The following is a 55,546-nucleotide window of genomic DNA, read 5'->3' on the forward strand; positions in this document are numbered from 1 at the left end:
CGTGTCTGTGAATAATATCCAGCTTCACTTCGAGAGTAAGAGACTTCCTGGTCTTCTTAGGAACGTTAGGCCACATTGCAGGGCGTTTTGGTGGTAAGTTGAGCGAGTGAAGACGAGCTGCTGCTGACACTGTTATGGGAGTGAGTGGTGCGTGTGTTGTCCACAAGGCTTGCTCTTGATCTTGATCTTGATTCTACAGGTGTCCCAGGATTTCTCCTGAGACAGGCCTTAGTATTTGCGGCTCCTGGTGTATTCAAAAGTTTGTTGGCTTGCGTGATACGGCGGGGCTTTCAAACTTGGAAAAAATAACCTAGATTAAACTTCGTTAAAGCGAGTTTGGTGTTCGTTAAATGAGCTGATGGTAGTAAAATGAAACCTTCATTGTAGCGAAATATCGTTGTGTGAATCTTCGTTAAACGGTGTTGCCTGTACTATATAAAGTTAGACCAAAAAGTCTGCATAACGTACAACCACATCCGTTTTCGCGAATTTTCTAGGTTTGAATTTGCCGGGTGAGGGACCGAACGCAGCAGCTTCACTGTGATTGTCTGGCTCCCCACCTGTCTCTAGCGGTCCTGGAGCTGGATCCAAGATTCTTTAACAACCTCAGAGCAACCTCCTGCCGCGAAATGGCTTCCATGAACGCTTGGAGGGACGGTGACAAGGTTGCTCTGAGGTTGCTGGGAACACCACCTCTGGAGGTGGTGTTACTGTCTTATATACTGTAAGCCCCCGAATTTAGCGAAATCCAGCTTAGCAAAACCCTTAATTAGCGACTGTCTGGAAAAAGGCCAATCCCTCAAGTTTAGCGATTTTCTCTCATATTTAGCGAATGTATATCATATCTTAGTATTCATATATGCTCATGCCATGAGGATAACCTCGACTCCGTGGCAGTGAGTGATAGTGAATCACTAATGAAATACCGCAGTATTTCATTAGTAATTCACTATCACTCACTGCCACGGAGTCCAGGTTATCCTCATGGCATGAGCGTATATGAATACTAAGATATGATATCCATTATAGCAGGCAATAGAGGAGTGGAAACAAATGTAATATCGTGGTGAAAGACAACACGCCAAGCTAAAAAGGTCACAAGAAGAAGAAGAAGCAGCCAAGTCACCGTAGTCTTCGCCGTCTGTGGCCGATCTCATCATCTCTGCTTTATTTTTTTTGTATTCCATGTAAGATTTCACTTTATGCATTATAAAACAATCTTTCTTGGAGGCAAGGCTTGTAAAAAGCTAATAGAAATATATGTAAATTTTGCTTTTTATCCATGTGATATGTTGGGGACCAGCCCAGAACGCATCCCCCCTATTTCCATTATTTCCTATGGGAAAATTGCGTCCGCTTAATGAATTTCCACTCTACGAACAGCTTTGACACCCACTATCCTGTTCGTTAAGTGGAGTATTACTGTACATGAAATCTCTAAATTTTGTAGGGATTTCACGAAATCGCTGGTTTATATGGTCTCCTGATACACAAATTCCCTGTTTGGATGTTAGTGAATGTGTGTAATGCTTGTTGACGAGCTCTAAGCGATCTCACTGTTTATTTGTAAGGACCAACAGCCAGGTATGATGTATGAGTGTTAACGACCTAACTGTTATCTCCTTTATTGTTTTCCTCCACAAATATCCAGTCTCTACCAGCAGTGCTAACAACTACCCGTGGAGTTTATACTCTGACCCTGACCCAATCTGTCTCGACGAATGGTGTTGATAACAACTGCCAATGTTGAATCTCTACAGTGTGATACCTTTCTCCTCCTCTGAAAACATAGTGATTAAGTGTCATTATAATTATGACTGAACCAATCGAGGAAAAGTTTACAACCGAACTTTACAAAAAATACAAAGAATGCAATAAAGTGTTGATGCCAAATGAATTGTATTTCAAAATTATTCAAGAAGTCAAAACAGCAGCTGAAAGTACAAACTACCCCCGCTTAACGAAGGTTCATACAACGAAATTCCGCTACAACGAAGGTTTCCTTTTACTACCATCTGCTCGTTTAACGAACACCAACCTCAATTTAACAAAATTTTACCCAGGTAATTTTTTTCCAAGTTTGAAAGCCCAGCCGTATCACGCAAGCCAACAGGCTTTTCAATACACCAGTGCCTCTCGTGAACAACACGCGCACCTAGTTCAAAACAATAACAGCGTCAGCAGCAGCTAGTCTTCCATTACTTTACATGCCACCAAAACACCCTGCAATGTCGCCTAGCGTTGCTAAGAATACCAAGAAGTCTCTTACTCTCGAAGTGAAGCTGGATATTATTCACAGACACGAGAGAGATGAGAAAACTAATAGCATTGCTTCCCACCATGGCTTGACTCCATCTACTGTCTACCATTTTCAAGTCAGCAGACTCTATTAAGAAGGCTGGTGAGATCATATTTTCCTTGCAAGCTAAAAGAACCACCTGAACTCGTGACTCTGCAATAGATAATAAAATGGAAAGCCTTGTGGAAATGAGGTACACAAGTCTTGTATGTGGTATGTTACGACCATCATATATTAATATATTATAATGTATTTTATTTAGGTTAAGTTGTGATGGCGTCCTGATAGTAACATTTCATTGTGTATTATTGTAATGCTCCCTCGGGAAGTGAAGTTGCTTAGTCTTATGCTTGTACCCCAATTGAGTCATGCAGCCCATTTGTTTTTACTGGTAATGTTACTCTGCATGGTAAAACATATCCTGTTACTATTCTTAGGGACACTGGTGCTACTGGGTCATTACTTATTAATCCTACAGGTAAACCACTGGAGAGTTGTGAAAGTATTTTGATTAGAGGTGTTCCAGGATTTAATACATTCCCAAAAGTGACCTTTGATCTTGATTGTGATTTAGTGAAGGCAACAGCTGATGTGGGCGTAGTTGATAGCCTACCAGTTCCAGGTATTGACCTTCTTTTAGGTGCTAAAGTTTTTCCTCATCCCATTGTAACTAATGAGCCTTTAGATATTCCTGAAACTGTAGCATTGGAGAAGCAGCATCCAGATGTATTTAATGTATGTGCTGTAACTCGCTCAATGGCGAAGGTGTTGGATACTCCTCCTGAGATTGTGGAGGAGAATGAAATGAGTGAGAGTGGTAATGTGGAGCCTGAAGTGTCTGTTGAAGTTGCGGAAGGTGATTTGACTCAGTTGTTTGAACCTCCTTTACCTATTTCTCTCAGTGATGTTGATATGTATAAGTTTAGAGAGTTACAGTTGAATGATCCACAAATTGTACCACTTAAAAACACTGCAGTGGAGGAAAATTTACTTCAAAATGAAAGTGGAGTTGTATTTTATGAGAAGTGTGGTTTATTATGTAGGAGATATAGACCTCCTCATGTTAATGTTGATGACGGGGCTTAGCATTCTCATCAACTTGTAGTCCCACAGCAATGCCGCCGTCAGCTACTAGAAATGGCCCATTCTGGACATCTTGGAGTTCGCAAGACCTTGCAACAACTGAGAGCACACTTCTACTGGAAGAACATGAAGGCGGATGTCACTCGCTTTGTCAAGGAGTGTCACCCCTGTCAAGTCGCTGGAAAGCCTAACCAGCCGGTACCCGTGAGTCCTCTAAAACCTATACCTGTTATGAAAAACCCCTTTGAGAGGATTCTAGTAGACATTGTGGGGCCCTTACCAAAATCATCTGCAGGACATAGTTATCTCCTTACAATTCTTGATTCTGCTACTAGATATCCTGAAGTAATTCCTTTATGCACTATCCATGCCAAAGTAGTGGTTAGGGAGCTTCTGCACTTTTTTATAAGGTTCGGGCTACCATTGGAAATACAATCAGACCAGGGCACAAACTTTATGTCTAAACTGTTTAAAGAGAGCTTGAAGGAGTTAGGTATAGCACATATTGTCTCTAGTGCATATCACCCTCAGTCTCAGGGTGCACTTGAACGATATCACCAGTCATTGAAGGCAATGATGCAGAAATTCTGTGAGGAGACAGGACAGGATTGAGATAAAGGAGTTCCTTATCTGTCATTTGCAACTTAGACGTGCCCACAGAATCTCTTGGTTTCTCCCCACATGAATTGATTTTTGGACATCAGGTTCGAGGACCTCTGATGTTAGTGAAAGAAAGGTGGAGTGGGGCCGTGAAACCTCCTCCTCCTAGTGTGCTGAAATATGTCATTGACTTAAAGGAATGCCTTGCACAGGGCTTAAAAGTAGCACATGCTAACCTAACTCAGGCTCAAAGTAACATGAAAGAATGGCATGATAAGAAAGCCAGGGAGAGATCTTTCCAGGAGAATGATGAAGTATTAGTGCTGTTACCATTCTAGGGTTATCCTTTATCTGCAAAGTTTTCAGGACCCTATAAAACATGCAAGCGAGTAGGTGAGACGGATTATTTTGTGGAAACACCTGATAGGTGCAAATATCATCAACTTTGTCATGTGAACATGTTGAAGCCCTATCATCGTCCCCAACCATTACCAAGTCTTGCTTGTAGTTTGATTCAGGTTGAAGGTGATACTGGAAGTGAAACTAATCTTCCCCCTTTGTGTGACACAGTGGTTGGAGTAGAACAGTGATGCTTTGTCTCAGTTAAGTGAGAAGCTGTCACATTTTACTTCTTCCCAGGCTAGTGAACTGGTGTCACTTCTACAAAAGTATCCATCTTTTCATGATATAGACGTGGGAGTCTCTAGACCTGTTAAACTTCCCCCCTATAGAGTTCATCCCAGTCGACATCAGGATGAGATACAGTACATGCTTGATCGTGGCCTTATAACACCATGTATTAGTGAGTGGTTCTCACCAGTAACATTAGTTCCTAAGCCTGATGGCTCATTCCGATTTTGTGTGGATTATCGGAAAGTGAATTCCCTCACTAAGTCAGACACTCATCCTTTGCCACGAGTGGACGCATGCATTGACACTATTGGCAGGGCTGGATTCATCACAAAGCTAGATCTCATGGAGGGATACTGGCAAATACCACAAATACTACTGACAGAGAGGGCTAAAGAAATCTCCACTTTTGTAACCCCTCAGAGTACTTATAGATTTGAAGTTATGCCTTATGGGTTTAAGAACACCCCGGCTACATTCCAACGTCTTATGAACAAGTTAGTAGCTGGCATTGATAATTGTGCAGTGTACATTGATGATCTTATCATCTATACTGTCACATGGAAACAACACTTATTGCAGTTTGAAAAAGTGTTGGCTAGCTTGGCAGAGGCTTCTCTAGTATTGAATTTGAAAAAATGTGAGTTTGTTAAAGCCTATGTACAGTATCTAAGATACATTTTAGGTCATGGTAAAGTCTGCCCGCCTCTTAGTAAAGTGGAGGGTATTGCAAAGATTCCTCATCCAGCACAGAAGAAGGATTTGCAACGTTTCTTAGGTATGATAGGATACTACAGGAGATTTGTAACTAATTTTTCTGATGTCACTGCTCCCCTTACTGAATTGTTGAAAAAAGGGAAAAAATTTCAGTGGACTCCTGAATGTGAACATGCCCTTCAGACTGTCAAAAGTTTACTCACTAATCGTCCCATCTTACATTCTCCAGACTTTAGACGTTCATTTAAATTAGCCACAGACGTGAGCAATGTGGGTGCTGGCGCTGTCTTGTTACAAGCTGACCAAAATGATGTAGATCACCACCCTATTTGCTACTTTAGCAGGAAATTTAACACTGCTCAACAAAATTACTCTGTGGTGGAGAAGGAGCTTCTAGCACTTATTTTGGCTTTACAATTCTTTTCAGCTTATCTTCCTCCTTCTGGTCCAGTTATAACTGTTTATACAGACCACCACCCTCTGAAGTTTTTGGATAAATCTAAAAACAAAAATCAGCATCTTACCAGATGGAGTTTGCTATTACAAGAGTATAACTTAGATGTACGGCATGTAAAAGGATTACATAATGTCCTGGCTGACGGTCTATCAAGAGTTTAGCCAGGTCTCTCTCAGTTTCTGAGCCAGACCTGTCTTTTGATGTGGGTGTTACGACAGTCATATATTAATATACTATAATGTATTTTAGGTTAAGTTGTGATGGCGTTCTGACAGTAACATTTTCGTTGTGTATCATTGTAATGCTCTCAGGACGGCCTTTCTTACATATATATATATATATATATATATATATATATATATATATATATATATATATATATATATATATATATACAGTAAAGTCCCGGGTTACGTCGGTCTCGAGTTACGTCAAACTCGTAGTTACATCAGTCCACTATAAGGCAATTTAAGATTAAAAAAATTGAAAATTTATAAATCGTAAAGTGCGGGATTTATTGTTATTGTTGGTGGTTGCCCGCCACACCGCCCGCCTCACGCTTGAATACAATAACACCCTGCCTCAGTTCCACCACACCGTCGCCCCTGGCAAGAGTGTTATCCTACTTCTGCGTTTACTGACTCAAGTTCTTAGTATCTTGCTCAATGGCACAAAAGAGAAAACTTCTTAGTGACAGCAGTGATGCTAAGAAAAGGAAAACCATTATGCTTCAAGAAAAAGAGGACATAATTAAAAGACATGAGAAGGGAGGCAGCAGCTGTGTGAGGGAGGGAAGAAGAAAATGGGAAGCCCGTTACCATGACAACGGGGAGGTTGACGACCTTGAGGGCTCGCACACCCATCACAACAATAACAACTCCGGAGCATTCGCCTGGGCCACACGACACTCGTAGCTGACTTGCACCGTCTGCGCCTGTCTGGTGATCCCTATTGCCCTTTCCTATTGCATTTCTTGCCCCGCTGCCCACGCTTCTACTCCCACCGCACTGCACTACGCTCCCAGCTGTCCACCCTGGGCGTCACAACATTCGACCTGCCCACCCTTCTGGCAGCCTCAGGCGTCCACCCCTCTCTGCAACCTGCAGTCCTTCGTGTTCGTGGCCCTAATCAACAACAAAAACAAGCTTGTGTTTCATATTCCTACATAGTTGTAAATAATATAACAATATAACCTTTAACTTACCTGAATGACCATAAACAATGATTGGTTGAAAACTCTATAATATGCTTTGAAATGTAAGGAAACTCGAGTTACGTACAAAATCGACTTACGTCATGTTTCAGGAACGTAACTCTGACATAAACCGAGACCTTACTGTATATATATATATATATATATATATATATATATATATATATATATATATATATATATATATATATATATATATATATATATATATATATATATATATATATATATATATTATTTATCCATTTATTATTTCATTGTACAGTAGAGCCCCACTTTCGCGACAACCACTTTCGCGTTTCTCTGTTTCGTGGTATCTTGTGTCCGACGACATTTAAACTTCCCTCTCTACCCACAAGCTGAGCGGCAACTATTTTCCGCTGTCTTGGATGACGTCACGGTGTTTTCGTCACAGTCTATCGTTTCCTGCCATTGTGTTCATACCTGTTTTTATGGTCGTGCTACCTCGACTCTTCTGGTTACCTGCTACAGAGACGAATTCTCATGAACTATGGCTACATGTGCGCCTGGTGGTGCGGGGGGTGCCCCTAGTGATACCAGCAAAGAAAGCAAGAGCCCAGAACCTTCAAAATTAGGAGGGAAAGTTAAAAGGCGTGAGTAGAGTTGGTGTGAAAAAGTGGCAGTATGATAATGAAATGAAAACTAAAATAATGCAGCAGATTGACCAAGGTGCTAGAAACGTGGAGATTTGTCATATATACAATGTCCCCGAATCTACAGTGCGTAGTATGAGGAAGCAGATTAGTGAAATCAAGAAAAATCTGGCTCTAGCAAAGAAATATTTTACCCCTAGTGGTGTGGGGAACCATTCTGGAGGCGAGAGAAGCTTGAAAACTGTTACTGATTATAACAAGGTGATGATAATTTTAGAACATTATCTATTGAGGTGGATAAATCGACGAAATGATGAAGGTGCTAGCGTAACTGGGCCCCAGATTCAGAACCAAGCCCGTGTTCTGTACAATGCTGTAATCAAGAAAATTAATCTTAAAAACCCCCCACCCTTCACTGCATCCCGTGGTTGGCTTCATCGTTTTAAGAATAGGGTGAAGGTGAAATATGCTGTTTATCAGGGTGATGCCCAGTCTGCAGACGAATCTGCTGCCTCTAGCTTCCCTGCAGTAGCCCAACAACTGATAAAAGATGGCAACTATTCCTTGGCGCAAATATATAACGCTGATGAAACTGGTGTATACTGGAAAAGATCACCAAAGTCCACGTTTATTTCTGTCTCTGAAAAGCAAGCTCGTGGAGTAAAAATGGCCAAAGACCGATTTACTGCACTGCTAACTGCTAATGCCGATGGAACACACAGAATGAAACCCCTAATTCTGTATCACTCTAAGCACCCTCGCCCCTACAAAAATGCAAACATGGACAAACTTAAGGGCTACATATGGAGGTCAAATGCCAAGGGGTACATGACCTCTGCTTTATCACTGGACTGGTTTGATAACTGTTTCGTGCCGGAGGCAAAAGCGCACTGCCAGGCTAACAATTAGGATTTCCGTGTGTTGTTGTTCATGGATGATGCACCAGGGCATGCACGTTTCCTTGTAGGCCGCCATCCATCGGTACAAGTAGTTTTTATGCCCCCAAATACATCAAGGATTCAGCCCATGGACCAGGAAGTAATTGCCAACACTAAATTACTGTTTTATCAAGACGTGCACGGGAGAATGAGAAAGGCAACAGACAGCCAGGCGGAACTTCAGGAACTTCAGGAACTTCAGGACCTTGAAACAAATGATCATGCAATTTCATCACCGTCCTCAGACTACGAAAGTGACTGTGATGACCTTGCTAGCACCTCTACATCATCTGACACAGTCACAGTAAAACAATTCTGGCGCCAGTTTAACATCCGGTTGGCAGTTGAGGCTTTTGTTAAGGCTTGGGAAACTCTCACAATAGCCACCATAAAACATGCATGGAAACCGCTACTCCCACAGATGATCGCTGCCCAGGGAGACAGGCAGCAGACCGAGCAGTTGTTGGCAGAGACGGTCGAGGTGGTACGGCAGGTTAGAGGCCCAGGGTTTGCCGATGTTACAAGGGAGGAAATGCTGGAGTTAGTTGACTACAATCAAGAAAATAATATTGAAGACCTGCTGGAGGAGGACAACATGGAAGGGGACCATATCAAGCAACCTGAACAACAACAACAACAACTTCAGCAAGATCGTTCACCATCAACCACCGTACTGTCATCATTGTTACTTAACTTTGAGTCCTTGACTGAACAGATAGAGCCCTTAGCTTTTGAACACAAACAGAAAATCTTAGCTAGCTTAAAAAACATCACTGATACCTTTGGGGAACTTTTTAATAAAAAAGTTTATGAAGAGCAACAGGCATTAATCACCCGCTACCTCCAAAGGCCAAGGGAAGTGGCAGAGGGTCTTTTGGAAACAGAAGGGGAGGCTGATGAGGGAGCAGAACCAACGGAAGATGCTGAGCTCGACATGGATGAAGATTTCTCTGGATTTATTCGAGAACAAATGGCAGATGTGGAAAGGCAACACAGAGTGGAATTGTTACGTCAGAGACTGGAAGAGGAAGAAATGCAGAATGGCGGAGACAGTGTCGGCGGCGGTGGCAGCGGCAGCATCAGCTGCAGCAGCAGTGGGCCCCAGTAGGTGGCCACCATAACCATACATCAAGCACCTCATACTTGTATATTTGGTAAGTATTACTACATTCATACAGTGTAAGGTGTTTTTATTTGAGGCGCCCGGAGCCAGAGGGAACCAACCCACACGAACCTACTTTCGAGAAAAACGCGTTTAAAGTTGAACAATTAATACTACCGTAAGATCGGTCACAATATTATCATATTATACATCATTGGAAAGGTCTCGGCAAGACCTGTCATGCCATGTGTTTTTTAATAGTATATTCTATGTTTTAACTTTTACAGAGATTATTATAAATACCCCTACACCCGTAGCGGAAATTTTTTTCCCAGGAAGGTTATGTTTTAGGTTCATTTTTTCAAAGTGTATGATAAAACAAGCATTATGTAAAAAAAATTATGACGATATGCTTTTAACTCGATTTTTTACGAATTTTTGTTATGAGCGAATAAAGCAATAGTTCCCCCTAGCGCAACTTTTATTCCCGAAAATGTTTTATTTCCCTATTTTCTCTTCATTTCTGAAGAGATTATAATTATAGTGTGAGATGTATCTGTATAGAAGATTGTGATATTGTATTTTAAAATTTATTTTCTATGATTTGGTGTAGCTGATGCGGGAGTAATGGGCCTGGCAAGGGAGGGAAGGAAGGATTTGGCGGGAGACTCTGGGCTAAAGTAAACAAAGGCTGTGATTGGCCGAGGTGGGGGCACGGCTATGAGTCACGAGAATACTCGCCGCTGATTGGGGAGCGCACGGCGAGGCTCAGCCGCACCTCCCTGCTCCTGGTACCTTCTGGCTCGCAGATCGGAGAAGTTTGTCGCGACATTTTTTATGCATTATCACTCCACTTTGAGGCTTCGTATAGGTACCCATATGGTCGTATTTCACTTGGCCGACAATTTTATATGACTTTTACACCCTTCGACAACATGATCCCGCCTTTAACTCCCTGCTGTTGGTACCTTCTGGCTCGCAGATCGGAGAAGTTTTTCGCGCGTTTTTTTACGCATTATCACTCCACTTTGAGGCTTCGTATAGGCACCCATATGGTCGTATTTCACTTGGCCGACATTTTTATACGACTTTTACACCCTTCGACAACATGATCCCGCCTTTAACTCAATTTTCGTATTTTTGAGGGTTGGTTCCCTCTGGCTCGGGGCGCCTCATTTGATGTACAATTGTATTTCATAATAGAATGTATTTGTTTGTCAGATTTATATGGAGATATAGGTATTTTATGGATAGCTCCAGAACCGATTATTATTTTTTCCATAAGGTCAATGCCCCCACTTTCGCGGTTTTCACTTTCACGCCGATTTTTTGGCACCAATTAGGCGCGAAAGTTGAGGCTCTACTGTATATTATGTTCGTATGGGTGCTATTTTGGTTATATTACCTAGCAATCATAATATTTGTGGTGATTTACCTATTATTTTGTGTACCAGCCACAGGGGAGGGCAAGTGTGTGGTGTAATTATTTACTTTTTGCCGCTAATAAGTGTTGTACTTATTTACGTATTTTTGTGGTCTCATGTAATATTTTTTCACCCCCCCAGCAGCTCAATTATTATATTTCTTGGTGTTGATGAGTTATTTCTTTTGTGTATGTGGTATTGAGATGCAAGTAGGTTGACGTCCCATGGGTGACTTATAATTTCGGTATCAAGTAGTTAGCTTTATACTTATTTCCTGATTTACTATATTTTATGTGGTGTTATATTTTTGTGATTGCCATTATATTATTTATTAGGATGTGATTAACTCTTAACTATCCTACGGGCCTTAATCTTAATTTTGATTGTTGTTAACTTTACTAATTTTTGTGTAATAAATTATGTTAAGGATTTAAATTCTTTTTCTTAATCTTTCCTTATTATTATTTTTTAGTTCTCTTACACCCTTGAGATGCCCTTGCGTTAAGAACTATTGCCGAAGCCTAGTCACTCTTCACTTCTTTATCTTAAGTTTTTGCTCTTTATTAAGAGTGATTTAACCTAACCAGTGACAGGTGCCCCGTGTCATTGTGGGGAACCCAGTCAGGCTTCTCTAGGGTCGTAACAGGTACAATGATGTGCCCTTTGTTTACATTCCACAGGATGCTAGATAGCGTATTTCTCACTCCACTCCCTCCCTTCATAAATTTAAGATCATCAACATTATAAAGTTACTTACATACATACATTAGTGTAAATTCTAATGACTTAGTCTTAAATTAAACTGCTTAAATGTTTAACTTCATAATTTTTACTTTCATTAAACTTTTACTGTACTATGAAGCACTCTCACTTTGTTTACTCTCAATGGAAGCTCAAGTCAGGGGTTAAACTTGTTATAATTGGTTCGCTTAACCCTTAAAGTATGGGGGGGTTGATTTACTTTCCATCTGTTACAACGGGGAAAAATCACACCTGTCAAAAATACTAAAAATATTTTTTCCTTATAAAAACATATTTCTTTGTGTTATTCTGAGTACAACGATGTAATTTTTAACATGTTATGACCTCTGAGAGCAAAGTTATTGCATATAAAAAAATTCATGGCAGAACCCGCCGCTAATAAATACCCCCCAAGCTCAGATAACACAGCACGCTCTCTCTCTCTCTCTCTCTCTCTCTCTCTCTCTCTCTCTCTCTCTCTCCTTTTGGGCATTTGAATTTGATGTAAAAGTAGGAACTTTTGCACTTTCACGTCAAGAAAATACTAACTCAGATATATGAAATGATGTGTAAAACAGGAAAAGAAAAAGAAATCACATATTACAAGTATTGTGGATTTCTATAATAATTGGAATCTGGCAACTCTTATTAGCAATGGGATTCACGTGACTTGGCCGACAAGCACAGTCCTGTAGAGGCAACCAGGGTGACATACACCAGCGTATTGCTGGAGGGGAATAGGCAACATGAGGAGGTTTATGAATGTCGCTGTGAGGGTTGTTCTCTGTCTCCCAGATCACTATCAGAATCATTACTGGAGTCTTCACTTTCTTCTGTCTCAGTAAAAAAATCAGTTTACATTTTCATCACTCCTCAATGTCATTACTGAGTAACACTGACATAACATCACTCAGAGTACCGTTTCCTCCCTCCGGGTGATGGGGGTTACAAGATGTCGCCTCGAAATGGGAAAAGATGACCTATTGTGAGGGAACATATGTCTCAAGGCTCAAGCAGACGAGCAAGAAAAGATGCCAGATACCTCCACTTGCCCCAGGACCAATAGTGAGGGGGAGAGATTCAAACGTTTAGCGCGGAAAAATCATGATTACCGGTACGATCCCCACCTCTCCGCACGCGATGCTACAATTGTACATATACGATCACCGTACTTTAAGGATTAACAAAAATTCGCTTAACAAAGGGTTTTTTAGGAATGTAACCCCTTCATTAAGTAGGGTTGCCCCCGCTTAACGAAGGTTCATACTATGAAATTTCACTACAACGAAGGTTTCTTTTTACTACCATCCGCTTGTTAACGAACACCAAACTCGCTTTAACGAAATTTTATCCAGGTAATTTTTTCCATGTTTGAAAGCCCCGCCGTATCACGCAAGCCGACAGGCTTTTGAATACACCAGCGCCTCTCGTGGACAAAACACGCACCACTAACTTCCCTAGTTCAAAAGAATAACAGCGTCATCAGCAGCTCATCTTCCCTCGCTCTACATGCCACCAAAACGCCCTGTAATGTCGCCTAGCGTTGCTAAGAAGACTAGGAAGTCTCTTACTCTCGAAGTGAAGCTGGATATTATTCACAGACTCGGGAGAGATGAGAAAACTAATAGCATTGCTTCCCACCATGGCTTGACTCCATCTACTGTCTACCATTTTCAAGTCAGCAGACTCTGTTAAGAAGGCTGGTGAGATCATATCTTCCTTGCAAGTTAGAAGAACCATCTGAACCCGTGACTCTGCAATGGATAAAATGGAAAGCCTTGTGGAAATGTGGTACATAAGTTTTGTATGCAGTACAATGATGTGTCATTTGTTTACATTCCACAGGTTGCCAGCTAATGTATTTCCCAATCCACTCTCCCTTACTTCATAAATTTAAAATCATCAACATTATAAAGTTACATACATACATTAGTATATGTTATAATGACTTAGTCTTAAATTGAACTGCTTAAATGTTCAACTTCATAATTTTGACTTTCATTAAACTTTTTACTGTACTATGATGCACTCTCGTTTTGTTTATTCTCAATGGAAGTTGTCAGGGGTCAAAATTGTTATAATTGGTTTGCTTAACGAAAATTCACTTAATGAATGGTTTTTGAAGAACGTAACCCCTTCGTTAAGCGGGAATTGCCTGTATTACTTCTTTAGAGTCAGCGTGACTATTACTTGCTTAACAAGTATTAGGTTCTACAATGTGGTTATATTGAAAAGCTTATTGAGAAGAGACGCAGGCCAGTGGATGATATTTTGTATTATGTCTCTATAGAAGACACCTATGATATAATCAAGCAGACACATCTTGCCACTGGCCACGGTGGGAGGGATCGCATCCTGAAGGAAATTGGAAAGAAGTATGCCAATATCACAGAGTATGCTATGCAACTCTTCAAATCTTACTGCCAGGAGTGCCAAAAGAAGAGAAAATGGCCAGTAACGAAAGGTATTGTGGCATGCCCAATTTTATAAAATTAATTAAATTCACGAGCCCAAATAGATCTCATCAATATGCAATCTATGGCACATAAGTCATTCAAATGGATCTTTGTTTACCAAGATTATTTGACAAAATTTGTCAATCTCCGTGCTCTGACATCAAAACGAGCTGCAGAAGTTGCTCATCATTTACTGGATATCTTTCTTTTATTTGGTGCCCCGTTTATTCTCCAGAGTGATAATGGCAGCGAGTCTACAGCCGAGGTCATAAATGAACTCAAAGTACTGTGGCCTAAACTGGTCATGGTACATGGTAAACCATGGCATCCACAGAGCCAAGGGCCAGTGGAATGTGCAAATGGCGGTATTAAAGACATGCTTGTGGCCTGGATGAGTGACAACCAGACAAATGAGTGGTCAGTGGGGATAAAGCTTGTGCAGTTCTATTAAAAATTCCAGTTAACATTCTGGCATTAAAAGAGCTCCTTACAGTGCAATGTTTGGATGTGATGTTAAAGTTGGACTTACTCATCCTTGCCAAATTAAATCATTAACCACATGCAGAGTGAAGATGACCTTGCTTCAGCTCTAGCACAAACCCCTGCTGCCTATAGTGGTCTACCCCAAGCACCCTGTGCTCTGCCCCAGGAACCTCAAGAACTGTCCCAGGAACATTGTGAGCTGCCCCAGGAATATCATGGGATGCCCCAGGAACCTTATGAATTCCTCAGGAAACTCGACAGCTGCCCCAGGAACATTGTGAGGTGCTCCATGAACATCATGGGATGCCCGAGGAACATCATGAATTCCCCCAGGAAAATATACAACTGCCCAACGAACATCATGAGCTGACCCAGGAACATCACGCAATGAACTGGGAACATCATGAATTCCCCCAGGAAACTCCACAGCTACCCCAGGAACATCATGAGCTGCCCCAGGAACATCATGCGATGACCTGGGATGATCACAAATTCCCCCAGGAAACTGGACAGCTGCCCCGGAAAACTCACGTTGTAAGCACAAAGGTATGTGGGAAGGAGACAGATAAGAAGTAGAGGTAAGGGTAAGAGTAGATGGAGGAGTGGAGGAAGGAGGTAGTTGTTTAGGATGTGTTATCATATATATCCCTTTGAGGGATTCACAAAGCTGAATAAAATCTCTCTCTCTCTCTTTCTCTCTCTCTCTCTCTCTCTCTCTCTCTCTCTCTCTCTCTCTCTCTCTCTCTGTCTCTCACTCTGTCTCTCTCTCTCTCTTTCACAGGAAGCTTGTGAGCTATCCCAGAAGACCCATGAGCTGTCCACTCAGCAGCCTTCCATGAAGCAGGTTCCTGATGACTTAGTTGCTGAGTGCATAGATAGTATAAGAAATGGAAGACGAAAAGCACCAACTGCTCAGTTACAGCAAGCTGAGCGGATGGTGAAGAAAGTCGCATTATAACTGCCCATGCACAAACTGGCGATAACGTGGTCGTACCTATACCATTAGTAGACAGACATCGCAGTGATCCTCGCAATATTTTAGGCGTGATCATTGACCGTAAGGAAAACGACATGTACACAATTACTGTAAAAAAAGGTATTTTAAAAGCAAAGTATCCCCATAATCAGTTTGATGTATGTCCCCAGTGTCTGCTACAAGAGTCTAATGTTAACTGCACTCAAACTGTCTGATTATCTTAGGCTGTAATTCAAGAGTCCAGTAATGGTAGGCAAGGGTTTGTTAGGTGTAGTTATGCTGGGTCTCGGCGATGTGAAATAAACAGATGTAAGTGTTTCAAAAGTAAGATCAGTTGCTGCAGTCGTTGCCATAGTAGTCTAGTATGTAGAAATAAATAAATAGTTGACACAAAGGACTTTTAAAATCATCATTTATAATGATTTTACTGATGGAAATGTTTAAAAAGTAAGGCAATTTATTGCCAATAGTCTAGTATGCATATATAAATAGTTGGCCAGATATCACTTTAAATAAATTGATGATTTAAATAAAGTTAACCAACATTGCGAATTACATAATTTTTATCATTTTATATTATCATTTAAAGGAAAGTGCATTATTGACATATCATGTCATAAACTTTATGAAGAATATTACATGATTTTCTTTCTTAATTCCTTATTATCTTATAATTTCCAGCAGATATATATTACTATTTAGGTGTCAATGCATTACTGATATACCATACAAACTGCTCTATGGATCTTATATTTTATATTAAACATATTTCTAGAAGTTTCACATAATAACTGGAGTTAAACACTAGGGATTACATGTAAACCCTGAAATAATCAGTGATTTCATGAAATCCCTACAAAATCTAGAGATTTCACGTATTTGCTGATGGTCACAGCGATTACATGAAATTCCTGATTATTTTGAGGTTTACATGTAATCCCTAGTTTCACATATTCCTGTAATATATATATATATATATATATATATATATATATATATATATATATATATATATATATATATATATATAAGTTCATTTATATATATATATATATATATATATATATATATATATATATATATATATATATATATATATATATATAATACAGGGAATATGTGAAACTAGGGATTACATGTAAACCTCGAAATAATCAGGGATTTCATTTCATTGTTAAACAAAGTTTCGCAACGAAAGTTTTTTAGGAACTTTTATATATACTCGTATATATATATATATATATATATATATATATATATATATATATATATATATATATATATATATATATATATATATATATATATATATATATATATATATATATATATATATATATATATATATATATATATATATATATATATATGTATATATATATATATATATATATATATATATATATATATATATATATATATATATATATATATATATATATATATAAGTTCCTAAAAAATCCTTTCGTTAATCGAAACTTCGTTAAGTGAACCAATTATAACAAGTTTAACCCCTGACTTGAACTTCCATTGAGAGTAAACAAAGCGAGAGTGCATCATAGTACAGTGATAGGTTTAATGAAAGTAAAAATTATGAAGTTAAACATTTAGGCAGTTTAACTTAGTCATTATAATGTACACTAATGTATGTATGTACGTAAATTTATAATGTTCATGATCTTAAATTTATGAAGGGAGGGAGAGTGAAACGGGAAAGACACTAACCGGCAACCTGTGGAATGTAAACAAATGGCATATAAGTGTATCACATACAAAACTTATGTACCACATTTCCACAAGGCTTTCCATTTTATCCATTGCAGAGTCACGAGTTCAGGTGGTTCTTTTAGCTTGGAAGGAAGATACGGTCTCACCAGCCTTCTTAATAGAGTCTGCTGACTTGAAAATAATAGAAACAGTAGATAGAGTCAAGATGGTGGCAAGCAGTGCTATTAGTTTTCTCGCCTCTTGTGTCTGTGAATAATATCCAGCTTCACTTCGAGAGTAAGAAACTTCCTGGTCTTCTTAGCAACGCTATGCGACTTTGCAGGGCGTTTTGGTGGTAAGTTGAGTGAAGGAAGACAAGCTGCTTCTGACGCTGTTATGGTTTCGAACATGGGTAGTGAGTGGTGCGCGTGTTGTCCACGAGAGGCATTGGTGTATTCGAAAGCCTGTCAGCTTGCGTGATACAGCAAGACTTTCAAACTTGGAAAAAATTACCTGGATAAAACTTCATTAAAGCGAGTTTGGTGTTCGTTAAACGAGCAGATGGTAGTAGAAATGAAACCGCTGTAGCGAAATTTCGTTATGTGAACCTTCGTTAAGCAGGGGTTGCCTGTATATATACAGTAAGTCCTCGTTATACGGTACATATGCGTTCCTGAAAACCTTACCACATATTGAATTTACAGAATGCCAAAGCAATTATAACATGTAATAATAGGGAATGCGTTCCTGCATGTCAAAAGTCACCCCATCAGAAATGCAAATACATGAAAATAATCATTGATAATATATATATATATATATATATATATATATATATATATATATATATATATATATATATATATATATATATATAGCAACCCCTTTAACGAAGGTTCACACAACAAAATTTCGCTACAACGAAGGTTTCATTTTACTACCATCTGCTCGTTTAACGAACACCAAACTCGCTTTAACGAAGTTTTATCCAGGTAATTTTTTTCAAAATTTGAAAGCTCCACCATATCACGCAAGTTGACAGGCTTTTGAATACACCAGGAGCTGCTGGTACTAAGGCCTGCCTCAGGAAAAATCCTGGGACACCTATAGAATAAAGATCTAGATCAAGATCAAGCCTCTCGTGGACAACACGCGCAACACTCACTCCCCAGTCAAAACATAACAGCCTCAGCAGCAGCTTGTCTTCCCTAGCTCAACTTACCACCATAATGCACTGCAATTGGCCTAGTGTTCGTAAGATGACCAGGAAGTCTCTTACTCTCCAAATGAAGCTAGATATTATTCAGACACGAGAGAGGCCAGAAAACTATAGCAGTGCTGGCCACCATCTTGACTCCATATTATACTGTCTCTATTTTCAAGTCAGCAGACTCTATTAAGAAGGCTGGTGAGACCGTATCTTCCTTGCAAGCTAAAAGAACCACCTGGACTTGTGACTCTACAATGGATAAAATGGAAAGCCTTGTGGAAATATGGTACATAAGTTTTGTATGCAGTACAATGATGCGAACTTTGTTTACATTCCACAGGTGTACATTATAATGACTTAAATTAAACTACCTAAATGTTTAACTTCATAATTCTTACTTTCATTAAACCTTTTACTGTACTATGATGCACTCTCGCTTTGCTTACTCTCAATGGAAGTTCAAATCAGGGGTTAAACTTGTTATAGTCGGTTCGCTTAACGAAGTTTCGTTTAACGAAGTGTTTTTTTAGGAACGTAACCTCTTTGTTTAAAGGGGGGTTGCATGTATATAAAGTGAAGTACTGCGCAAAAGAAATAAACAGAAAATTTTTTTATTTACCTTTCAATCGCCATGTATTCTATCAGATGATGTCCTTCCCAAGGCTAAGGGACAGTAGGGATTTCAGCCCTTACTCATCTTCTGCCGAGTGGGCAGATAAGGATAAGACGTCGTCGTCTCCACTGTCAAAAGCAGATGTAGAAGGGCCAGCTGTAGCAGGATCGGCACGTTTCAATTATTTGAAGAAAGAGGATATTGAGGAAGGGCCAGCTGTAGCAGGGTTGGCAGGTGTGATAGGGACGATATGTCAGACTGGCTTGAAGAACGAGTAGATGGAGGACTATTTGGTTTTTCTTGTTTTTTCATCATAGATTTCTTGATAAATCTTGACACTTTTCTCTACATCATGAGCCACTTTGCTACTCCTGGCAGGATTTGGGTCATGTTCCTTCAGGGTTTCCACAGCTTTTTTCGATACCACCAAGACATTCTCTAAGAGTTTTGATGTCCAGGCCAGGCACAGGTTCTTCTTCCTCATTTTCCTCTTTTTCTGCCTCCTGTGATGCCTTGTCTAGCTCTATAAGTTCATCATTTGAGAGATTCAGCTTGGCTTTCCAAAAGATCTTAAACATCATCATCATCAACTTCATCAAAGCCAGCCCTATGGCACAGATTTACTATGTCATTTCTGATCGCACCGATGTCGTCTTCAGCGAAGCCTGGGAAGTCATGCGCGCATTCTGGCCACATTTTATTCCACGCCAAGTTCATGGTAGACGTCTTCACTTCATCCCAAGATGACTTCATGTTATCTAAGGTGTGCTTGATGTTATACGATTTCCGCCATTCACTGATAGTAGGCTTGCCAGGCCCATCTGTGCCCTTTATCAGTTGCTGCATGGTTCGCTGCTGGTAGTAGGCTTTTAGTGTTTGCCATGGTTATTATAAATATATTTGTGCTTACAACAGACCCTTTAATATTCCATTCATTCATCTAATTAGTCATGCATGTAAGTAATATGTAATGCAGTTTAAAAAAAAAGGGGGGGGAGGGAAGAGATAATAGGTTCCAAGGGTGGTCAAATCAAAGTCAGTACTCTGAGTGGCACACCAAGTTCATAGTAGACGTCTTCACTTCTTCCCAGGATGACTTGATGTTATCTAAGGCGTGCTTGATTTTATACGACTTCCAACATTCACTGACAGTGGGCTTGCCAGGCCTATCTGTGCCCTTTATCAGTTCCTGCATGATTTGCCGCTGGTAATAGGCTTTTAGTGTTTGCCATGATTATTATGAATATATTTGTGCTTACAATAACCCTTTAATATTCCATTTATTCATCTAATTAGTAATGTATGTAAGTAATATGTAATGCAGTAAAAAAAAAAAAAAAAGGGGGGGGAGGGGAAGAGATAATAGGCTCCAAGTTAGTCAGTACTGTGAGTAGCGGGTAGGTGTGGCGTGGATGAAGTCATCACCCCTACTCCCCCGCGCTTGGCCCTCTCAGATGACATGAGCAGATACCATATCTGCGAATTTTTCTTACCGTATATCGAATTGAGGATAGTAATTTCCAAATATCATAACTGTGAATTTACCAGATAAAGAACTACCATATAATGAGGACTTACTGAATATATATATATATATATATATATATATATATATATATATATATATATATATATATATATATACACACACACAGTAATACTCCGCTTAACCCGTTAAGACCGATGGCCGCAAAATTCGCACCCTCCCATTACCGCAATTATCATAAAAAAATCAACTCTTATAAATTACTCTGGAAAAAAATCTGCTGTTAGTAGACATGACAATGCATCATCCTACAAGTTTTTATTGCTCTACTCACTATGGTTGTCTCAGAATAATAACCAATAATTGGAGAAGATTGTGGTAGCGGCAACTCGGGGGAGGTGCTTTTATGTGTATTCTTACATAATGTAAGGCACTGCTCATGTTTTTATGTGTTTTCACATGTTTTTCGTGTTTTCACTCATATTGGCTGATTATAGTTACGTATGTTTTTATCAAGCGTGGGTGACGATGTTGTCACAATAGCAGGGTCGGGATCTATCTCCAACCTGTGCACTTTGCGTCTTGTCCCGCCTTGTCTATCACTTTTATCACTAAACTTTAGCTTCCTCTTAGCACCAGTAGCCATAGTTGTAAATAATAGTTCCTTAAATAAGTAAATACGTAAATACGTAAATAATTATCACCGCGACACGACGCTCACGCACCTCGTGAATTACTAATGAAATACCGCGTTATTTCATTAATAATTCACTGTCACTCAGTGCCACGGAGTCGAGGTTATCCTCATGGCATGAGCGTATATGAATACTAAGATATGATATCCATTATAGCAGGCAAGAGAGGAATGGAAACAAATATCATGGGGAAAGACAACACGCAGGCTAAAAGGGTCAAAAGAAGAAGCGGCCAAGTCGCCACGAGTCTCCCGCTTCATCTGTGGCTCATCTCATCTCTGCTATATTTTTTGGTATTCCATGTAAGATTTCACTTTATACATTACAAAATAATCCTTTCTTGGGGGCAAGGTTTGTAAAAAGCTAATAGAAATGTTGTTTTGTGAACATAAATGCGAGAATGTGAGAGAATTTGTGTGTAGCTCCTCCGGCTACAGCTCCGTGTGGCTGTCGCTGGGATGGTAACGATGATTCTGGCTGCTGTTGTATGTTGATGGTAGGTTTTTCTGAGTAGATATGTACTGCTTCCGTCATCTTGAGTCTTCTTTTGTCGTTTTCTTTAACTAGGATGGTGGTGTTGCTTTCCATGTGATGTCGCTTCAGGATGATGCCATGTTCATTCATATAGTGTCGTCTTATAGCGCCGTCTTGTAGGTGTGCTGCGTTTGTGGATCTTGACGTTGCCATATGCGTAACCGAGCTTGTGGTCACCTTCGATAAGGGGGATTTTCGTGTCGCAGGTGCTGTTGTTGTGCCTGCGACACGAAACTCCCCCTTATCGAAGGTGACCACAAGCTCGGTTACGCATATGGCAACGTCAAGATCCACAAACGCAGCAACCCACTACGACCAATCATCAGCCAAATGCCAGCCGTCACGTACAAACTAGCCAAAAGGCTTAATGAACTCCTCACACCCTTCGTACCAGCTTCATTCAGCCTCAAATCAACTGTTGAGTTTCTCGACATCTTAAAACGGCGCGCCCTCCAGCATCATGGCATCGATGGATGTTGAATCACTTTTTACCAACGTCCCAATAGACGATACCATAGAAATCATCTGCAAGGAAGTTTACCACACAAACGGCAAGAAACTCACCATCCCTGAAGAAACTCTACGGACATTGCTACGCACCTGCACCAAGGAAGCTGCCTTTTACGGACCAGATGGCAAGATGTATGTACAATGCAACGGCGTCGCCATGGGGTCTCCTCTCGGTGTCCTCTTTGCCAATTTTTACATGGGGGCCGTCGAGGAAAAGGTTTTCGCGGAAAACCCGGACATAAAACCAACAGTCTACACAAGATACATCGATGATATCTTCATCAACGCCAACACTGAAGAGGAAGTACTGCACCTGATCGAGAATTTCAAGAAACACTCCTGCCTCAACTACACACACGAATTAGAAGAAGAAAACAAGCTCCCCTTCCTCGACGTCATGGTGCACCGTTCAAGCTCCTGCTTCTCCACGTCAGTCTACGTTAAATCTACGAATCTCGGCTTCTGCCTAAACGGAAAAAGCGACTGCCCAGAAAAATATAGACACAGCGTCATCAATGCCTTTGTCAGGAGGGCTCTCACGCACTCATCCTCATGGAATGCAGTCCACGCTGAATTAAAAAGAATCTCCCAGCTTCTCTGCAACAACGGCTATCCGCAGCAAGAAATAGACAAAGTCATACGTCGCCGCATGGACAACTACATCCGCGAGAATCCGCCCGAGCAACAAACATCGTGCATCACTCTCTACTACAAGAACACGATGTCTTCAGCATACAAAGAAGACGAGAAAGCCGTAAAGAAGATCATCCACAACAACGTCTCGCCCATCAACACAGACACTAAACTCCAAGTCATCATTTACTACAAGACCAGAAAAACCGCAAGCCTCATCATGAAGAATAGCTGTCTTCCTCCGACAAACTCCCTGCAAGAAGTGAACGTCATGTACCAACACACATGCACTGTTGGTGACTGCAGTCACCTAAACTCGAGGTACATTGGCTTCACATCTACAACCCTATCAAAGAGAATTACAGCACACTACAAGACGGCGCTATAAGACGACACTACATGAATGAACACGGCATCATCCTGAAGCGACATCACATGAAAAGCAACACCACCATCCTAGTTAAAGAAAACGACAAAAGAAGACTCAAGATGACAGAAGCAGTACATATCTACTCAGAAAAACCTACCATCAACATACAACAGCAGCCAGAATCATCGTTACCATCCCAGCGACAGCCACACGGAGCTGTAGCCGGCTGCTCATTGGCCGCTTCAGACGAAACTCGATCCGCACTCTGACTGGCTACCTGACGCGACTACCTGCTTCCGCCGCCCATATAAGCCCGCATCCTCGCTAGTTGCACTCACTTCTCTCCTGAAGATGGTCTGATCAAGACCGAAAGACGTCTAGAGAAAATGGACTTTGGCACACTACTCTACCAACTAAAACCGGACGAACGCACCCTTGTACGAAAAACACAAAATATGCTGTACAAAAAGAATAATGCAGACCTCGCTGTTGACTTCAATAGTACAGGCATTCAAAATGGTCTACTCCCGAAAAAAAAAATATATATATATATATATATATATATATATATATATATATATATATATATATATATATATATATATATATATATATATATATATATATACAGGCAACCCCCGTTTAACGAAGGGGTTACGTTCCTAAAAACCACTTCGTTAAGCGAAACTTCGTTAAGCGAACCGATTATAACAAGTTTAACCCCTGATTTGAACTTCCATTGAGAGTAAACAAAGCGAGAGTGCATCGTAGTACAGTAAAAGGTTTAATGAAAGTAAAAATTATGAAGTTAAACATTTAGGTAGTTTAATTTAAGTCATTAAATGATGATCTGAACTTTATGAAGGGAGGGAGAGTGAAACGGGAAATACACTAACCGGCAACCTGTGGAATGTAAACAAAGTGCGCATCATGGTACCGCATACAAAACTTATGTACCACATTTCCACAAGGCTTTCCATTTTTTCTATTGTAGAGTCACGAGTTCTGGTGGTTCTTTTAGCTTGCAAGGAAGATGAGGTCTCACTAGCCTTCTTAATAGAGTCTCTTGACTTGAAAATAGTAGACAGTAGATGGAGTCAAGCCATGGTGGGAAGCAATGTTATTAGTTTTCTGGCCTTTCTCTTGTCTATGAATAATACCCAGCTTCACTTCGAGAGTAAGACACTTCCTGGTCTTCTTAGGAATGTTAGGCCACATTGCAGGGCGTTTTGGTGGTAAGTTGAACTAAGGAAGATGAGCTGCTGGTGACGCTGTTATGTTTTGACTAGGCAGTGAGTGGTGCGTGTGATCTTGATCTTGATCTTGATGCTACAGGTGACACAAAATTTCTTCTGAGTCAGGCCTTTGTATCGGCAGAGCCTGTGTTGTCCACGAGAGACTTGATCTTGATCTTTATTCTACAGGTGTCTCAGGATTTCTCCTAAGGCAGGCCTTAGTACCAGCAGCTCCTGATGTATTCAAAAGCCTGTCAGCTTGCATGATACGGTAGGGCTTTCAAATTTGGAAAAAAAAAATTACCTGGATAAAACTTCGTTAAAACAAAAGTTTTGTGTTCGTTAAACGAGCAGATGGTAGTAAAATGAAACCTTCGTTATAACGAAATTTCGTTGTGTGAACCTTTGTTAAACGGGGGTTGCCTGTATATATATATGTGTATATATATATATATATATATATATATATATATATATATATATATATATATATATATAACCCGCTAACGAAGGGGTTACGTTCCTAAAAAACCCTTCATTAAGCGAATTTTCCTTAAGCGAACCAATTATAACAAGTTTAACCCCTGACTTGAGCTTCCATTGAGAGTAAACAAAGCGAGAGTGCATCATAGTACAGTAAGAGGTTTAATGAAAGTAAAAATTATGAAGTTAAACATCTAAGTAGTTCAATTTAAGACTAAGTCATTATAATGTACACTAATATATGTAAGTAACTTTATAATGTTGATCTTAAATTTATAAAGGGAGGGAGAGTGGAACAGGAAATACGCTAGCTGGCAACCTGTGGAATGTAAACAAAGGGCACATCATTGTACCGCATTCAAAATTTATGTACCACATTTCCACAAGGCTTTCCATTTTATCCATTGCAGTTATGAGTTCAGGTGGTTCTTTTAGCTTGCAAGGAAGATATGATCTCACCAGCCTTCTTATTAGAGTCTGCTGACTTGAAAATGGTAGACAGTAGATGGAGTCAGGCCATGGTGGGAAGCAATGCTATTAGTTTTCTCGTCTTTCTCGTGTCTGTGAATAATATCCAGCTTCACTACGAGAGTAAGAGACTTCCTAATCTTCTTAGCAACGCTAGGCGACATTACAGGGCGTTTTGGTGGCATGTAGAGCGAGGGAAGATGAACTGCTGCTGACGCTGTTATTGTTTTGACCTAGGGGGAGTGAGTGGTGCGCGTTTTGTCTATGAGAGGCGCTGGTGTATGCAAAAACCTGTCGACTTGCGTGATACGGCGGGGCTTTCAAACTTGGAAAAAATTACCTGGATAAAATTTCATTAAAGCAAGTTTGGTATTCGTTAAACGAGCAGATGGTAGTAAAAAGAAACCTTCGTTGTAGCGAAATTTCTTTGTGATCCTTCGTTAAGCGGGGGTTGCCTGTATATAAATATATATATATATATATATATATATATATATATATATATATATATATATATATATACAGTAAACCCTTGATATGACAGATCTCTATATGCCAGATATTGGATATAACGGACAAAAAATCTGACCAGACAAACCCTCACTATAACGGATTTTCATCTGTTATAGAGAGGGCGTTGTCCCATAACATGCTGTCGCAGGAACTCTGCGTGGCGTGCCGCAGGAGCTGGGCGGGTATAAATACCAGATAAACGTCAGGATATAACAGATCTGTCCAGTGTTTTCATCGAATATAATAAATCCTCAGATATAATGACAGACCCCTGTCCCCATATCGTCTGTTATATTAAGGGTTTACTGTATGTATGTATGTATATATGTAGTACGTGTGTACAGTAAGTCCTCTTTATACGGTACTTCTTTATCCAGTAAATTCATAGTTACGGTACAGGCAACCCCCGCTTAACGAAGGTTCACACAACAAAATTTTGCTGCAACGAAAGTTTCCTTTTACTACCATCTGCTCGTTTAACGAACACCAAACTCGCTTTAACAAAATTTTATCCAGGTAATTTTTTCCAAGTTTGAAAGCCCCGCCATAACACGCAAGCCGACAGGCTTTTGAATACTCCAGTGCCTCTCATGGACAACACGCACACCACTCACTCCCCTTCCCTTTCCCACTGTTAGTTCAAAACAATAACAGTCCCCAGCACCAGCTCGTCTTCCCTTGCTCAACAAGCCACCAAAACGCCATGCAACCAGCCCTGCAATGTCGCCTAGCATTGATAAGAAGACAAGGAAGTCTCTTGCTCTCGAAGTGAAGCTGGATATTATTCACAGACATGAGAGGCGAGAAAACAAATAGCATTGCTCACCCCCATGGTTTGACTCCATCTTCTGCCTCTACTATTTTCAAGTCAACAGACTCTATTAAGAAGGCTGGTGAGACCGTATCTTCCTTGCAAGCTAAAAGAACCACCTGAACTCGTGACTCTGCAATGGATAAAATGGAAAGCCTTGTGGAAATGTGGTACATAAGTTTTTAGTGCAGTACAATGATGTGCCATTTGTTTACATTCCACAAGTTGCCGGCTAGCGTATTTCCCACTCCACTCTCCCTCCCTTCATAAATTTAAGATCATCAACATTATAAAGTTACTTACATACATACATTAGTGTACAGGGGATCCTCGTGATTTGACGGTTCGCAGTTCGAATTATCGCCAATTCGAACTCGGTTAACCCCTTCCTTACCGCAGTCACCCCCCAATGTAAACAAAGCGTTCCCCTCCTATACCGCAGGCCCCTGCCCGTGTGCGCACGTGCCTCACGGCCAGATCTACACATTATATTTCTTTCTAACTCAGTGTTATATACTTTTTTCTAAACATATTTTTGTCATTTTATTAATAAAAGAAAACGTAAACATAATCATAAATTGTGCACTAATCATAAATTCAGCACCACACACTCTGCACCTGGTGAGGGTGGCCCTGAGGCAGTCATAACTAGGCTGCTCCCCCTCACTTGCCGAGAGGGTTTCAACACTGCTGTCACTATCACTCTCTCCTATTTCTTTTTCAGGATCATAGTCTGAATCATATTCATCTGGAGAGTCTTCCAGTATATCCTCACTATCTGTCTCATAATTATGATAATCCTCATCGCTGCTACACGAAGCAGACGCCATTATCTCTAATTAGGGTAGAGGCAATAGAACAGTTTCACCACGGCCGATACTAGAGAACTGATGTTCTTGGGGGGACTGTGGGAATAATATATGTCAAAGAATAGTGATTGGCTTTATAGTTTATGCATGAAAAATTAACTCCGATATTGATTGGCTAGTGGGGGGGATGGTTTTGTTACGCTGGGGTGGCTAAAAATAACGCCTCCAGTGTTTGTTTGTTTATAGTGAACCACGTGGAGCATGAAAAAGGCAAAATCTGCACTCAGGCCACGGTTATACACGGAAATGTATTTGTGTGGTACGCACGTACCACGGCGGCATCTTGCGGTACCACGAGGTCGCTTTTGCGCGTGGTACGCACGTACCACAAAACAGTCTTGCGGTATGGAAGGGGTTAATTAATACCCAATCCTCAAGGTTCGACCGATTGACTCGCCAATTCGACCTTCATATCTGGCGCGCCATCCACCTGGTCAAATCCACCACCAGCCCAAATTCGCTGCCAGCCCACCAGCTGAAGTGTAAACCAACGCTACTTTGTGCCAAGGCTACCACTCATAGGGGAAATCCCCTACAATATGTGATTTTAGCCTAATGTAGGGGGTAGGGGATGCCTACAGGGAAAATAGCAATTTGCAAGGGAAACTAGAGAGTTTATTGACAATATGTAGGTGAATGTTCTTTTTTTTTATTTCAAACACTAAATATTTGTCTGGACACCCATTAGTTTATGAAATATGGATTATATATATATATATATATATATATATATATATATATATATATATATATATATATATATATATATATATATATATATATATATATATATATATATATATATATATATATATATATATCTGACACAACATGTGGGAGTATGGTGCAATGTGGCGAGGCACTCCCTTACGACGAGAGTCGATCGCTTATTTCCGCGTACATCGTCCAGTTTGACATGATAATATACCAAAGAAAAGTTAATTTTTCGATACCAGAAAGTTTTTTTTATTTCTTTTGTAGTGAAAGAATAAAACTGCAAAAAGTATAAATACAGTGGTGCCTTGGAATACGAACTTAATCCGTTCAAAATTTTTTTCCTACTCTAAAACGTTCTTACTCCAAAGCATCAAAATACATGTATTCTTATTGAAGTAATTATAATCTGTTCCAAACCACCTCCCAAGACAAAAAAAATTCTATTTTCCACTAATCTCTTACTTTTTTAATATTATTACTATATATACTACTACTATTATGCTATATCTATAAAAGATAGGAAAATAAAGCAGGAAAGTAAGCAAAATGTAATACAATGAAAATTCAACTTCTCGTGGTCAGAAACAAGCATCACCACATCCTCATGTGACTCCATCAAGCCAGCACCGCACACTCTTATATAAGCCAATAAGTTTTTTTTCTCTGATATACTGCATTCATTATGGAAAATAAATCAGGGAAGTAAGCAAATTGTAATATGAAAATTCAACTTCTTCATGGTCAGAAACATGCGTCGTTTCCTAGTCAAGACGGTCCCTGACCACGACGGCCCTCCCCGACAGCCCCGTGTTTACCATGACGACCCAACACCAAATTTTAAGTTATTATCCTCTTATTTCTTTCATTATGTTAACACGTTAACCGCGGATGGCAACTCAGAATTTCTGAGATAGTGTTTTGTAGTATGGAGCGTTAAAAACAATAACGTATTGGTACACCGGCGTACTGTACCTTGCGCATATAGTGCATATATGCATCCAGGGTGTAACACGACTTTTTGTAAATATTCAAAGAGGTGAGAGAACATGCATTTCTCAGCAGAAAATGTTATATATACATATTCATTTTACGGTTTTGTTTACCCATAAGATGATTTGAACATTTCTGAGAGGCGCGCGATAGTTCATTGTGTTGTTTATGAGGTGACGACAACTGTTGCTGGCTTGCTGCAGCAGCTGGAGGTGCCACTCAGCTAAATACTGAATGTTTTAATATTATGTTTTGCAATCTTACATTTAAGACAGATTGCATCAACAAGTATGCAATTTACTGATAAACATTACACGATATCATTATTGTGGTGATTAAAAGCACTCACGTACGGTACTACGTGGTACAGTACCTATCACTGGGTGAGGAAGGATGAGGAGAGATGGGGGAGTCTGTCTTAGTATAAGATGCTGTATTAACAAGTATAATTTAAAATCATCTTACAGGTAAAAAAAAAAAAAACTGAGGCCGTCGTGGTAAACATGGGGCCGTCAGCTGGGGGCCATCAGGAGGGGACGTCATGGAGGCCCGTCGTGGTCAGGAGCTGTCTTGACCATGACCCAGCGTCAACACATCCTCCTCAGCTGACACCATCAAGCCAGCACTATGCACTCTTATCTAAACCAATAACAATTCCAATATTGTCATGCATCATAATATGTTTCTGAACTGCTTACTTATACACAGAAATACATGTATATCCTATATCTCACCAATAAATACATAAAAAATGATAAAATACAGCAAACTGACATAAGCGCTCTCACGATCCTCACGCTTGGCGCTCTCACACCTACACAAACATATCCTTGTAAAAGCTGATACATGATTGGCTAAGCATCTACCATCTTGAAAACAATGGGCCAATGACAGGCCTCGATATATGACAGATAGCCTCAAGCATAAACAAACTGTGCGGCATAAAGGAGTGCGGCTTCAGAAAAGTGCCAAGATCATGCCTGAAATACTCTATCGTAAGAGCCATGATCGTGCCTGACGGGCTATAAGGGTTAAGGCTTTTAATTCATGAGTTGGATACTCTCTCTTCCCCTTGGATCCTCTAGAGTCTTCCATACGTTTATCTGTATGTCTCGTGACCATGTGTGCTGCTACACTAGGCAATGATCTTAATAACTAAAAACACTTAATATTATTATCTCAGGCACTACAAAACAACAACCAAACAGCTGCAAACAACACTCCTGAGGCACTGACACAGCGTGGTGCCCCAGCATGCAGTCAGCTGATCGCGCAGTGTTGTGCACAATCTGTTGACCGCGGTTGTTATTGTTCGCACTTCAAAGCAAAGTTCGTCCTCCAATGCAAAAAAAATAAAAATTTTTGTTCATAATCCAAGTTATTCGTACTCAAAAGTGTTTGTACTCCAAGGTACCACTGTATATTTATTTTCACACAACAATATATGCATGTACAAAAAGAAATTTTGGGATTGGCATAGGTAAAAATAGGGGAAAATGTGCACGAGTGGTAGGTGAAAGTAGGAGGAAATGTGCATGAGTGGTAGGGAGAAATTAAAATTTAGAGTAACAGCCTTGTGGCCTGTCCGTTGCTAATCTGCGTCACTCTCGGCCCAGCCGGCATTCCCCAGCCCTAAGAAGCACAACTTCCTGCCTTTCAAAGATAAGCTTGAGCTTATAAGAAAGTGTGAGGCAGGTATAGTTCACAGTGTCGTTGCACTGCAAATGGGTGTCCCTAGATCAACAGTATCAATAATTTGGAAGAATAGGGACAAGTACCGCGAGACAGTTGCATCATATAAGTGTTTTTATTTCCAAAAATGTACTGTACAGCACCCTATTGTGTTTAATAAAGAAAAAGTTAGATATAAATTATTTAGTTTAGGTTAGTGTTTTTTAAAGGTTATAGTGATGTTTTGGGGGGGTTTAGGCTGGAGGTTGGTCCCTGTCCCCCCTAATTCTTAAGTATCCTATGGGAAAAATTGCTTCACGATTCTAATTAATGCTGATTCGACCGATGAAAGACCGCCCTAACCATGTCAAATTGCGAGGATCCCATGTACATTATAATGACTTAGTTTTAAATTAAACTGCTTAAATGTTTAACTTCATAATTTTTCATTAAACCTTTCACTGTACTATGATGCACTCTTGCTTTGTTTACTTTCAATGGAAGTTCAAGTCAGGGGGTCAAACTTGTTATCATTGGTTCGCTTAACGAAAATTCGCTTAACAAACATTTTTTTAGGAACATAACCTGTTCGTTAAGCAGGGGTTGCCTATATTTTGAAATTACTACCCTCGATTCAATAAACGGTAAGAAATATTCACAGATATGGTATCTGCTCATGTCATCCGAGACGGCCCAGTACGGGGGACAAGGGGTGATGATGTTATCCACGCCACACTTCCCCGCCACTCACAGTACTGACTTTAACTTCACCACCCTTGGAGCCTGTTATCTCTTCCCCTCTCCCCTTTTTTTAACTGCATTACATATTACTTACATGCATTACTAATTACATAAATAAATGGAATATTAAAGGGTCTATTGCAAGCACAAATATATTCATTATAATTATGGCAAACATTCAAAGCCTACTACCAGCGGCGAACCATGCAGCAACTGATAAAGTGTACAGATGGGCCTGGCAAGCCCACTATCAGAGAATGGTGGAAGTCATACCATCAAGCACACCTTAGGTAACATCAAGTCATCTTGGGACAAACTGAAGACGTCTACCATGTACTTAGCGTGGAATAAAGTATGGCCAGAATGCGGGCATGACTTCCCAGGCTTTGCTGAAGACAACATCAGTGTGATCAGAAATGACATAGTAAATCTGTTCCATAGGGCTGGCTTCGATGAAGTTGATGGTGATATGTTCAAGATCTTTTGGAAAGCCATGCTGAACCTCTCTCAAATGATGAACTTATAGAGCTAGACAAGGCATCACAGGAGGCAGAAAAAAAGGAGACGAGGAAGAAGAACCTGTGCATGACCTGGACATCAAAACTCTTAGAGAATGTCTTGGTGGTATCGAAAAAGCTCTCTAGACCCTGAAGGAACGTGACCCAAATCCTGCCAGGAGTAGCAAAGTGACTCATGACATAGAGAAGTGTCAAGATTTATCAAGAAATCTATGATGAAAAAACAAGAAAAACCAAACAGTCCTCCATCTACTCATTCTTTAATCCAGTCAGACATGCTGTCCCTGTCACACCTGCCAACCCTGCTACAGCTGGCCCTTCCTCCATATCCTCTTTCTTCAAACCATTGAAACGTGCTGACCCTGCTACAGCTGGCTCTTCCACATCTGCTTCTGACAGTGCAGACAACAAGGTCTTTTCCTCGTCTGCCCACTCAGCGGAAGATGAGTAAGGGTTGAAATCCCTACTGTCCCTTAGCCTCGGGAGGGACATCATCTGATAGAATACATGGCAACTAAAAGGTAAATAAAAACATTTTCTGTTTATTTCTTTTGTGCAGTACTTTACATTTTTTTTTTTTTATATATGACTATTTTCATGTACAGGCAACCCCCGTTTAACGAAGGTTCACACAACGAAATTTCGCTACAACGAAAGTTTCATTTTACTACCATCTGCTCGTTTAACGAACACCAAACTCGCTTTAACGAAGTTTTATCCAGGTAATTTTTTCCAAATTTGAAAGCCCCACCATATCACGCAAGCTGACAGGCTTTTGAATACACCAGGAGCTGCTGGTACTAAGGCCTGCCTCAGGAAAAATCCTGGGACACCTATAGAATAAAGATCAAGATCAAGATCAAGCCTCTCGTGGACAACATGCGCAACATAACAGCCTCAGCAGCAGCTTGTCTTCCCTAGCTCAACTTACACCAAAACGCCCTGCAATTGGCCTAGTGTTCGTAAGAAGACCAGAAAGTCTCTTACTCTCCAAATGAAACTACATATCATTCACAGACATGAGAGAGGTCAGAAAACTATACCAGTGCTGGCCACTATCTTGACTCCATATTATACTGTCTCTATTTTCAAGTCAGCAGACTCTATTAAGAAGGCTGGTGAGACCATATCTTCCTTGCAAGCTAAAACAACCACCTGAACTCGTGACTCTACAATGGATAAAATGGAAAGCCTTGTGGAAATGTGGTACATAAGTTTTGTATGCAGTACAATGATGTGCACTTTGTTTATATTCCACAGGTTGCCGGTTAGTGTCTTTCCCGTTTCACTCTTCCTCCCTTCATAAAGTTAAGATCAACAACATTATAAAGTTACATACATACATACATTAGTGTACATTATAATGACTTAAATTAAACTACCTAAATGTTTAACTTCATAATTTTTACTTTCATTAAACCTTTTACTGTATTATGATGCACGCTCACTTTGCTTACTCTCAATGGAAGTTCAAATCAGGGGGTTAAATTTGTTATAATCGGTTCGCTTAACGAAGTTTCGCTTAACGAAGTGTTTTTAGAATAACCCTTCGTTAAACGGGAGTTGCCTGTATATATATATATATATATATATATATATATATATATATAGGCAACCCCTGTTCAACGAAGGTTCACACAATGAAATTTTGCTACAACGAAGGTTTCATTTTACTACCATCTGCTCGTTTAATGAACACCAAACTTGCTTTAATGAAGTTTTATCCTGGTAATTTTTCTCCAAGTTTGAAAGCTTCGCTGTATAACGCAAGCCGACAGGCTTTTGAATACACCAGGAGCTGCCAATACTAAGGCTTGTCTCAGGAGAAATCCTGGGACACCTGTGGAATCAAGATCAAGATCAAGATCAAACCTCTCGTGGACAACACGTGCACCACTCACTCACCTGTTCAAAACATTAACCGCATCTCGTCTTCCCTCGCTCAACTTATCACCAAAACGTCCTGCAATATGGCCTAGCGTTCCTAAGAAGACCAGGAAGTCTCTTATTCTCGAAGTGAAGCTGGATATTATTCACAGACACAAGAGAGGCGAGAAAATTATAGCAATGCTCGCCACTATCTTCCCTCTATTTACTGTCTCTACTATTTCCAAGTCAGCAGACTCTATTAAGAAGGCTGGTGAGACCGTATCTTCCTTGCAAGCTAAAACAACCACCTGAACTCGTGACTCTACGATGGATAAAATGGAAAGCCTTGCGGAAATGTGGTACATAAGTCTTGTATGTGATACACTTATATGCCCTTTGTTTACATTCCACAGGTTGCCGGTTAGTGTCTTTCCCGTTTCACTCTCCCTCCCTTCATAAATTTAAGATCATCAACATTATAAAGTTAAGTACATACATACATTAGTGTACATTATAATGACTTAAATTAAACTGCCTAAATGTTTAACTTCATAATTTTTACTTTCATTAAACCTTTCACTGTACTATGATGCACTCTTGCTTTCTTTACTCTTAATGGAAGTTTAAGTCAGGGGTTAAACTTGTTGTAATCAGTTCGCTTAATGAAGTTTCACTTTACGAAGTGTTTTTTAGGAACATAACCCCTTCGTTAAGCGGGGTTTGCCTGTGTATATATATATATATATATATATATATATATATATATATATATATATATATATATATATATATATATATATATATATATATATATGTATATATAGTAAGTCCTCGTTATATGGTACATATGCGTTCCTGGAAACCTTACCGCAAATCAAAATTATCATATACCGAACCCATTATAACATGTAATAATAGGGAATGCGTTCCAGCACGTCAAATGAAAATACAGGCAACCCCGGTTTAACGAAGGGGTTACGTTCCTAAAAAACACTTCGTTAAGTGAAACTTCGTTAAGCGAACCGATTATAACAAATTTAACCCCTGATTTGAACTTCCATTGAGAGTAAGCAAAGCGAGAGTGCATCATAGTACAATAAAAGGTTTAATGAAAGTAAGAATTATGAAGTTAAACATTTAGGTAGTTTAATTTAAGTCATTATAATGTACACTAATGTATGTATGTATGTAACTTTATAATGTTGATGATCTTAACTTTATGAAGGGAGGAAGAGTGAAACGGGAAAGACACTAACCAGCAAGGTGAAGTGGATGGGCTTGCTACATGTTTGAAGAAAGACAAGATTGTGGATTGTTTTGCATTCTTATGTTTCACGTCATATAATTCTCTGTAGATTTTTATTGCCTGTTCCATCTGATTAGCCACATTGTTACTCCTTTTGGGGTTAGGGTCTTGTTCTTGCAGCAATTCCATTGCAGAGTCAATTAAATTGAAAGCTTTTTGCAGAGTCTTGATGTCTAATCCACGAACTGGTTCTGGTTCATTTTCTTCCTCCTTTTCCTTCTCAGCAGCTGCTCTCTCAAACTCTAAAAGCTCTTCGTTGCTCAGAGGCTCTGCATGACTCTGCAACAAGCCATCTAAATCCTCCTCATCCACTTCAGTAAAGTCCACTTCATGGAATAGCCTGACAATATCCTTATTCACTTCAGTTATGGAATCCAAGAAACATTGAAAGTTGTTACAACACTCTGGCCACAATTTTCCCCAGGCAGCATTCACTGTAGAGCTTTCCACCTCCTCCCAAGAGGCTCTAATGTTGTCAATGGCATGTCTGATGATGTATGATTTTCACCATTCCATGAGAGTGGTTTTATCAGGTCCATCTGTGCCTTTAATCAGCTGCTTCATCATGCGACGTTGGTAGTAAGCCTTAAAGGTTTTAATTACGGTTTGATCCATTGGTTAAATCAGTGAAGTAGTGTTGGGAGGAAGGAACACCACTTCAATGTTCTCAGCCCAATCTTCCATACACTTTGGATGACTGGAAGTGTTGTCCAGGATGAGAAGAAACCGATTTGCTATGTTATTTGCAGAAGCATATTCAGTTAGTTTAAGTGCCAATTAAGAGCTGAAGTAGTTCTGGTGTATGGTTGTAGTAAGCCAGGCATTCTTGTTTGTTCTCCACATGACAGGTAAATAATCTTTGATTAGTCCCTTCAATGCTCTCGGATTTTCTGAGTGGTATATCAACATTGGCTTCAGTTTCAGGTCGCCTTCAGCATTTCCTCCCAAGAGAAGTGTGACTCTGTCTTTGGCAGCTTTAAAACCTTTGGCATGTTTTTCTTCTTTACTTATGTACGTCTTGAAGGACATTTTCTTCCAAAAAATGCCTGTTTCATCATAATTGATCACTTGCTTTGCACTGTAACCCTTCTCAGCAATTAATTTAGCTAACTCTGGCTTGAACTTCTGTGCAGCTTCATGATCAGCACTGGCGGCTTCACCTGACACCTTCACATTATGTAGGTTGGACCGACGCTGAAAACGATCAAACCAGCCTTTGCTGGCCTTGAACTGCACATCCTTCACATCCATCTCAACCTTCAAGGTTTCAATAATAGACAGGGCCTTTTCTGAAATGAGGCTCAACGAGAGTGGGGCATGCTGGCGTGTTTGGCTGTCCATCCAAATTTTAAGTAATAATGGGTTCCCGATGTTTTGTGAGCAATTTTACCTGCAGGCTTGAAGCATTAGCTGCTGCCTCCTTAACACTTGAAGCATTCCTCAAAACAGAAGCAATTGTTGACTGTGGTAAATTCAGGGAACAGCTTATGGCTGACGAGCCTTCCCCAAATTCTTTTCTCTTGACTGTATCAAGCTTCGTTTCCAACGTTAAACTTTTCCTGGCTCGTTTAACCTTACTCGCTTCATCAAGATCCAAATTACGTTTTGGTGACATTTTGGACAGGAATTGGTCTTAAATGCAGAGAATAATGTAAGTAAATCACCGAGCATAGTCTCACTGATATTCGTCGTGGTGGCGCGAAAGTGACTGGTTTGTTGTTTGTCGCAGTGCGCAGTGCAGCGGGAATTTCAAATATCATAAGTGCGAATTTTTTATCGTAAATCGAAAAAATGGTAGTAATTGTCAATTATCATATCTGCGAATTTATCGTATACTGAACTAGTGTAAAACGAGGACTTACTGTATATATATATATATATATATATATATATATATATATATATATATATATATATATATATATATATATATATATATACAGTAAGGTCTCAGTTTACATCAGAGTTAGTTCCTGAAACATGACGTAAGTTGATTTTGTACGTACCTCGAGTTTCCGTACATTTCAAAGCATATTATCGAGTTTTCAACCAATCATTGTTTATGGTCATTCAAGTATGTAAAAGGTTATATTGTTATATTATTTACAACTATGTAGGAATATGAAACACAAGCTTGTTTTTGTTGTTGATTAGGGCCGCGAATGCAAAGGACTGCAGGTTGCCGAGAGGGGTGGACGCCTGAGGCCGCCAGGAAGGTGGGCAGGTCAAATGTTGTGACACCCAGGGCGGACAGCTGGGAGCGTAGTGCAGTGCGGTGGGAGTAAAAGCGTGGGAGCAGGAAATGCAATAGGAAAGGGCAATAGGGATCAGCAGACAGGCACAGACGGTACAAGTAAGCTGCGAGTGTCGTGTGGCCCAGGCGAAGGCTCCGGAGTTGTTATTGTTGTGATGGTGGGTGCGCGAGCCCTCAAGGTCATCAACCTCCCCGTTGTCATGGTAACGGGCTTTTCTTAGCATCACTGTTATCACTAAGGAGTTTTCTCTTTGGTGCCATTGAGCAAGATACTAAGAACTTGAGTCAGTAAACGCAGAAGTAGGATAACACTCTTGCCAGGGTCGACGGTGTGGTGGAACTGAGGCAGGGTGTTATTGTATTCAAGCGTGAGGCAGGTAACCACTAGTGACGCCTGGCGGCCAACAATAACAATAAATCCCGCGCTTTACGATTTATAAATTTTCAATTTTTATAATCTTAAATTGCCTTATAGTGGACTGACGTAACTACGAGTTTGACGTAACTTGAGACCGACGTAACCCGGGACCTTACTGTATACAGTGTTCCCTCGCTATTTCACGGTTCGACTTTCGCGGCTTCACTGTTTCGCGGTTTTTATACATACTCATAGATATCTCGGGGTCTGTGGCGTCACTTATTAATGCTGTACATACAGTAATTCAGTAAGTTGGTGTGTAATAACGACGAGAATGTACATAAAGCACTGTGTTCGTATACATATACAGCCTCACCCAACATCTTCCTTTGTTGTATTCAAGGCCCATAGAATAGAAGGTCGACCTTACGTGCAGCTCTAAGGGGGTGAACCTGCTGACGTCATAGTGACATCAGCAGGTTCATCACTTCACGTTCTCCCTCTGCCAGCTGAGCAAATCATACTTACCTGGCACAGGAGACAAGTTTTGTGAAGGCTTCTCTGCCTCCTATTACCACCCCACACCCTCTACTTGTCAGAAGATCTCTCTCTCTCTCTCTCTCTCTCTCTCTCTCTCTCTCTCTCTCTCTCTCTCTCTCTCTCTCTCTCTCTTTTACCATTGTATCATTATCATATTTAATGATCTCAATACTCTTGCTGTTATTAATTATTGTTGTTGTTATTATTATTATTATTATCATTATTATTATTATTATTATTATTATTATTATCATTATTACTATTATTAAAATTTTGCTCTTATTATTATTAATATTAATATAGTGTTGCTGTCTTCGTTATTATTATTATTATTATTATCTGATTTTTACGTTACATATATAACTGAGGTAATTTATGTCTACACAAGTAACTGAATGGGGACTTCTCAATAACTAGACATCAGAAATTTACTTCTCACTAACTAAACATCAGAAATTTACTAATGTCTTAAGGTGCAAAATTACCAGAAAAAAAATAATGGTTTTCATTGATCACATACTACATACTACATATTATATACTACTGATAATTAAAACAGTCACGTACTGCACAACTCGGCATTGTGACCGATGTTGGTGTGGAACAGAGAGAGAATGGGAGAGAGAGAAGCATGTGAACACCTACCAGGCAGCTTGCTAAGTGAACCAACATCCCCGCTCTGACTACTTGTGAACCTGCTGACTCCACAGATATGCATATTAGACCCATTTTGAATGCCTCGTAGGTCGACCTTCTATTCCATGGGGCTTGGTTGTATCTTGCCAGTCTCATCCACGCTGTTGACTATCTCGCATACTGTATCTTAGTGTTGTGTTTGCGACAACTTTTTTTGTTTAACCCTTATGTTCCGGTGATTAAACTATTTTCCAATATCCCATGATGATTAAAAATGATAAACCTAGAAATTGTCAGAAGAAATTATTTTCTCTTTGTTATTCTGAATACAATGATGTACTTTCTAGCTCGATGTGACCTCTGAAAGTTTAGTTATTGCCTTATCAAGGATTCCTCCTCCGCCCGCTGTGTGATCCGTCAAGCAGAAACAGCTCGGTGAGCGATGACACCGCACAAACACACACACACACACACACACACTCTCTCTCTCTCATCTTGGAAGAGAAATTGTACACTTCCAATGAGAGAGAGAGAGAGAGAGAGAGAGAGATAATTCCTTCACCCCTTTTCATATCAAGTTTCAAGCAAATAACATGTAGGTATCATCTCTCTCTCTCTCTCTCTCTCTCTCATACACACACAAACGCCCACTTGATCGTCTTCCCAGAACACGAAAGGCACGCCTGCGTCTCCATGAGCCACTCTGGGTTCTCAATACGATGTTTGGAGTCTGTTCTCCATCACCACTATCTCTGTCTTCTCTCTGTTCCGAAAAAACAGGTGGATCCTCTGAATCATTTTCCGAGTCTTCACTACTGCTGTCTTCGCTTTCTTCAGTTTCTTCCTCATAATCACTGTCACTGTAGTCAGGCTCAGAAGCACTGCTGAATAAAAATTATCTGTCTTGTTCCATAGTGAGTTATGAACTGAGACGTCCCTTTGCTCTTATCAGGGTGCTTTCGACACAGCAGGTCGCTGGGGTTGCCAAGTGTCGCCCTCAGAGTGGGAGAATAGCTTCATTACCCCTAAATATACAGAGCTAGTGGCAACACTACGGGAGGAAAAAGAAGCCAGATACAGGCAACCCCCGTTTAACGAAGGGGTTACGTTCCTAAAAAACACTTCGTTAAGCGCAACTTCGTTAACCGAACCGATTATAACAAGTTTAACCCCTGATTTGAACTTCCATTGAGAGTAAGCAAAGCGAGAGTGCATCATAGTACAGTAAAAGGTTTAATGAAAGTAAGAATTATGAAGTTAAACATTTAGGTAGTTTAATCTAAGTCGTTATAATGTACACTAATGTATGTATGTATGTAATTTTATAATGTTGATGATCTTAACATTATGAAGGGAGGAAGAGTGAAACGGGAAAGACACTAACCGGCAACCTGTTGAATGTAAACTAAGTGAGCATCATTGTACTGCACACAAAACTTATGTACCACATTTCCACAAGGCTTTCCATTTTATCCATTGTAGAGTCATGAGTTCAGGTGGTTCTTTTAGCTTGCAAGGAAGATACAGTCTCACCAGCCTTCTTAATAGAGTCTGCTGACTTGAAAATAGAGACAGTATAATATGGAGTCGAGATGGTGGCCAGCACTGCTATAGTTTTCTGGCCTCTCTCGTGTCTGTGAATAATATCTAGCTTCATTTGGAGAGTAAGAGACTTCCTGGTCTTCTTACGAACACTAGGACAACTGCAGGGCATTTTGGTGGTAAGTTGAGCTAGGGAAGACAAGCTGCTGCTGAGGCTGTTGTGTTTTGACTGGGGAGTGAGTGTTGCACGTGTTGTCCACGAGAGGCTTGATCTTGATCTTGATCTTTATTCTATTGGTGTCCCAGGATTTTTCCTGAAGCAGGCCTTAGTACCAGCAGTTCCTGGTGTATTCAAAAGCCTGTCAGCTTGCGTGATATGGTGGGGCTTTCAAATTTGGAAAAAAATTACCTGGATAAACCTTCGTTAAAGCGAGTTTGGTGTTTGTTAAACGAGCAGATGGTAGTAAAATGAAACCTTCGTTGTAGCGAAATTTCGTTGTGTGAACCTTCGTTAAACGGGGGTTGCCTGTACTTCCACTCGCCATCTGACTCGAGAAACCACGCATGGAGCTCAAACATGAGGCGCGAAAATTCTTGATTATGGGAACGATCACCGTCACTACGGACACACTGATGCAATCGCCGGAACATAAGGGTTAAGTAGTGATTCGTTAAGCCCTTACAATGCCGCCTAAGTCCTGTGCCCCTGCAAAAGCTTCCTCTAGTGAACCCAAGAGGAAGAGGAAGATGATGACCATCAGTGAAAAAGTTAAATTTATGCATATGATCAAAGAGGACAGAAGAGGGTGAGTGTTACATATCATGTGAGAGGAGGGGGGAGGGAGGGAGGGAGGGAGGGAGGGAGAGAGAGAGAGAGAGAGAGAGAGAGAGAGAGAGAGAGAGAGAGAGAGAGAGAGAGAGAGAGAGAGAGAGAGAGAGAGAGAGAGAGAGAGAGAGAGAGAGTAAATGTATGCTTACTGTATAAGGTTTTATAATTAAATAGATTTAACCCATACAGCGTCAGCAGATCAGAGACTTTGTGATTTCGCCAGTGCTGGCCACATCATGGATTTTTTTTTTTTTTGCTTAACCACTCTTAAATGATGTGAAACAAATAAAAATGACAGTCATTCCTCCCAGAACTGACTGGAAGTGGTATTAATTGGTGCAAGATATTTTGCGCTAAGGTTAGCGACTTAGCAAAGCCTTATGTGACTAGTTTATTTGCTTCCTCGTTTCTCACCAGTCGATCCCCGAGTTGGACACATGCATAATATCAGTCCTGAGTTGAAAGAAAAACAACATGTCATGTTTTGCTGTTTGGGAGTGTTTGTGGCTAAAAATAAACACGAGATATCGCGAGGGAGTGTTGCCTTTCGCGGTGCAAATATTTTCTGAGTAATATGTACTTGTTTTTCCTTATAACAAAGCAATTGGAAAATTCTTATTTATGTCATACAAAGTTTTCACTACTACAATATAACAGTTACCAAAATCATCTGAAATGGTGAGAGTAAGTAATGAAAATTACGCTGCGTTCATATTAGCGGAGTTGAGGCGTCAGTTTACCGCTACACCGAGCTGAAGGCAGCAGAAACTGCTAAAGTTCAGATATGTAATAAATAAATACAGGAAGCATTTATGTTAGCAGGGACGAGGAGGCAGCATGGGCAATGTCTACAGTGCATGATGGCAGTATACTGGTAGGTTTTGAGGACGCAATACCTCCGAAAATACGAGGAAGCTCGCTGACGTATCTCATACGTCTCTGACGCCCGGTTCACTCAGAGTAGCCGACGTATCTCGTACATCTCTGACGCTGTACGGGTTAAGTAAAATACTGTATGTGTAAAGTATAAATACTGTTAACATATTTTAAACATTCTGGTACCCACATACACATACACCAAAATTCTTGTGGTGGGGGTGGCAAATCCTACTTCGCGGTTTTTCACCTTTCGCAGGGGGTTCTGGTATCCATTAACCGCAATAAACGAGGGATCACTGTACAGTAAAGTCCCGGGTTACGTCGGTCTCGAGTTACGTCAAACTCGTAGTTACGTCAGTCCACTATAAGGCAATTTAAGATTTAAAAAATTGAAAATTTATAAATCGTAAAGTGCGGGATTTATTGTTATTGTTGGTGGTTGCCCGCCACACCGCCCACCTCACGCTTGAATACAATAACATCCTGCCTCAGTTCCACCACACCATCGCCCCTGGCAAGAGTGTTATCCTACTTCTGCGTTTACTGACTCAAGTTCTTAGTATCTTGCTCAATGGCACCAAAGAGAAAACTTCTTAGTGACAGCAGTGATGCTAAGAAAAGGAAAACCATTATGCTACAAGAAAAAGAGGACATAATTAAAAGACATGAGAAGGGAGGCAGCAGCTGTGTGAGAGGGAGGGAAGAAGAAAATGGGAAGCCCGTTACCATAAGAACGGGGAGGTTGACGACCTTGAGGGCTCGCGCACCCACCATCACAACAATAACAACTCCGGAGCCTTCGCCTGGGCCACACGACACTCGCAGCTGACTTGCACCGTCTGCGCCTGTCTGCTGATCCCTATTGCCCTTTCTTATTGCATTTCCTGCCCCACTGCCCACGCTTCTACTCCCACCGCACTGCACTACGCACGCTTCCAGCTGTCCGCCCTGGGTGTCACAACATTCGACCTGCCCACCCTCCTGGCGGCCTCAGGCGTCCACCCCTCTAAGCAACCTGCAGTCCTTCGCGTTCGTGGCCCTAATCAACAACAAAAACAAGCTTGTGTTTCATATTCCTACATAGTTGTAAATAATATAACAATATAACCTTTAACTTACCTGAATGATCATAAACAATGATTGGTTGAAAACTCGATAATATGCTTTGAAATGTACGGAAACTCGAGTTACGTACAAAATCGACTTACGTCATGTTTCAGGAACATAACTCTGAGGTAAACCGAGACCTTACTGTATACATATATATGTATATATGGAGGAACATATCATAGGTGACCAGAGAGAGAGAGAGAGAGAGAGAGAGAGAGAGAGAGAGAGAGAGAGAGAGAGAGAGAGAGAGAGAGAGAGAGAGAGAGAGAGATTAACACCTTCAGTTCTGTCAAAATGCTTCCATTAGGTTTGCCAGCAATTCACCTATTTCAGTCAGGTTCATAGTTGCTGGGTCGTTCTGCTATAGTACATTTAAACTAATACAGTGAAAGATTATATGTGTTTGCTTTATCACCCTCGGGGAAGCAGTACTGTGAACGAATGACAGTACTGTAAACTCTTAACAAACATAACAGTGACATAACATAAAATTATATCTATCTTTTCAAATAATCTTAATTCCACCGTAATACTAGTGTATAGACTTATGGTATATTTTCCTGCACAACAAGTTTTGCCTAAATCATTCTTATGAGATTTCCTTTCCTTTTCCAGGTCAGCCTAATTTGCCTGATTCATGAAAAATGTTGAAGAAGGTTGGGCATTGTGTTACTTTGTAAATGATTCTATCATCAGTAAATCATGCCTAATTGTTGAGCTACTTTCCCTCCCATTCTAAGTCATTTCTACAAATGACACTGCTCTAAAAGCCATTCATCTGTGGAATCCCAAGAAGTAAGCTATATTTACACACACACTGAAAGCAGAACAACATATACTAGTGAACTGTGTATATATAGTGTCTCAGCAATACTCACTACATAAAGGTTTTTCCATATTTGTCCCCATTCTCTTAATACTGATGCAGCTTCTTGAACAACAGGGTCCTCCACAGGGGTCACCGTCTCATACAACCTGAGGAGCAACCTTGTGGTATGAACCAGGATGTTAATGACAGCTAATATAATTTGAAAGATCATTACTAAGAAATCTATAACAATAAGCCAACATAAAAAAAATACAGATTACTTTATATTTTGTCTATCATATTGAGTTAGAAATCATTGACAGATGGGGTATTTGCCCCATATGAAAAGTGATCACTGTATTTAGGCTTTACCCTTCATTGTCAATCTTGAATGGCTTCAGGTGGATAAACTGGGCAGGAAATATACCCTTTAAGTTCCTGTTCCGTGTCGAGAACCCCCTGTACCATCCTAGAAATGGAAATAAGTAGAACATTAACAATAATTTATCATTAAAAATAAGTTTCATAACATTAGAAAATGTTTATGATATCCCAATAAAGAAAGATTCTCAATACTCATTAACAGCATTGCATTCTTATGACAACTCCAATTTAATCTCATACTTTGGTTCAAATTTATATGCAGCACTTACAGACTACATGAGAGTTCTGCTGTCATGCAAAAGTAACACTTATAACTAATAACAAAATGACAAGTGTTTCCCTTCATTCTCAGTACAAGGACATATGTGATCCAAGTCTCAGTAGTCACTCACCTGCACACTCCTCCAACACTTGCACCGTCTCCCCAACATCGAGGCGAAGGGTTTGTGGGACCGAGTCATGGTGAAAATTGTGGATTGCTGTAAGATAAAGGTTTTGCATAATACAAGTTATGTGGCAATGGTGTCTTCATATTTTGATCAAGTTTAATTTGAAAGCTTTAAAATTTGTCACTCGTCAGACTCACTGTGAAATGCTTGTGACTAACTAATTACAACTGTTGTTGGTAACTGACTAAATATAACATAACATAAACATAAATAATAGGATAACAAAGGGCCACCAGGGCCCATCTAGGTTATCCTGTATCAGTCGCACAGCGACCTCGTCATCAGTACTTAAAGATACACTTACAAGTACACAATACACTTACAAGTACACATACATTATATACTAATTCTAAATATTTGGCCCATTAACAGGGCTAAGTCCTACATCGAATTCCTCTACAATCTGTAATCCCCATACATGGGGATCATGTCTTGTTTAACTATAGTAAATTTCTTATAAAACTATCATGCAGCGCTATACATAATTATAAATCTAATAAATTTAAGTGCTTATCTAATCTGTTTTAAACATTGTCAAACTAGTGCTATTTACAACCGTCTCTGGCAATGCATTCCAGAAGTCTACCACCCTATGACTAAAGAAATATTTTCTTATATCTAACCTGCAGCCTTGCTTTCTAATCTTCCTGCCATGATTTCTAGTCCTACTTCCTCCTCTAAGGTAAAGAAAGATCTCACATCTATGTAGTTTGTATCTGAGAACATTTTAAATAACTCTATCATATCCTCTTATACATCTCCTCTCAAATGAAAACATGTTTAATTCCTTTAATCTATCTCTATACTCCAGGCGCTTTAATGCTGGTATCATCCTAGTTGCTCTTCTCTGAACTGCTTCTAACATGTTGATATCCTGCCTATAGTGGGGTGACCAGGCCTGTATGCAATACTCTAAATGGGGCCTAACATAGGAATTATATAAGCTACGCACCACTTCCTTACTTTTATAACTAACATTTCTATTTATAAAACCCAGGATCCTATTTGCCCTATTTCTTGCTTCTAAACATTGCTTTGAAAATTTCATAGTCCTGTCTATCACTACTCCTAAATCCTTTCCTTCCTCTACTGCCTCTAGCCAACATCCCTCCATCTCATAGTTAAAGTTTGTGTTGTCTTTACCTAAATGCATAACCTGACACTTTTAGAATTAAACTCCATCTGCCACCTGTCTGCCCATGCTATCAGCCTGTCCAGGTCTCGTTGTATTCTGTAATTGTCCTTTTCACCCTGTACTGCACATGCTATCTTAGTATCATCTGCAAACTTTGATACTTTGCTACTAATTCCTATATCTAAATCGTTAATGTACACCAAGAAAAGAAGAGGTCCTAGCACTGATCCTTGGGGTACCCCACTAACCACTTCCTTCCACTCAGACATTGCCCCATTTAATACTACTCTCTGTTTCCTATCAGAAAGCCATTCACTAATCCAATCAACTAACCTACCCCCTATCCCATGTAGTCTCAATTTGTACACTAGCCTCCTATGCGGTACCTTATCAAACGCCTTGCTAAAATCTAGATATATAACATCTATGCTATTTCCATCATCTAACTCCTTGGTAATATATTCTAAGATATCGAGCAAATTTGTAAGACAGGACCTCCCTGATCTAAAGCCATGTTGGGTATCTCTAATTAATCTATTCTCATTTAAATGCTCCCAAATACTACCCTTAATGATTTTCTCTAGTATCTTACATACTATACTAGTTAAACTGATCGGTCTATAATTATTCGCATCATCCTTCCTACCTTTTTAAATATTGGAGTAACATTAGCTAACTTCCAGTCCTGAGGTATCTCAGCAAACCTAAGTGATCTTTCAAAGATTAACTTAAGTGCTTCAGAAATACTGTCTACACCCTCCCTAAGTACTCTGGCATGTAGCTCATCAGGACCACTAGCTTTCCTATCGTCTAGTTCAAGAATAAATTTCCTAATAATTCCCGGTTTTATATCAATATTTTCTAAAGCTCTTAAACTACTCGTCGCACTGTTTGTAACAGGATTTCCTATTCTTTCCTAGTAAATACTGAAGAAAATTGTTCATTCAATAATTCTACTATGTCTTCATTTTGATCCACTACTACACCATCTTTTCTGAGTGGTCCAATCCTATCCTTATTTCTTTTATCACTGACCTTGTAATAACTATATAATTTTTGGGATCTTTACTCCCAGCTCTAGCTAGTTTTATCTCTGCCTGCCTTTTACTTTTTTTATAACCTTACTCAAATCATCTCTGACCTGTCTGTACCTAATCAAATCTACATCTTCCCACTTTTCTGCAACTCTCTGTATGCCCTCTTCTTCTCTCTGATCTGGCTACCTATCTCATGAGTCCACCATAATGGCTTCCTGTTTCTCTGCCTTATATCTTTGTAAGGGATACACTGCATCACTATACCCTTTACTACAACCTTAAAAATATCCCACATCTCCTGTGCAGTTTTATTTCCAAAACTATCTTCCCAGTTTACCTCTCCTAATAACTGACGTAACCTACCATAATTGCCTTTCTGATAGTTTGGGACTCTAGTCTTATTCACTATATTATCCCTACTGGAATTAATGATAAATCTAATTATATGATGGTCACTGTTTGCTAAAGTCTCTCCTACCTCAACTTCCTTTAAACAATGCTCAATATTTGTTAGTACTATGTCTAAAACCTTCCTCCCCCTAGTAGGTTTATCTACCATCTGCACTAAATAGTTATCCTGAAAACTTTCCATAAACTTATTTTCACTAGCATCTCCTACCATCCTCTCCCAGTTTACTGACTTAAGATTAAAATCCCTAAGATAATTGTCTGACTAGTACACCCCTATTTATCTCATCTACCATAAGGTTGTCTACATCTGCTGACTGGTTAGGTGGTCTATAAAAGCTCCTACTCTAATAACCTTACTTTTGTTTACTCTAACATCCAGCCATAAGGACTCTACTCTGTTATCTACCTTAATACCATTAACCTGACTGGAAATGAAGGATTTTTTACATAAATAACTACTCCTCCACCTATCCTACCAATTCTCTGGTGTAAATACATAATGTATCCATCTACTTCATATTCTTTCCTATTTTCCTAAACTTTTCCTCATTTACCCATGCCTCTGTGACACATACAACATCTAAGTCCTCCTCAACTATATAACTAGATAACTCGTCCTTCTTGTTCCTAAGACTCCTGGCATTTACATAAAAACATTTAAGTCCTGCTACCTTCCTAGATGCTGTCTCCTTATTTGGAATCCTAATCTTATTCTCTCCTATTTGCACCTGGAAATCTTTCCTAATCTTTTCACTATCTCTGTTTATCCTATCTAATTTATGTCTAGCATCTTTCTTCTGGAATGCATTTGCTACCTCACCCCTACACTCCATCCCAACTCCCCTCCAGACATCCACTCAGCACATCCACACCCTTCCTACTCAGATGCACACCATCCCTAGCATACAAATCCTTCGCCCATAGAACCTATCCCATACATCCACAAAGCTGACACCCACATCCTTACACATCCCTTTTACCCGATCATTCACACCAATGGCTCTAGACAACCATTCCTGCTAACATACACACGAGGCAAGATTCCTGACACTACACACCTCCTACCACTCTCCCTTATCTTGCCTAACATTTCCCGAAATCTTGCCACTAACTCCTCCGACCCACCTGCTCTGACATCGTTCCCACCTACGTGCAAAACTACTACACCCTCCCTCTCCATCCCCCCAACCCTCTTCTGCACCTCCTCACTCACTGCCTTCACACCTGCACCAGGCATACACACGTTCGTCCTCCTATCCCTGTCTTTCCCACAGAAAGTGCTATCTAAATACCTAACCTGAGAGTCACCCACCACACACACCTGAGGTGTGCTAGGCACAACCATCCTCCTCCTCTCCTCTACCCCCTTCTTTCTCCTTTCACTCACCACAACCACTTCATTCACTCCACTCTCACTTTCTCTCCCTCCCCTCCAACAAACCGAACCTATTTTCACACTCAACAGGTTTAGTCCTATCCTCCCTAACTGCCTCCGCTTTCCTTCCCTCGCAACCTGCCATCTCTGCCCATCCTGACTACTATCTTTCCCAGTCTGGCTCGCCTGCTCCCTCTTCCCCACTCTGCTCTTCCCGACAGAGGGCCAAGCCACCCTGTCGCCCTCAGAAGGTCCAACCTTCGGCCTAACACTGATCTCCTGCCTAATTTTTTTCCACTGCCTCCCCAAGCCTCTTAACCTCCTCCTTCAACTCAAAGATGAGAACTTCGTTCGCACTTTTCCCCTCACTTAGCTTTCTGATTTCCTCTCGTAATTCTCGGTGCTCAAGAGAAAGAACTAAATTCTCGCTCTTGAGCCTACACACCATACACTCAGAAAATAAACTGCTAGTAGAGTGAATGACAGCACACTGTTGATAATTACTGAAAGGTACTGATAATGACTGATGGGCTGGAAATTTCTTGTGACTGACTGAATATTACTAATGATGACCAATTGACAGACTGCAAAACACTGACTAACAGTAAATGGTTGGTAATAACCAAGAAGTAGTAGAAATGACTGACTGACACACCAAACACCACTGATTGATTATAACGTGCTATAGGTATGTTATGATTCATTAACCACTGCTAACAAAACAAAATACCAAGTGATAATTGTAACTTAAAACTACACTCCTATACACTGATAACTAATCACCTGATACTAAACTAGTGACTGACTAACTGACAACCAACCAAGTAACTGATCAAGAACTGCAAGATACTAAAATCTAACCTAACCTATACATAATCATATACTGAAAACCATGCAGGTGATACGAAATAAATAACTAACAAGCCAGCCAGCCAACGAACAAACAAACTATCAGACACAAACCACTGACACTACACGAAGAGAGCAAGGCCATCACGCCAAGGGGGACAAGAACCTGACATTTGTAGTGCCAGCGATCCAGTAACCACCCCGCCCTTCGCATCTCTGGTACTCACCTACGCCAAATTTCTGGTTTTTAGTTGGTGTCCACATATTCAGACTTCCATGAGGGTGGCAGAGATGCTAATCACTACAGCAGTGGTCTAGAAATGGAGGTAAAAGGTTGCATCATGACAGCTCTGTTAAGATGTGCATATTGACTATTTACTTTGGTCCTTCTTGAAGCTGGACACAGGTGGCGCCTTCCTCGCCGCCTCATCTCCTCCCGCCAAATTTAACTTATTCTATCTCTATATTTACCCTAAGATATAAAAGAACGTAAGGAGAACTACGAGAAGCCATTCCGATATGAATTATAGTTATCGTTCTCACCCATAACTTTGTCTAATCCTCTTGAAGAAAAAAAAAAATGAAATTACTCTTACCTGGTTATCTTACCTGGTGGGGCCGGGTCCATGTTACGATGTTAGTCAGAGACCAACAGATGCCCCGTTGAGCCGCATTCTGCTGATGTGCCAGCTCATCATTTGTAATACTTAATTTGTAAATTACTGAACAAGAAAAACTGGATAGTGCATCATTATCGACAAAAAAAAAAAAAAAAAAAGCAAGTAAGCATGGATCGCGTTGATGGTATAAACTGGGAGAGGACTTTCTCTCATAAAGTCTGTCACCTAAGTGTTTAGATAGATTGACTTTAAACGAAGGAAGAGATTGAATGACAACTAAGTCATCAGGAAGACAGTTCCACATAGCAATTCTTCTAACACTGAAAAAGCGTCTGAGTATTTCCAGTTGGGCTCTGACTTGTGCTATCTTGAATTGGTGTTCTCTCGTTCTGTCAATGGAGGACTGGATACAGACTTCACTAAGAGAAATGGCACGGTTACCGTCAATGTTAATGTCATTGCCTAAAAGTTTACCTTGCAGATGATAAAGATATTTAAATCCTTGAGTCTTTGAGAGTAGCTGAGATGGTTCATGCCCCTTATCTATGTAGCCCAGCGTGACAACGTCTTTGAACTGATTCTATTGAGGGCAGACAGATATGCTGCATGTTCAAGTAGTGGTCTTATATGAGTAACAAATAAGAGCATCATAAAAGATGAAGCACGATTAATTGTACATTTAAGTAGATTATGTGACACTACCCAACTGCACAACTTTGGCTGTGTTGGTGATATCTAAAGGAGGAATCAACCAAAACACCCAAATCAGTAGCAGACTCCTTGATTGGTATAGGAAAGCCATCAAAATTGTACTGACCCGAAGCAGGAAGAGAAAACCAATCCATAGGGTGTCAAATGAAATGCACAATAGCACATTTAGAAACATTCATTGCTAAACCCCAGGAGGAAGAGACTCTGTGGAGGCAATCAATATTCCTTTGACAAATGGCCATGTCATGTAGTATGATGTGAGAAGAGTCAGTCTTGATAGCAAGGTATATTTTCAGGTCGCCAGCAAAGATTTTAGTACTAGTAGTAATATTGTGAGTCAGAAAATTTACATAGAAAAGAAAAGGAAGTGGTCCCGGAACTGAACCTTGAGGCACACCACTGTGTACGTCATAAGCCTGTGGTTATAGGCTACTGATGATCCACTACTACATTCATTACTCTGCCAGTTAAGAACTCTTTAATCCAACTGAGGACCTTACCAGTGAATGCCCAATTTAACTAGCTTATCCAAAAGTATGGTATGACAAACTACATCAAAAGCTTTTAAAAGTCAAACAAAATTAAATCTACATTAAAACCATTATCCAAAAACTGAGATATTTCGTTGTATGTCAAGATCAGTTGGTCCTCAGTGGAGCGTCCAGCATGAAATCCAAATTGATCATTAATTAATAGGTCATTAGCACCAGCATAATCGTATATAAGGAGCAACCAAAATTGTTCTACAAATTCATAAATGGAAAAATAAGGCAAAAAGAAACAATAGAAAGGTTAAAAGGAGAGAACAGGATGGTGGAAGACCCAAAAAGTATGGCAGAACTGTTAAATAGCAAATTACAGAAGGAAAGGAATCCAAATTCGAAAGACCACAGGGTAATAGAGAGACCGTTTATATGAAGGAGATTAAAGTAACCAAGCTTGAAATAAAAGAGTTGATGACGGAATTAAATGAAGAGAAGGCAATGGGACCGGATGAAATCTCAGGCAGAATATTAAAAGAATGTAGGGAAGAACTAGCAAGTCCTATATACAACATCATAAAATGCTCAATAGAAAATGGAACAGTACCAGTACAAAGGAAAAGAGCTGACGTGGTTCCCATATATAAGAAAGGAAGAAAAGAAGAACCTATGAATTACAGACCGGTATCACTAACTAGTGTAATGTGCAAGATGTGTGAAAGAGTAATAAAGAAACAAGGGGTCGAGTTTCTTGAAGACAACAAATTATTATCAAATAGCTAATTTGGTTTTAGAAAAGGTCGGTCGTATGTAACAAATTTACTGAGTTTCTACTCTAGAATAGTTGATAGAGTACAAGAGAGAGAGCGGGATGGATTGACTGTATTTATTTTGTATTTAAAAAAGGCGTTTGATAAAGCACCACATGAAAGATTACTGTAGAAGTTAGAGGAAAAGGGTGGCTTAAAAGGAAGCACATTGAGATGGATAGAAAATTATTTGAGGGGGAGAGAAATAAGGACGGTAGTTAAAGATATGAAGCCTAAATGGAGAGCAGTAGAAAGCGGAGTGCCACAGGGGTCAGTATTGGCGCCAATACTTTTTCTCATATATATAAACGACATGCCAGAGGGAGTGAACAGCTACATTAATCTGTTTGCGGACGATGCGAAACTGTGCAGAGTTATAAAGCAAAAAGAGGATTGTGAAATACTGCAGGAAGACCTAAATAAGATCTGGAAATGGAGTAAAGAGTGGGAGATGGAATTCAATTTGGACAAAAGCCATGTCATGGAAATGGGAAAGAGTGAAAGACGACCAGTGGAAATCTATGAAATGGGAGATGAAGTAGAACTAGAGAAAGTTAAAAAGGAAAAGGACTTGGGAGTGACGATGGAAGAAAACAATCAACCGCCATATTGATAGAATTTTCAGAAAGACATAATTTACTAAGGAATATTGGATTAGCATTTCACTACATGGACAAACAAATGATGAAGAAATTGATAAGTACTATAATAAGACCCAGATTGGAATATGCAGGAGTTGTGTGGACCCCCATAAAAAGAAACACATAAGGAAGTTGGACAGACTACAAAAAATGGCTACAAGAATGGTTCCAGAATTTGAAGGGATGATATATGAGGAGAGACTAAAGGCTATGGATCTACCAACCCTGGAACAGAAAAGGGAGAGAGATCTGATACAAGTTTATAAATTGATTAACGGAATGGATCAAGTGGGTAATGAGAAACTGATCCTGAGAGAAGAATATGACATTCGAAGCACAAGATCGCATAGTAAAAAACTGAGGAAGGGAAGATATCTGAGAGATGTTAAAAAATATAGTTTCCCGCAAAGATGTGTTGAGACTTGGAACAGTTTGAGTGAGGTAGTGGTGTCAGCAAAGAGTGTGCATAGTTTTAAAGAAAAAATGGATAAGTGTAGATATGGAGACGGGTCCACACGAGCGTAAAGCCCAGGTCCTGTAAAACTACAACTAGGTAAATACAACCAAGTAAATAGTACACACACACCGGCAGGGCCAGCCCGACGCATAAGCGAAATAAGCGGTGGCTTAGGCCTCGAGGCCACAAGGGGGCCCCCAAAAGCAATAAAAAATATATTGTAGCCTATTTGTTATTTTTCGCCCATGTATAAATAGTTATTTCTATATGATCAAAGATATGGAGACAACATGGAGATGTAAAAATATATCATAAGTAATGTTATGTGGTTCTTTGTACTTAAATCACCCATAGATTGTGCTAAATCACCCTTAAATCCAATCAAGTAGTATTTATATGGGATCATAAATGCTCTTCGGGCGGCCATTTTTTTTCCTGGGTATTGCAGATCGGGCACCACCCTCTAATATTCTTCCATGGGATCATGGGAACCCTCTCCAATGGAGTAATTTGTCCCGCTGCTAGGCAACAAAGGCCATATAGCTGCTAGATGTCATTAGTGGGATTCGAATCGATGCCCCGCAATCTACCACCATCGTGACAGAATGCGGCGCCTTAATCCGCGTGACCACTAGGAGCCAAGCGTCACCGTAAGGTTCTGCGTGACAACATCTAGGGCATCACCAAGCCCGCTATCAGTCGGTTGTCTCGCCGAGGCGGCGTCAAGCGCATCTCCGGTCTCATCTACGAGGAGACTCGTGGGGTGCTAAAGGTGTTCCTCGAGAACGTCATCAGGGATGCCGTCACCTACACCGAGCACGCCAAGCGCAAGACCGTCACTGCCATAGACGTTGTCTACGCCCTCAAGCGTCAGGGATGTATCCTCTACGGATTTGGCGGTTAAATCTGGAGTCAGTCTGTCTTGAATTTGGTGTCAACAACAGCAACTGCAAACATTAAAAAAGAAAAAAAAAAAAAAAAAATCAACATAAATAAGGACACTAAGAGTGGGTGAAGTAAACCATTTGTGTTACTTTGTTTTAGGTAGGCCTACAGTACAGTAGCTCTGTTCATTTATATCATTAAATATTTGTGTGGTATTTATCCATTATTTCATTTTATTCTTTGTCTTTGTACAATGGAATTTATAATTATTTTTGTGAGCTAATAAAGTTGAAATTTGGAAGTGTTATTTGTTTTTATTGATCTTGCATTACAATTTATTGTTCCACATTGCCGTTGCACTTTTTTTTTAAACCAAAAATAATTAAACATGACACATTTACAGTAAGAACATTGTCTACCTGTTTATTTACTTAGGGGGCCCTCAAATACAATTTCGCTTAGGGCACCATGGAGGCTTGGGCCGGCCCTGCACACCGCGTAGTGTACTGGTTAGCAGGCTCGACTCACAATCGAGAGGGTCCGGGTTCGAGTCCCGGAAAGCGGCGAGGCAAATGGGCAAGCCTCTTAATGTGTAGCCCCTGTTCACCTAGCAGTAAATAGGTACGGGATGTAACTCTAGGGATTGTGGCCTCGCTTTTCCGG

At 40.1% G+C, this 55,546-nt stretch overlaps 2 protein-coding genes and 1 pseudogene across 2 annotated transcripts; 2 read left to right on the forward strand and 1 right to left on the reverse strand.

The window, feature by feature from the left end:
- The first annotated feature begins 7,748 nt into the window (after window positions 1-7,748).
- LOC123499095 (tigger transposable element-derived protein 1-like) lies at window positions 7,749-8,522 on the forward strand. The gene has a single exon (XM_045246717.1). The coding sequence runs from the start codon at window positions 7,749-7,751 to the stop codon at window positions 8,520-8,522; it is 774 nt and encodes a 257-aa protein (XP_045102652.1).
- Window positions 8,523-29,223: 20,701 nt separating this feature from the next.
- On the reverse strand, window positions 29,224-50,676 carry LOC123499076 (dedicator of cytokinesis protein 3-like). The gene is made up of 5 exons (XM_045246678.1): window positions 50,506-50,676; window positions 45,415-45,501; window positions 45,011-45,107; window positions 44,709-44,805; window positions 29,224-30,216 (listed from the first exon to the last, which is right to left on the reverse strand). The coding sequence occupies exons 1-5, from the start codon at window positions 50,540-50,542 to the stop codon at window positions 30,136-30,138; spliced, it is 399 nt and encodes a 132-aa protein (XP_045102613.1). The 5' UTR covers window positions 50,543-50,676; the 3' UTR covers window positions 29,224-30,135.
- Window positions 50,677-51,066: 390 nt separating this feature from the next.
- LOC123499096 lies at window positions 51,067-54,902 on the forward strand (annotated as a pseudogene).
- The last annotated feature ends 644 nt before the right edge of the window (window positions 54,903-55,546 follow it).

The sequence above is a fragment of the Portunus trituberculatus genome, chromosome 49 (assembly GCF_017591435.1).
Source record: "Portunus trituberculatus isolate SZX2019 chromosome 49, ASM1759143v1, whole genome shotgun sequence".
Taxonomy (NCBI): domain Eukaryota; kingdom Metazoa; phylum Arthropoda; class Malacostraca; order Decapoda; family Portunidae; genus Portunus; species Portunus trituberculatus.

Bases quoted from the DNA above. Each gene is read 5' to 3' on its own strand.
- LOC123499095 (XM_045246717.1), top strand. From the start codon at position 7,749: ATGAGGAAGCAGATTAGTGAAATCAAGAAAAATCTGGCTCTAGCAAAG.
- LOC123499076 (XM_045246678.1), bottom strand. From the start codon at position 50,542: ATGTGGACACCAACTAAAAACCAGAAATTTGGCGTAG. The intron at 45,502-50,505 runs GTGAGTACCAGA...TTTATCTTACAG, and splicing joins AAACCAGAAATTTGGCGTAG to CAATCCACAATTTTCACCAT. The intron at 30,217-44,708 runs GTGAGTATTGCT...TTATTGGTTTAG, and splicing joins TATGGAAAAACCTTTATGTA to ATAAGAGTGCATAGTGCTGG.